The sequence below is a fragment of the Micrasema longulum genome, unplaced genomic scaffold (genome assembly GCF_059751315.1).
Source record: "Micrasema longulum isolate JH-2025_06_02 unplaced genomic scaffold, ASM5975131v1 h1tg000645l, whole genome shotgun sequence".
In the NCBI taxonomy this organism is placed as follows: Eukaryota; Metazoa; Arthropoda; class Insecta; order Trichoptera; family Brachycentridae; genus Micrasema; species Micrasema longulum.
Window position 1 is genome coordinate 404,901 of NW_028277841.1, and position 72,089 is coordinate 476,989.

General features: G+C 32.1%; 1 protein-coding gene across 2 annotated transcripts; it reads right to left on the reverse strand.

Moving 5' to 3' along the window:
- Positions 1–19,098: 19,098 nt before the first annotated feature.
- On the reverse strand, positions 19,099–40,443 carry LOC148279910 (cytochrome P450 CYP12A2-like). 2 transcript variants are annotated; one of them, XM_088229221.1, is made up of 9 exons: positions 40,201–40,442; positions 36,967–37,178; positions 36,526–36,659; positions 33,626–33,738; positions 30,877–30,993; positions 27,442–27,720; positions 23,712–23,883; positions 21,740–21,988; positions 19,099–19,481 (listed from the first exon to the last, which is right to left on the reverse strand). In XM_088229221.1, the coding sequence occupies exons 1-9, from the start codon at positions 40,299–40,301 to the stop codon at positions 19,140–19,142; spliced, it is 1,719 nt and encodes a 572-aa protein (XP_088085347.1). In that variant the 5' UTR covers positions 40,302–40,442; the 3' UTR covers positions 19,099–19,139. The 2 variants fall into 2 exon arrangements, with proteins under 2 accessions (XP_088085347.1, XP_088085348.1); XM_088229222.1 differs by lacking the exon at positions 30,877–30,993 and having other exon boundaries at positions 40,201–40,443.
- Positions 40,444–72,089: the final 31,646 nt, after the last annotated feature.

The window sequence follows — 72,089 nt, forward strand, 5'->3', positions numbered from 1 at the left end:
TAAAGGTGTGTGTGAATTATACATTGTATAAATACATACATTAGTACCTGGATCACGGCAATAGAAAAAATAAGAGTAAGTACTTATTCCTTTTTCGATGATTCGCAATTTTCCCAACCTTTTAAAGAATTTCCAACCGAAGCGTGGCTCATTATCATAAAAAGTATGGGCTTTTATTTGTTTAGTTGGGTCGACGATGTTCTTGGAATTACTTACCAAATAACCTGGATTTTCCCATTCAATTTTTAAAACAAGAAGTGAATATGTCACGTTCTAAAAAGAAATTGAGTGGGCGCGTAGGTGGATCCAAAAATAATTTTCTGTGGTTTGTACAAATAGGTTTTAATATAATTTTTTAAGGCGTAAATCTTTGAGACAAGATCATCTTATTTTTTTTCTTCTTCGGTCTTCATCTCTCCACTGCTAGTTACAATGAAAACAGCCACCCCTTTCCCAAAACTGTTTATGAAGACTTGTGTATTTCATCAGAAACTAAGTGAAAAGTTCATCTCTATGGTTATTATAACTCTAGAGTTGATTGATTGCGTCTGTCCTGATCCTGTTTCAAAAAGAAAGAAGAACATAGTAATACAAACAACACAAAACCCCTAACATATAAAAAACATTTCCAAAATTTGGCCAATACAGCACACACTCAAACAATGATAGAAAAAACAATTCGGATTCCAAAGCACATAAATAATCAACACAATACTGTCAAAGTCCTAACACAGATCCTAACATGACGCTTTCAAATTCTCTTTCGTCATAACATTGATCTCTTGCAAAACCTAATTGTCCTGATACCAACAGTATGTACAATCTTGTTTAATGACCAAAATCATCCTAACAACCTCTCAGAACTTGGAACAGACGAAGCGAGTTCAAATGCTTGAGATCAAGTTAAAATGCATGTTCAGAAAGTAAGTATACTAGATTTTCATAGATAAAAAAAAAGCAAAAAAAAAATACTGAATATTGTTGACAAGCTTGTTGATTATTTTTCCACATAATCACTATTTCGTTTAATGCATGTGGTGAGCCATGGCACAAGCTTATTTATGCCCTCCTCGAAGAACTCTCCCATCAGCTTCTTCCCTCACTTCAAAACCTCTTTCTGCACCTGCTCGTCGGTTGAAAATTTAATTCCACCATACGCGCTTTTAACGAGATAAAAAATGATAACACGAAGGCGCCAAGTCAAGGGAATACAGGGGGTAATTCAAAACATCCCCACCAAATGAGTCCAAAAGCGCCTTGGTAGCTAAGGCTGTGTAAGGACGGGCGTTATCGTGCAACAAGCACACTCCTTTCGTCAGCACTTTTGTTTTAAATGCTCATTTTGAGTATTTTTAGGGTCGCACAATATCGTTGTGCATTGATGGTCTCCTCCTGAGGCAGAAATTCGATCAAAATAATGCCTTTTGTTTATTTTTTTTGTTAACATTTGTTACATTTTTTTATATCAAAATGAACGCCATTTTCGAAAAATAAAATATTTTATTTTTTGGAATTCAACCATAAACAAGTACCTAGGTACCTATTTAAATTCAATATTTTAATATTAACATTTTGTTCTTTTGGAATTTAATCACAAACAAGTACCTAGATACCTACTTATCAATGAAAAGTCTTTTTCCAGGTTAATAGCAGGCAAGCCAGCGTACGGGCAGGACAACGTCTGCCGGGTCCGCTAGTGTATTTATATTATGTGTCTTATATAAAAAAACATTAGATTTTTTTTGTGACAAAAATTTGACTTTACTAAAATGGCGAATTTACTACTTTTGCTCAGGCGTAATATTAACTGAGCATCTGTGTTCAAAATTAATTAATCATACGATGAGCAACATCTGTACAATCCATCATCATCCATTTTTTCAATTAAGGACAATCGAATTTTCTTGTTTTTAATCAAGATAAGCGTAATAATTATTATGATAGCATAGCCAGAGGATTACAAATTACAGGAACATAGAAAATATTTCCGTTTAATGAAATCTTTGTTTACGTAAATATTATTTTCGTCTTTAATTATTTTATTTTGCTTAATATCAAATGATTTAAATTTTATATTGTGACAAATGTTTTCAAGTACAGCAATTTGGGCTGTGAAAAAGTTTGTGGTCATTTTACTCGGGTAAAATTTTGTATTATATAACTTTGGATGTAAACTTTTTTACCATCGTTTCGTATCATCATCACTTAATGTGCAAAAATGCAAGAAGATCTCGACAGACTTTTTCAGTATTGTAATCAAAATTTGCTGGAATTAAATATTAATAAATGTCATTCATTTTGTATTTCGCGCAAACAAACGACGATCGGCTTTCCTTACTCTTTCAATAATACCCCGATCTCTAAAACAGATAGTCAAATTCGCGACTTAGGTGTTATTATTGATACGATACTAGTGTTTTTAATATTCACATTGAATCAGTCCTGAAAAAACATATAAAATGGTCGGACTTATTATTCGAGTATTGAAACCATTTAAACATGCAGAGACATATGAAAAACTCTACAAAACATTTGTTCGTCCCCAGGTAGAATACTGTACTCCTATTTGGTCACCTTACTATAATGTAAGTATTAATAGACTAGAAAGGGTCCAACAATTTTTTTTTAAGCAGGTCGACTACCGGTTAAACATTAACTTTTCTAATCATGCTGAAAGAATGCAGTACCATGGAATAAACTCTCTTAAAAATCGAAGAATAATGTTAAACTACGAGTAGTTACTTTTATTCAAATTTATAAAAAATAAAATTGATTCTCCTAACCTACTTGGAAGACTTCCATTCCGTGTGCCATCTAGACCGACAAGGCAAAATCTTCTGTTTTACGCGGAAAACGCGTCAACAAACTATTTTAAACAATCTACAATATCTAGAATATGCGACCAAAATAACAATATATTTACCGAGGCTGATATTTTTTGTGACAATGTTTGTAAATTTAGGTCAAAAATTGTAGAAATTTTGAGAGAAGCAGATATTTAAATTTGTAAAGATATTTTTTTCATTTCGTTTCTTTTACATTTATTATATTGAACATAATTTAAATAATTGCATTAAGTGTAAACAATTTTTATGGTATGTGCATGGGTGTCTTACACTAATATACAAAGAAATTAACAATATTTGTGTACATACTGTTTGTTTACCTAATAAAATAAATAAATCATCATCATCTCTCGTTTCGTTTCGTTCAATGGTGAACATTGGCTTCCCCTTAAATTTCCACATCTTCCTATCCTGAGCCAACCGCATCCAACCACTCCTGCAACCCGTCTTACGCCTGTCATCAGATGCGAACAGACCACTTTACTTTACATTGTATCCACCAATTCTTCCTTATTAAAAATAAGAATTTTATTTGAACTGATATTTCGTTTGTAAGCAAAAAAATCTGATTATTTTTTTATTTTTTTTAAGAAGATGCATACATGAACAGAAAAATATAAAAGAAAAAAAATTAAACCCACTCATCCGTGAAACCGGCATGTCAGCAAGTTTCTTTCTTTTTTCTTTACATAGAAAAAAATTATATAAATTTAAAAAGTAATATAAACATTATTATGAACTAAAGGATAAATAAGCAAACTAATTTTTCGTACAAAATATATATTTTAAAAATTTATCAGTAGAATTTTAACATACAATCATAATTAATTTATGTCTTATGTTTTTTCATTATTTATTTATTTATTTAACTTTTTGTACATAATGTTATTTGTACATTGGCGGGCTTATTGCCAAATGGCAATTTCTTCAAATCCAACCAATAAAATAAAAGTTTTATTTTTATAATTCAATTTACAGAACATATTCAATAGGAAAAATAGATTAAAAAGCTAAAAATATATAAAAATAGAAATAAACGTATTTTTTTATAGATTACCTTCAATCAAAACTATTACTCAATGGGGAAAAGAAAAAACGAGGAAAGAGGAAAAAGGAAAGGAGGAGAGATTAGGGAAGAGAAAGGAGATGCTTCTTCAGACGTGATTTAAACAGAGATAATGCAGTAACATCTTTGATGGTGGATGGGAGATGATTCCACAGTCGAGCCGCATGGACACTATATGAGTTAGAGAAGAAAGAGGAATTGTGGATGGGTATTAAGAGAGTGCCTTGAGAATTAGAACGAAGAGGTAAACCATGAACTGATCGGCGTTGAAATTTTTCACGCAGGTATATAGGAGCGTTAGGACTATGAAGTACATTGAACAGAAGTGAGAGGGAGTGATAGTCTCTCCGCTGTCTAATTTTGAGCCATTTCAGTTGCCTACGATAATCAGAAATGTGGTCATATTTTCTAAGACCAATAATGTACCTTATGCATGTATTCTGAAGTCGTTCAAGTTTATCGAGTTGCTCACAGCTTAAATCAGTCATGGGAACATAAGCGTAATCTAGAATGGGTAGTAATAATGCATTATTTTTATTACATCATGTATTTTTGTATAATTTAATTTAGTACGTACTATTATTTGGCATATGATTTATTGCTCCTATTTCTTACTATAGTACTGAGTGAGTTTCTAAAAAACATATCTCAATTATCATTTCAATTATGTTTTTATAAATATATTATTTTTCTGTTGATTTCAATGATACTCTTATTTTGTTTTTTTTATACTACTATATTTTACTATTATTTTTTTGATTTTAATGATACAATTATTTTGTATATTTGGTTATGTGTGATTCTTAATTTGCATAATTTATATTTTAAAAATTAGTTCTGATTATCTTTTTTGCATTATATTCTTTGGAATTTTATTATTTATTACATTTACTTTTTTTTCTAGATTGTTATTATATGTCATTATAATTTGATCTTATTAATTTTACTATGTATTTTTATTGTTATTTATTGTGGCTTGACACGGCCATAGCCTAAAAAGCCTTAATAAATTCATTTATATTTAAACTAGTGCAATTTTGAATGAATAAATAAATATAAAGTCTTGTTACATATTATCTATTGAGTAATTTTGTTTTTAAATGTTTTGTCAACATTTTCTTTTCAGATCTGCTTAGGAATCTAAACAAAAAAGAAAATTTTTTTGGAATTGTATAATGAAATGTTCTTTGGCTATATTAGTTTAAAACCCTTGGTATCGGCAAGCCTTCACGTTGTGCTAGCCTTTTATTGTGTGTATGTATACATCTTTTCTGGTAGTTACTATCAAATCGATATCTAATAACAAATTTGAGCCATAGAATAGCATTTACGGACAGGCAGTACAGGCACCCTTGCTTTTTAAAAGTTTAGGTACATCGTCCTTGTCAATTTTGGTTGATCTGTTGATTCATTTCAGACCCGAGTTTTGTAAAAGTTTAATTTTATTATTATGCAGATTTAACTATCAGGCATCACTTATAACCTAGTTTTGCGTTGAAGAAAATACAAACAGATGATTCAAAATGAGTTTTGAGGCAACTATATCAAATAAACAAATAAATAGATATTCGTTTGCAAAGACCTAGTCTTCGTTCTATTATTGTTGTTCTTTTGACATACTTGACTGTGTTGGCCCAGATAAGGATAACATCAGTCGTGTGTGTTTTTCTCATTCGTTCAAATCAGTTGGTTATTGGCAGTGCGCGTGAGAGTACGCTAGTTAAATGACCAGCGTAATTACGATTTTTGGTTGAAACGAAATATTTATTTAAAAATATGTTTTTACTCTTGAATTCGTCTTAGTCCCTGAACTAAAACCTGAAGCGTAAGACTGATCATCTTACCTTTAATGTAAATATTCCAAAACTACTATTTCTATTTATTTATTTATTATTTATATCGCTATTTATGGCATTTAGCCAGCGGTTGGCAAGCCAAATGTTAAGAAAAACCGTCACGATAGTAATTGTAATTTAATTTTTACTATTTTGTATTAGATACTACTGGCTATTTTGCTGATGCAATATATTGTATTATTTTTTTATAGTAAACGCCAATTTTTCTCCAACAAACTGTACTTATTTACGAGGAAAACAAAAAAACATACTGATACGAGCGTTGACATAGAGATTATTTTTTTTTTTTTATATAGGAGTTGCTTTATTATTTACCTTGCTTATAATATACAAGGTTGACATAGAGATTACAAACACGTTGACTTATGACTGCGATAACCTCAGCACGTTCATTATTGTTCATTGTGATCGCTCAAATGCTTAGCATGTTTTTAAGCACGTCGATAGATATTTGTGGTTGAGCTCCTGGCGTGGTATTCCAAACGCTCTTGCGGCAGTATCATCTCGTGTATTTACATATGTGTATGTATTTACACATGGCGGCCTCCACGGTGTAATGGTCAAGACGCTTGTCTCACTCACGGAAGGTTCCGGGTTCGATTCCCGTTGAGAACACATAAATGAAATGTGGTTTTCATCAAGCCTGGTTGTTCTGTGATGTAATTCATCACTGTAATTGGGCCTCCTGGCCTGTTGTGGTGCAAAAAAAATCACGGCCATTACATACAAAATACACTTGAAAAACTGTTTTCTCGTGCCACGAGAGCGGTTAAAAATAGCACCTTTGATGATCTTAAATTCGACCCCTTAGCTTAGACACATAAAATTGGCAAAAACAATTTCATCGCATTAAATTAAAAAACAACATTGTATTTCTATCTCAATATTTAGGCCTCAGGGTGTCTTTTGGTAGAGCATTATAGTCGCACCCTTTACGTATTACAGTGTTTAATATAATATTGTATACATAATGTGGGTTCACCCTTCTTCTGTATTATCCCATAATCACTTTGTCAGACAAATATTTAGATATTAGGGGTATCTTTTACCGTGTACGTACAATTTTGATTCACGTGTCGGTCCATGTTTTTGAGTAGGCTTTTCTACTCGTATCTTGGAAAATATTTTATACGAATCACGTTGGATAGCAGTAGATGGTTTGTTTCTTAAAAATTCTTAACAAATATAAAATGTAAATTAACATTTACATTAACATTAAGAAGTCTAGGTATTTACAGAGCTTATGACCTGTTATTGGCTGGTTTAAGTGGCCACTTTACAAACTGTGTAACATTCACCTTTCTACATCTATATTTATTAATTTTATTTTATTTTATTTTATTTTATTTTATTTTATTTTATTTTATTTTATTTTATTTTATTTTATTTTATTTTATTTTATTTTATTTTATTTTATTTTATTTTATTTTATTTTATTTTATTTTATTTTATTTTATTTTATTTTATTTTATTTTATTTTATTTTATTTTATTTTATTTTATTTTATTTTATTTTATTTTATTTTATTTTATTTTATTTTATTTTATTTTATTTTATTTTATTTATTTTATTTTATTTTATTTGGGATTTTTACAGCTATTACATAAACAAAATAATTAGAAAAATCTAAACAATACTAAAGCCAATTTAAAAAATCCACTGTAAATATAATGACACATAATATATAAGAAAAGAAGTTTAGTAATTGTATTTGTGTGACGTTTGTATTCATGTGTTTGTGAATGTGTGTATGCGTGAATGAATGAGGGAGAGGATACACGTGCGTGTGGGAATGAATGGGGGAGAGGGTGCGTGTGTGTGGGTGCGTAAGTAAGTATGAAAAAAATAATTGTAAATTTTTTTAACAATAGTACAATAAAGAGCTTAGTAAAAAGTTAGAAACCTTTTTGTTAAAATTCAAATGACGAAATGATAAAAATTGTTTTTTTTTTTTAAAGTATGTTAAATTTCAAAACCGTATTCTGAAAAAAAAGCATTTTATTTTAAAATTTAACTGATACACATCGAATGAATAATGTGCGACGAGTCCTATACAATACAGTAGGTAACCACAAAATGCAGTAAATACGAAATAATGACAACAATAAAATAAGGTTTGACAATACGCGAACGTTGATTCAAAACGAACACACAAATGCATATTATATGCACCTACATAATATATAAATATGCCTTCAATTCTTTCATCTCTTGATACTTGTGAAGTTAAAGAGCTGAAACCTTTATTTATGCTGGTGAGATTCGTGTAATTGAATTATTTCACCCGTATACTGGGCAACGCCTAAAAATTTTATTTTTTCAATTTCTATACTTCTTCGTGGACCAGGTGTATTCACCAACACTGTTTGGTAAATCTCACACAGTGTGTAAAGTGGCCACTTAAACCAGCCAATGACAGGTCGTAAGCCCTGTAAATGCCTAGACTTCCATATTCCCTTTTCTAAGGTATTCTCCATCCCTGTTGTAATTTGTTAATCTTAATGACTCCCGAGGGGGTGAAATCCAGTTTTTTGTCTACAAACATTTGGACAAACTCAAATATTGTAATAATACCATTATTAATTAGAAAATAAAACAATCGTGTGAATTTGAAAACATACTGTTAATAATAAAACTTAAATCAAAATTATAAATTAGAAAATACACCATTAATAGTTAAAAAATCAGGCAAAATTATTTTAAATTATAAAACATACCGATAATAATAAAAATTAAAGATTTTAAATTAAAGAATATACCACTCATAATTTTAAAATGAAACATAAGTGTAAATACTTATAATAATAAAAAAATTAACACAAATTTTAATGGCTAAACATAAAAGTAATTATTAAAAACCTTTCGGTTTTAAAAAAAAATCGGGAACTCCTTTATAAATAAAATTTATATTCTTTTTTGATTTCACACAATTTATTAAGATTGTAACTAAAAAAACATTTTTAAAATATATACATCTGATGAATTTTGTGAAAATATAGTAGAAGAAATAAAAAAATAAAAGTATCCATATTTTACAGAATTTCAGAAAAAACAAGATTTACCTTCAATTTAAGAGTGCACGGGTGCAGTGCACTACAAACTAGTGCATCACATCGGGTTGTGGTCCCGTGGCAGTATTGTGGACTCACGGACCAAAGTTCCTAGGTTTAAATCCAACTCTACCACAACTCGATTTGCATTTCCAGTACAAGTTATTTAGGAGACTCTAAGGAAATGGTCTTAAAATTAAAATATTGTAAAAGACAATGTTTGAATATGTCCAAATGCTTGCAGACTGGCTGGATTTTCTCCCTAGGGAGTCGTTTATCACTTTCACAGCCTCGCACCTCTGCTGGAAGAGCATTCCATGCCATAGGGCCTGCAACCCCAAATGCGTGTTCACTGAATTTAGTGCGCTGTTTGCGTAGAGGTATAATAACCTTTTCTATCGCCGTAGACGTAACTGATCTAAGCGTAAGACGCCTGTCAGCTAGTTTATCTGGAATGCATAGTTCCTTTGGATATTCTGGAGCAGAGTTGTGCAGTGATTTATACATAAGCCAACAGAGTTCGTATTCCACCTTCTGTGTAAAACGTAGCCAGTGTAATTCCCGAAGTAGTGGAGTAATATGACTTAACTTAGAGATTCCAAAAAATAAGTCTCGCTGCAGAATTTAATACAGACTGTAGGCGAGTTATTTTGTTTATTGGTAGACCTGCATAGATATCATTACAATAATCGACTGACATTACAAACGCGTTTATTTATTTATTAGTTTATACATAAATTGTTACAAAAATGGCACGAAAAAACACTTTGGCAAATTCTGCTTGTACTAGGAGTAGGCTCAGTATATGAAGAGTCGGCAAGCCAGAAATATTAGTATGCCTAATGTTGCAATCGGTTCATATATGGGCAAACGCCTGTTCTAAGAAACTGATTTGTTGCGGCAAATATGGTTTTCGAATATGTTTCCCATAAATAAAAATAATATTGAAGAAATAGAAAAACAGTTATAGCCCAAAAGAGAAGAAAAGAAAAAAAGTACAGTTTACATTAAATGTAAAAATAAAATTTAATATATAAATATATACACATACACGCAAACATGCTACATACATACATATACACATACATACATATATACACCCATATACATACATATACATATATATATTTATTAATTGATATGTATTTTCCATGTATATCAAACTCCAGGAGCTCCACTCTGTAAAAAGGGAGTAAAATTAAGCAAAAATTGTATGAATATCAAATGTAAATATTAAAAAATTAATTGTAAAACTTAATTTTGATTAAATAAAAAAACAATTTCAAAAAATATATATTATGTAGACTGTAGACAGGCTTTTATATAAAAATACGCAAGGTAACACATGAACAACTAAAATACATTATTTGTGTGATGTGCATGTATATTAATGTGTTGTTAAAATCACAATTTTGATTGGTTCTTCATTTGGTTCTCATAGAAACAAGTGTTTGTTTGCAAAAAAAATGGCAATAAGCCCCTCAATGGGCAAACATAATGAGGAAGTTCAGTGCTACGGGAAATTTTGGATGAAAAATGTTTTTATCGGGTTGTGGTCCCGTGGCTAGTGTTGCGGACTCACGGGCTAGAGGTCCGAGGCTCAATCCCTCCTCTACCACAACTTGGTTTCCATTTTCTAATAGTGAGTTATTTACAACTCGTTGAAAATGCCCGCCAAAATTGAAATATTTGGGTAAATTATAATAACGCTAATATAAGGCTAATATTCGTTTTTTTTTTAAAAAACACGCAGTAAAAATTAAAGCATTTAATTGTATGGCGAAGTTTCTTGAAAATGTATGAAAAAATAAAAAGAAGACATTTTGATAAAAATCAACTACTTTTATGTCAAAATTTGTTGCAACTGAGGGGGACAACGTTTTGAGAAGGGATATGGAAGTCTAGACATTTACAGGGTTTATGACCTGTTATCAGCTGGTTTAAGTGGCCACTTTACACAGTGTTTAACATTCACCATTATATTTCATCACTTTTTATGCGTTGTGATAGATATCTGGTTTCCGGAAAATCATGTTTAGCGTGTTTTTATTCGTAAGGGGTTCTCCTTTTGAATGCCAGCCCAACTCATCGACAACACGTGACGTCACGGCGGTGTTATTTAAAAATTACAAAGCTCTAAAAAATCCTAGCGATGATAATATGATGTTTAATTTTTTAAACTTTGTTTATTAGTCTATTAACAAATATATAACCACTAAACTTTACACAATTTGATTATTTTAAGTTTGTTCAAACAACAATTAATAAAACTTTTTTGCAGTGGCAAAAAAAAACAGAAAAAGTTATTTATGACAGTAAAAACGAATTAGAATTTTTTCGGATTCGTATTTTAATAAAATGGCTGAAAAAGCAACGGATTACAACACGTGGGGATTGTGTTGTTTTTACTCTTTCGTAACGTTGAACATAATCAACAGTAGCTACATCCTACGCTTGTTTTAATAAAGACTAATACTTTAATAATCTCTTGTTTTCCTCATTTCAAAAGCAGTTTCCACAACATTCTACGTAAAACCGTCTTATGTGGGCCAGAAAACTGAACAAGATTTTGGCCAAAATATCTTATTTATTTTAAAGAAACAAACAGTCGACAATGATATGGTAACATTAAAAAAAATACAGTTTAAAGACAGACCAGCAAAGTTTCTAAATAAGAATCATACATATTATTAAATTGTGTTACAACAAAGGGGTGTGTTTATGTGTATTTGTATTTGAGTAAGTGTAGATGTGTGTTTATGTGTATTAGTGTAGGAGTAAGTGTTCATGTGTGTAAGTGTGAGCATCATTAAATAGTAAGTGGGATCGTATCACAGCCAGAAAGGGGCATGTAAAATATATATAGGTATACTAGAGATGAAAAAAAGCATTATAGGTAAAGCAAGAACGATAGAGGAAAGAGTGTTGTGCATAGTTAGTGCTACAGACTGGCAGATGGAATAAATACTTATTTCTTGTCACGCGAAAGGGGACATTGCGATTATTTTGGAGAGTAGGTTAAAAGAGTCAACTTTATTATTTAATAATTTATGTAAATAGCATAATTCAGATCCAGTGCGTCTATTTTCGACGGTAAAAATCAATTTTGTTTGGCAGATTGGCTGTAATATCTTATCTCCCTTTAGAAATATTTTTGAACTTTTTCTATTTGAATTATTGTCGGTGATTTTTTAATCTTTTTTGTGACGATAATATAAACCTTAAACTGAGACAACGAATGGTCAAATGTTATATATGGCCTGTCTTACTGTACGGTGTAGAAGCGTGGACTCTTAAAGTTAATATTATAAACCGGCTTTCAATGCTTCAGCGTTTAAATTTTGTGGATCTACCGTAGAATGTTAAGAATATCTTGAACCGATATGATAACCAACAATGAAGTATTGCGTAGAGCCAATACTAATAGAGAACTATTCTCCACTGTTAAGCTCCGTAAGATTTCATAATTTGGCCATTTATTTATTTTTTTGACACTTTATATACATATACAATAAATATACATATAAGGGCGGGCATATTGCCATAAGGCAAGTTCTTCCTACCTACCCAAACCGTTCAGTTTGAGAAAATTATAAATACATGGACATATTGAATCTTACAATTTTATACAAAAAATAAAAGCAAAGATTAACAAAAATAAATATAAATATAAAAAAATGGCACTATACTATGAAGAGAGGAGAGGGGATGGGAAGGAAAAAAGAAGGATAAAAGAACAATTTAAATATTTAGATAGTGACATTTCAATCTTGACTTAAATGCAAATAAACGTCTCTTACATTAGTGGGTAGATTATTCCACAATCGAGCGGCTACTACTGTGAAAGAGGAGGCAAAAAAATGAGAGCGATGACAGGGTATTAAAAGGGTTCTCTCGTTACTAGAACAAAGAGATAGTCCGCGTTGTGAAAGAGGTTGGATGAGCTCTCTCAGATAAACAGGCGAAGTGGGATTATTTAAAATATTGTGAAGAAGTGATAGAATGTGAATGTTTCTTCTATGCCTGATACTGAGCCAGTGTATTTGCGTGCGATACTCGGTTATGTGGTCAAATTTGCGAAGATTAAAGATATAACGAATACAAATATTCTGCAATCGTTCTAACTTATCAAGCAATTCAGAGTTAGCATCTGGATAACATACATCCGCGTAGTCAAGGAGTGGAAGAAGTAAGCTCTGGACTAATGTTTGCTTAACATTAATTGGCAAGAAATTCTGTAATCTTTTAAGTGAGTGCAAACTGCTATAAAGTTTACGACTAACTTCGTTAACCAGATCATGCCACTCTAAATGCTTATGAATGATAATACCTAAGTTTTTGACTGAAGTCATGAATGGAATTTCTGTACCATCTATTTTGAAAAGGGGAAGTGTGGAAAAATTCACTTTGGAATACATTTGTTGTTGAATACATGTGTTGAGAGGTGTTAAATATGCCATACTCCAAACCAAGTTTAGTAAAATTTCCATTGATAATAAACGTAAAAATGGCATTTTTCAAAAAAAATTATAAAAGCGCCATCTATGAATAATTAGATTCATATTTTCGTTTAAAATCGTCTAAATTGTTTTTAAGCTTTGTTAATCACTCGTGAAAAAATATTTACCTATGAAAAGTTACATAATCCTTTTTAAAATGTTTATCCGATAAGTTTTTACACGCTTTCATGACACAAGCGGGTATTGGTTTCGATCATAAACGTCATGCCCGGTGGTCGAAGAACGACTGCGTGCGCGTTGGGCATGACTGAGCGTTTGGGCATGAGTTAGGTGTCATCATTTTTGAGGGCCCAAAGCATGTCAATGTGCATATTAATATTAGTATGTCAATGATTAAACGTCTTATTTGACTTTCCATATTTAAACATACGTGAATTAATAAAAAAAAATGTGCATCGGCCGGGAATCGGAACCGGATCGCCCGCGTGGCAGGCGAGCATTCTACCATTGAACCACCGATGCTCACAAAAAATCATCATTCGATTATTATTGTCTTCAATTTTCAGTACCATTTTTTTACAGCTGAGCAAATATGATAAGTTTGCTCTCAGATCGACATTTTAAATACGCGTCTACAAATAACTTCTTAAAATTATAAAAATATGTTTGTTTTGATGTAACACGAAAGTGTATTCTTAGAAATCAGGAAAAACGTTGAAAATATATTACATTTACGATTGTTTTTTCAAAACACTATATTCGCCCCAAATTGCATTTTGTTTTTTTTTTATTATTTGAAATTTGGTATTAAGACGCATCGATTACCTGCAAAAAATCACCAAAACATGCTAAAAACCGGCTTAAAAAAATATCAAAGTCTTACACTATACCATGGTTTCCCAAACTATGGGTTGCGACCCACCAGTGGGTCTCGAGCGAATATTGAGTGGGCGTAAAATAAACGTTTTAAAACCTTGTGTTCTATTTCCGCCCTTTATATGGTTAGCGGTAAAGCATTATTTTCGTCACGTTTTTGGGCTTCTCCATAGGAGTTTCGTTTGACTTGTTGCTTTAGGCAATAGAACCCCCTTCGTTCTTAGAAGGCTAAACTTCATACAAACACGCGTAGTTACGCACATAATAACACGTTATTCGGAGGATCTAAGTTAAGCTCGTTTTATATGAGTCAGAAATCGCTCTGGTCGTGAAAATACTTAATCGGGAAATATCACATACTACGAATACCGATAAAAATACGTAAAATGGACTCTAAAAATAGAATTGTATTTTCTAAATCAATATAGATATTGTGGACAATTTTTTTCATTCATATTTTTTTAAATTAAATTATTTAATAATACACCTTCACAAAAACGCACCATAATCGATAGTAACGTTAAGATTCATGTTTGTCAACAATATTTGGCTATTTTTTACTATTCGTATGAGCCGTTATTACGAAGAATTTTGAATCTGTGAATTGTATATTATTTGTGCATCTAGGTACTGGGTACTATACAATATTTATAACCTTTTCTTCCGGACATAATACACAAAAATAGTAATGAAATCACTAATATATGTGAATAAACCCGGATGAAATAACACACGACGGTCTCTTCACACAGCGTAGTATTGTAATGGCAAAACGTCACAATTTTAATTGAAATTTGAAAAAACAAAAATGTAATTTCAATTTCAACACGTATCCGGACCAGTTTTTCCATTTTTGTAACAGTTTCATTTGTAAAATTGTTTCAGCAACTGCTTATACCAGATTTTTTGTTCAAGTTCTAAAGAGACTCCAAATAATACAAAACAAAGCGATGAGGGTAATATTAAGATGTGGGAGACGAACAAATGTTAAGAAAATGATTCAACTTCTAGATATCATGACAATTGATCAAAGAATCAAATTCAATGTTGCCAATGAAATAAACAAAATTATTAAAGGAATAGTTCCGAGATATTTTCAAAATAAACTAAAAAATAGTGAGTTCTTTCATGACTATGCAACAAGAGAATCTAAAAATATAAGACTGGAAAAGAAATCAAAAGCAATGTCCCAGAACTGCCTTATGTACAAGGGAATACAACTATTTGAAGAAATGCCAGAAAGCATAAAAAATGAAATTAATGTAAATATATTTAAAATTAAATGTTAAAAGTATATATGTGAAAAATATTAGGTAGTATGTAGTATAAATAGTGAATATAATTAATGAAAATGTACATATGAAACAGTTAATATTATAAATTAGGATATTAAGTGTATAATAGTGATAAATAATGTTAGAATAAGTATAGATGTAAATATTGTGTTGTAAATAAATATTAGACTTTGTTACATAGAACTAAATAAATAAATTTAAAAAATTTAAAAAATTTAAAAAAAATAAAAATATAAAATTTTTTTTTTTAAAAAAGTGGATCAAAACTGTTATTTAAGAAACTGTCTTACAAAGCTGTTTAGTTTTCGAAACGATAACTGTTACTGTTTTTCAATAACCGAAACGCTCATCCCTACTACATTACGAGACACGCGTATCTCCAATCGATTTTCTTTTTCACAATTTTTACCTGAAAGTAGCCATCGAGAAAAAATCTCGTCTAGGGTTCTGGTTCTGTTTCTCACACATAACTCTTTTCTTCATCCTTGCGGATTATAACAAACATCATATAATAAAACAGACGATCTCGAAAAACAATGTATTTTCAAAACTTATTAAAAAATAATTGCATACTTTCGACCAGTTTATCGGAACCGATTATGGTCGGAAGTCGACGAAAATTACAAAATTCATACATTCCTTCATCTAATTTTTACTGTTTTTTTATTACAGCCGATGCTGGGAAGTATAGCCAACAGCCGCAGAAGACCTGCTCTGCATGGAGCCAGCGAAGCAGGACTGGACGTGGAGTATTATCGCTTGAGAAGCTTCAGCGTCAGCGCTCACGGAGCAGTCAGCAACCTCGGAGACTGTCTTCGTAGTCGGAGTATCAGCTCCGTAACCAGTGCTGGATCCAACAGACGGGACAGGTATAGCTCCAGTTATTTCTCGTAGTTTTTTTTCCACCACAACAGGCCAGGAGGCTCAATCAATGAATCGAAGCCGGAAGATCGTCATCGACGGCCTTCCAGGACGGCGTGGCCCGCAAGTGTAAAGAGAGCATCTCGGGTTAAAATATCGACTTAGAGATTATTTCAAACTATTTTTAAATTACCACGCAAGAAATGATAGTCAAATTGTGATTTGATCAATCTCATTTTAATTTAAGACAAAGAACTGGATCTTGTGGATACCTCCGTATTTTTTGGTAAAAAAATTGATTCTAAGCTACAATGGGGTCCACATACTCGTATAGCTAATTTATCGAACAGACTTAGTTCTGTAGTCTACGCTGTCAAAAAGAGTCGACATATTACTAATGTAGAAACAGCTAGATTGGTATACTTCAGCTACTCTCACAGCGCTATGTCTTATGTCTTACGGCATACTGCTGTGGGGAAGTGCTGCAGATGTTGATTCTGTTTTTGTGCTGCAGAAGAGAGCTGTTTGAGCAATTTACAATATTAGTCCCCGAGAATCGCGTAGAGCTATGTTCAAAGAATCAATATATTGACAGGCACGTGTCAATATATCTATGAAAACTTAATAAATGCACATAAATCCGACCTTCTGTCCAATTTAAAATTCTCAACTCACTTTTTGATGCGCCTAAACTACTGAGCTCAATAAAATTAAAAATCCCAAATCCCAACCTTAGACAAAACTTACTTTTTGATACCGATAACCATAGAACTAACTATGGTTTTCATTCCCCTATGCCCAGAATTCTTAGGTCTGCCAACAAACATACCAGTCTTGATTTCTTTGATAACAAGTTGTCTTCTTTCAAACGATCACTGAATCAAATTAAATTATTAACACCTCTCTCCCGCTTCCACACCCACCAAGTCTACTATATACCATTGTGTTTTTCTACTTTCCTTTATAATAATTTTATATGCATAAATATGTCCTAAAAAATGCTCATTAGGCGTATATATAAATAAATAAAATAAAATAAAAATAATTTAGAAGAAACGGAGATTTCCTTAGGTTCAACACTAGAAATAAAGATATGCTAGTTATGCCCACTACTAGACTGCAAAAAATATATAATTCTTTTGCCTCAAACTGCATATGATTCTATAATAAGGTACCTCTTTAAATTCAGGCTTTGCCAACAGAGAAATTTAAAGATTTTGTTTTGATTTTGCACAGCCTGTTTGAAAAGAGCTACTATAGAGTCAAAGAATATTTGCAGGACAAGACAGCTTGGCATTAGATTCGTGATTATTGATTTTAGGTTATTGATTTTAGTTTTTTGATCTCTAAATTGTGTTGTAGATTCTAATTTATTCGTTTGATAGGTTTAATTTACTAATTATTGATTTATATTTTATAGTTATAATTTCATCGACGATTATAAGAGATTCAATGAATCCTATATAAAGAATAATAATAATAATATATCCATTTAAAAAAAAAATTAATTGAGAAAAAACGTTTTGGGTAAAATAAATTTTATTAGTCATAAGTTGTTTTATACATAATTTTGATACAATTAAAATATTTTTTTTAATAATAATAATAAATAAATATATATTGTATTTTATAAAAATACAAAAAAAAACACTTAAACTTCTGTGCTGTACAAAATGCACAACAAAAATAGAGTTTCAAACTCTTACTGATTTTTCAATAAATAATCATGAATTCCATGTTCGAATGAATGAACACCCCGGTCTAGAGGGATTAAGATTTTTTTAAATATTTTAAATATTTTTATCTTTTAAATAAAAAAGTAATACACAAATTATAAAGGAGCAAATAAATTAAATACATAAATATTAACAAAAACATTTGTTCAAATTAATAATTTTAATGAGTAGGTATGTCAGCACATTAATAATAATTTGAATAGTGAATATTAACCAATCAGCAACAACAATATATCGTCAGAACATTTAAATAAAATCGGGTGTGGGTTTCACTAGAAAACATTAAAAAAAAATTGTGGGTGTTTTTTTTAGACATGATAACTTTGAAACTAAACCTCAGAGGGTTTAGAAGATTTTATCAGTTTATAAAGCAAAAAAAAAAAATACACAACGGCATTTATGAAATATTTTTTTCAAATTTTACCATTTAGGGGGTTTAATCTATTGATTAATCTAGTATATTTACTGACGATATTTTAAACATATATTAGAACTCATTTTTGTAGTCAGGATATTAGTTAAAAAATTAAACAATTATGTATAAATATTCTTATTCTGAAAAACAGAGGTCAATTATATATAATGAAAGTAACAGTATGTAAGAACTTACCAACTTTTCATGTCTACTGGTTTCAGGACATGCCCGTCTCTTCGTCAGGACACTCACTACACTAACATGCAAATTCTAAAATGTGTTGCATCTACTAAAAGGTAGTGATTGCATCACCCAACTCTGCATGTAATTAATATATTTATTTGTTATTAATATATATATGCTACAGTGAAGGTGAAAGTGTATTTTAGTATTTGAATGTTCGTGTGGTAAGTGTCTTGACAAAGAAACGGGTACGTCTCAAAACTGGTAGACATAAAAAGTCCGTAAATGGTTATTTACTAACATTAGTTAATCTTGACAAATGGTTCTTCCGCAATATTTAACTTAAAAACGATACATATTTTTATCCATGTAAGTCAATGATAAATTGTTTTTATAAAATAAAAATATTATTTACAATTTTTTCTATTGTATTTAAAACTTAACGATTTAATAATTTGTTCATTACGTATTTCTAATAATTAATGTGCAAAACTATCAATTTTGGCTCAAATTGTTATCCTTGAAGATGAAGTTGAATGGTGCTCTGAGATAATTTATACTCGTCGTTCCTTTGACCGGATTCGGTCCGTCCCAAGACATATTGAAATGCCTGATGAAGTTTACAACAGCCACCTCCAGCTCTAGTTCGGCGAACCTCCGACCGATGCAGGAACGAGAACCGAATCCGAAGTGCATCGCGGAGAATGGGTGTGCATTCTTGTAATATAGCTCGGAGTCAACATTTTCTCTCAGCCAGCGTTCCGGGATAAACTCCAATGGGCGGGCAAACTGCTCTTCTTTCACCGACAGAAACATGTGCACGAAAAATATTTTGGTCTGAAAACAAGAAAAAAAAATTAAAGTAGTAAATGTTGCAATAGAGTTACGGAAGTCAAAGCTTTACAAGGCACATGACCTATGTGTGTGTTTTTAAAAAAAAAAAATATTTGCATTCTTTGCATGATTTGCCAAAGATTTCAATTTTGGGACGAGGTATTTCCAGAAAAAAAGTTCCATTTGTATTTCTTGCCATGGCAGTTTTGAGAAACCTTTGAATAGTTGACACTATTATGAGTTAGCTGACTGTTGTATACACTTCGTGGTGCTTGTTTGAAATGCTGAATAAAATTGAAAATCAAATTCAAATATGCTGGATAAGAGGATATGCTGGTATTGTAGGAAAAGAGAGAGCAGATGAACGAGCAAGAGCCGCAACTTGTAAAAGAATGGCACCGTTCTTCTCAGAATTTCCCACTAGCTTTGCTAAACGCTCTATTAAACAAAATACGCAGCAGCATTGGGAGGATCATTACCGCGCTTCTTCTACGGGTACAATCACTAAAATGTTTTTCCCAACGCTGGCTGATGCAGCAAACTTCCGTCGTCATCAGCAAAGTACTTTTGAAACGACCCAAATTTTTACCGGACACGGAGCTATGAGAAGTTACCTATATAGGCTTAAATTAAGGAATGATGACTATTGTCCATGCGATGGTATTTCTTCACAGAGTATTTCAGTGCCCATTTTTCAGTTTACAACGCCATAATCTTGAAGCAGAATGCAGGAAAGATGGAATATAACAGATGTCCACGCTGTAGTTAAAAGTGGTTATCACGCGCCATTGTTCTTGGACTGTGCAACAATGGTGATTGGACTCATAAAGTTAATAAACCAACATCAGTGATCGAACATCCCATTTTCAAGACAAACAAAAAGTTTTTTCCGAGTACCTTAGCCTTGTACAATGACACGTAAGGCTATTTAATACAGGGGTCCAAATATATGTTTAAAAAAATTGAAAATCCCGCAGCTTGTGAGAAAAGGTATGTAATTCCTCTCTTTGATGCAAAGAACATTAAACCAGCCCACATTCATCAACAGATCTGTGAGGTGTACAGAGAACGTGATAAGTGATTCGATGGTAAGGATGGGTGGTGTTTGTAAGACAGTTGTGATGAGTGGGCGTTTCCTTTTATGAATAAGGCGGGACCCTTTTAAAAAGAGAGAATGCAAACAATATGGCAAGTGCCTATAAAATGCTGGGAATTATGTAAAAAAATAGTTTAAGGTCTAAAGATTTTTTACAATATTTTTTTTTCCTAATATGTACTTGTTTTCTTCAACCCGTTAAATAGAAAATATTTTCTGGATACACCTCATATTTTATTTCAGTTGTAAATAACTCTTCTATAAATCATTTTAATAAATCTTGAACATAATTTTTTTAATATTTTACCGTTTTTGCTTGCATTTGTAATTTTTCATACTTTTGAAATGATTTTTATACTTTTTCATACTTTTTTAGCTTGTATTATGTATATGTAATTTTAACTTTTTAACCTGTATTGGGGTACATATATTTTGTTAATTTTAAAATCTTCTTAATTTTTGTAATTTTTTAACATTTGCACTCTCCTACTCGTTCAACTTGTATATATCCATACATGTAGTTTTTAAACTTTTTTTTTATGTATATATCATTTTGAACTCATTTACATACTTCATCATAATTTCTATTCTGCTTTAGTAAATAATGTTAAAGTTTAGTAATACAAAAATGTCTGTAAATAAATATCGTTATCTGCATGTTCCTAAATGAGTTTTTTACAAAAACTCTTTGGAAATATGTATTATATAAAATTATGGATAACATGTTTCCAATTTAATTTTTTTTTTTAAATCCTTACCATGTAAATTCTAAACCAATAATTTAGCATAAATTTTTTATTGAATTGGGTTGCGGTCCCGCGGCTATTATTGCAGACTCACTGATCAGAGGTCAGAGGTTCGAATCCCACTCTACCCTAACTTGATTCCCATTTTTGATAGGGAGTTATTGACAACCCATTGAAAATGTCCCCAAAATCGAAATACTTAAGTAAATCATAACTACACAAATATTTATTTAAAAAAATAAATTAATTAAACACCGCATACCATTACTTTCACAAAGCGTTCTTGAGGTATTATATTGCAAAAAAAGCGCTATATAAGTTACCCATAACAATACTAACTCCAATGCCATATTTCACCATCTATGGTCGAATGCTGGAATCATTCACTCGGCTAAATTTGTCAATTTTATTTTCCTTACCCCTTTTGGAATGCGATAGCCTGACATCACCGTATCCTTGGTGAGGTCTCTCATGGTCCCCGGAGTGACGGGATATATCCTGGCCGCCTCCTTGATGCACGCTCGGAGATAAGGCATCTGGTTCAAGTTGTCGGCTTTGATAGGCTGAGACTTTGACGGCAGGATGGATAGAATTTCTTCGCGTAACTTCTCTTGTTTTATACTGTTCTTGGCCAAATGGTATAATATGTTGATGAATGCTGTTGAAGTCTGCAATTCAAATATTATTTATAAATTAATAAAATTGATTAAACAAGGTAAGGTGGGAGCCATAGTAAAGGACATTATAAATGCAATTGAACGTAGTTATGCAGAAAGCAGCCAGCCATAGAAAAGCGAAACCGAGATCACCTTTATGAAACGAGTGAATAATCAAATCTACACAGCAGTTGGAATGTTTTTGACTTTGACAAATAATAAACCGTGAATTATTTGTTTTTTTTTTCTATCATAAACAAGAATTTCATTATGTATTTGACCAGTTTTAATGATTTTTAAAGTACCGTCAGATTTTTCTAGTGCTGTGGGTAATTTTGCTAATTGAGAAATGCCGTTTTTGTTATCGACACTATTTTCAGAAGGTGATTATTACAGTTTTTTTGTATGAAAGCGGTTGATGCTTTTTAACCGAACATAGAATTTACCTTACTGCACCCGATAACACCAATTCCTAATTTTTTCAAAATTGTGGACTGGCTGCTTTCTGCATAACTACGTTCAATTGTCCAAAAAAAGGAAACTTAAGACTTTGTCTCCACCATAAATAAATAGCCCCTTTTTTATTGTGTTCTTTCTTTGAATGAAAGCATTATTTTGAATTATTTTTAACAATTGCATTTAGAATGTCAAATTGTTGCAGCATGTCCATTTACTATAGCACCCACTCTAGTCATATGATGAACTCACAAAAACCAAATTATTATTACTAGCAGACAACAGTCGGCTATCGCTGACTGTTACATGCTAGGAAATTCTCTTTTTGTTCATTGTTTACTTTGCCTGTGGCAGCCGCTTAATTTAGACGTGTTCGGCGTGCTCAGCGATTTTCGTCTTGGCGAACCAGAATGCCTCCACTATGACGATTGAGTCTTAGTTTCGACGTCATATCTGTAAACCCATGTTTCAGTAATTCTGCATCGTCGCTGACTTCATTTAGTGACACCTGAGCAACTTCCATTTGCCGCTGTTTTTGTTTGAAATTCAACAATTTTGGAACAAATTTAGCTGTCATGAGTTTCATGCCCAAAACATTCGGAAAAAATTTCATGGCATGAGCCAATCGATATGCCAACATCATCAGCGACTTCTCTGATTGTGATTCGGTGATCGTTCATAACTGTTTCATTCACTTTTTGGAAAAAACCTGGACGTTTTCATCGGTTGTTGATGTGCGGCCACGGCCATCATGGAATCGCTTATACCACTTGTAAACTCTTGTTTTACTCATAGCAGACTCACCATAGGCATTTGTTAACATTTCACACACTTTGTTTCACTTCATTTAATTTTTTATGCAAAATTTGATACAAATTCTTTGATGCATTTTTTTGATCAAACGAAAATTGCCGAGTTCATAAAAACACGTCTAACTTTAGCGGCTGCCACAGAAATAAACATTGAATTAAGCTGAAAATTTCAGCATATTTTAGGGGCATGTATACCAACATAACAAAATAAATAGTTTGACAATCGGACTCTCCACACCCGTGATATTTAAAAAATTCCCATTATAATCTGAACACACCTTATATACTGGATAGTTACTGTATATCTGTTTCATCTCTACTTTTGATACCAGTTTGAAAAGTTCAGGGAGTGTACATTGTTAGTATTAAAATTAGTATTTCAGGTCAACCTTGTCGAGAATTGAGACCACAGGCACGAAGGGAAAATCATTAAATTCTAGACTACGAGGTAGATGAAATTCGTTTACCGTATCTATTCCAGCGAGCATCATATCTGAGACCATTACCACAGCAACTTTAGGGTCAATATCAAGTAGTTTCTCTAATACACTGACTTCCTTATTGCTTCCAATTTGGACACCTGATTCCTTTTTCTGTTTAATTCTCTCCAATGCAGAATTAATATTTGTTTGGGCCAAACTGTAAACCACGATGCAAACAGAATAGAGAAATATCACTTTTTTTACAACTTTAAATTAATAAGGGTCTATGAAATACTGTCGGGTAAACAAAATAATTTTTTGACTACTTGTTAGTGGCATAAAAAATATTTTTACATTTGTTAATTTAAATTCCCACGAAAACGGCTCATTGCATTGACCACGCCCCTAATACATCACAATTTGTGGAAATTTTAAAACTTGTTTTTGACCGTTTAAATTTAAATAGAACATCGCCACGAATCTTAAAATAACAACTATCAAGTCTAAACATGTCGCCTTTTTGTGGAGACATATTTTTTTTAATAATTTTTTTTTTAAAGTTACGTATGAAAACATTTCTTCACAATATCCAAATTGATTTTGGAAATACAATTGATTTTTCCAAATCCATTTTATACATTTTTATCGGTATTCGTGATGTGAAATTTCCCTATTGTTTTAAAAACCTCGAATGCCACTAACCAACAATTTTTCAATACCAAGGTTTTGATATTGTTTTTATATATCTTAATGAAATAAAATCAGAATTTCATAAATATTTTATGCATATTTAAATAATAAATAAAATGTTAAGCTAGGGTTTCCTAGGACAGCGGTGCCCGTATTTTAACGGCCGTAGTGAACGGTGATGCAGTGGACAGCCGTCGTAACGTCGACTAGAGAGTGGTTTCCGAGGTAAACGGTGTTAAATGGTGTTCATAATACCGTTTTCCTAGGAAACCACACTCTAGTCACCGTTACGACGGCTGTCCACTGCATCACCGTTCACTACGGCCGTTAAACTACGGGCACCGCTGTCCTAGGAAACCCTAGCTTTAGTGTGACATTTGCTGTTTTTAGGCAATATTTTGACCTTTGTGGTTTTTAGTGCACACTAAACAAATTGAACCAAAATAAGTATGAATAGCTAAAATGAAAATAGCAGTTTTTCATTAACTTGTATAGTAGTGAAACTCTACATTTTTAGATTTGTAAAAATATTCAGTAAACACTGATAAAAACCAATATAACATCTTTGAACTGTCAAACAAGTGATAGTGGCGCACGTAGTGGAGGAATTTTATTTATACATATGCCCAATGGTCATATTTAAAGACATATGTACACATAGAAAATTATTAAAAAGAAAGTAGAAATACTTATTTATTTATTTAATCCAATATAAAATACAAATACATAGTTAACAAAAATGTGTATACAATAGGTACGGTACATTCAATATATTTTTATTTTTATTTATGGATGTAGCCACTCCACTGGCCCACAGGCACATTCGAGAGTGTCAGTGTATTATTTATAAATACATAATTGTACTTACTTTCACATCAATTGTGTAAAAATTCAAAAGAAATAAAAAAAATTAACTAAATCAATAAAACGAAAAAGGATTTTCAAGAAACTAAAATTATATTCTTATATATGAAACATATTCCTCAGCTTCCTGTCTAGTCTTTTTAGCAATCCATTTATGGACTCTAGCTTTGAAAATATTGTTTTTCATTTTGTTCACCAATATGTCCTTGCTTAAAAAGTTGTATAGCTTAGGGGCCAGAAAAGTATAATGCCTTTGTCCGTAGTTTGTTTTTTTCTTTGGGAGCAGAAGTATTGTCTTTTGTCTTTGCCTAGTGTCGTAAATTTGTTGTCTGTCAGGATTTTGATGGAAATGTCTTAAAATTGTCTTTATGTATATTTGTATTATGTCTATTATTATTTTTTATTATTTGACACTTTATATACATATACAATAAATATACATATAAGGGCGGGTATATTGCCTTAAGGCAATTTCTTCCTACCTACCCAAACCGTTCAGTTTGAGAAAATTATAAATACACGGACATATTGAATCTTACAATTTTATACAAAAATTAAAAGCAAAGATTAACAAAAATAAATATATGTATAAAAAAAATAACACTTTACTATGAAGAGAAGAGAGGGGATGGGAAGGAAAGAAGAAGGATAAAGGAACAATTTAAATATTTAGATAGTGACATTTCAATCTTGACTCTATCGGGCGTCTCTAACATTAGTGGGTAGATTATTCCACAATCGAGCGGCTACTACTGTGAAAGAGGAGGCAAAAAAATTAGAGCGATGAAAGGGTATTAAAAGGGTTCTCTCGTTACTAGAACGAAGAGATAATCCGTGTTGTGAAAGAGGTTGGATGAGCTCTCTCAGATAAACAGGCGAAGTGGGATTATTTAAAATATTGTGAAGAAGTGATAGAATGTGAATGTTTCTTCTATGCCTGATACTGAGCCAGTGTAGTTGCGTGCGATACTCGGTTATGTGGTCAAATTTGCGAAGATTAAAGATATAACGAATACAAATATTCTGCAATCGTTCTAACTTATCAAGCAATTCAGAGTTAGCATCTGGATAACATACATCCGCGTAGTCAAGGAGTGGAAGAAGTAAGCTCTGGACTAATGTTTGCTTAACATTAATTGGCAAGAAACACTAGTACTGGAAATTCTGTAAAAAGTCTGTCTGTAGAAAATTGGTAAGGCTTTTTGTTGGCTACTCTTAGTGAGGCTTTTTGTGCTTTCATTAATGGCTCTAATGTGGTTTTACTTGTTCCTTCCCATCCTATTATTCCGTAACTGATAGTTGATTGTGCTAGAGCATAGTATACATTAACTAAAGTCTTTTTGCTTAGGATGTTTCTAATGTTTTTAAATAAACATATCATTTTTCTTAGTTTGGTTGCTGTCTTATCTATGTGTATGTTCCATCTTGAGTAACTATCAATGTGCGTACCTAGATATTTTGTATGATCAACCTTACAATACACAATGGTATATGGTAGACTTGGAACAAACACACTCCTTTTGTCAACATTCCCCTCTGTTTGTTTTAAATTGCTCTTTTGAGCTTTTGCAGGATCTCACAGTATCGTGCTGCAATAATCGTCTCCCCCTGAGGCAAAAAAATTAGTCAAAATTTTCCCTTTTTGGTCCCAAAATACAGATGCCATGATTTTTTTGGCCGAAATTGAGGTTTTGAATTTTTCGGCAGATGGGGAACTAGTGTGCCGCCATTGTGATGACTGTCTTTTTGTCTCAGGGGTGTAATGAGCCACCCATGTTTCATCACCAGTCACAATGGAGCTCGGAAAATCCTCATCTTCCAATTCAAATCGCTCGAGGAACTCACGAGCGCTAGTGATCCCATTCAATTTGTGCTGCTCTTGGAGAGATTCCTTATTGGCATCTTTCATAGAAATTAACACTACGAGGCAAGTTTTGGTAACTACGAGGGTCGCCGGTGCTCGTTGTGTTCAGGAGACCCCCACTACCAATCATTATTGCCCACTTTCGGAAAAAAAATTCACAGCACGAGAGCCAGTACTGTTACTTTCTGGATATGCCTTGTGTAATATGATTTGTCAATCTCACCCGTATCTATAAAGGTTTCAGCTTTTTAACTTTCCAAAAATTAACAGATGGAATAATTTAAGGAATACGGATTTTCAAACATAGGCAGAATGTTACAGTGTGTAAAGTAATAAGTTTTTCCTCGAGATACTTACTTTATTTGTTCATTGTATAAACGCATAGCCTTCCTGTATGTTGGCGTAGAGATATACTTCCATAGGTTTGGTTGAAAATCTAATTTCTCTCCTATTGCTAATACACTTTGAGAGTTTTGCACAATCTTATAAGGAATGGAATCCAACGGAAGATCGTCAGCGAGACACCCTAGTCTCGTGTCCAGGGCTAAGGAAGCGATAATCTCAAGTGCCCATTTGTTGGTCATGTTCATGATACAGTCTTCAACTCTGTTCTCTGAATTGCGGTTTCTTTTGATCCTGGAAAAAAAACAAATTATAAAAAATTGTAGGCAATTTATATTGGGGACTTAATAAAAATTAGTAAAGAACATATAATTAAATGTATTGTCCATCGCTAGTGACTACATTCTCCCATCATTCTGGTAGAATGCGAATACCATATCGAAAGAACGACTCATCTTTTGAAGTTATCCACGAATCGAGCCATTTTTGTCTTGTCATAAAAACGGAAATGCTGCCTAGCCAGGCCACGCATCATCGATCGGAACAAGCGGTAATCGGAAAGAGCAAAGTCCGGTGAATACGGCAGGTGGAGTAGGGCTTCCCATTTGAGCATTTCTAAGTACATATGTTTAGATTTTAAGTTTACAAAATATCTAGAGTATTTTTTATTTTTTTATTTTATTCTAGTAAAATGGCTACATAGTGCAGAGCCAATTCTTCCATTTAAACATAAATATAAACATAGCCATAAATATAACCATAAACATAAAACAAAATTTTATATTTGTAGCACTTATGGTGATCTTAGCATATCCCGCCATCGCTCAAACAACGGTGAATGGATCCACCCTGCAGTAGCTTGGAGAAGTGCGTTATTAGAGCTTTTCGGGCGTAGCCTCCAGGCTCTTTGGCGAAGTAGGGCAGCGAAGGTGTTTACCCGTCCAGCTGTAAACATTTCGTAGGCACTGCAATACCTAGGCAGTCCGAATAATTGCCTCTATGAATTATTATACGTGACCCTTAATTTATTCCATGCTGCTTGCGTATAATTGTTGCATAGTTCCGCTGTATACATGGACGTCAAATACGAAGTACTTCGTTACTGCACTGAAAGAAGCGTCTCGCTAACATAGAGGCCCTGACATTGATGGCTCTTCTCTGTCTCTCTATGTCCTGATCATCTTTACAATCATCAGTCAGTATGCGCGCCCTAGATACTTGACTTTTGCAATATTAAAAAATCAATACAAAAACTTGTGTAAATCTGTCTGTCTGATGTCACTACCAGCAGGCATGTATTTTTTTTAGCCAGAGGGCTTATTTTGGTAGAATGAAATTTTGTATAAAAGAAAAATATTTGAAATAATTCAAATTAAAATTCAGAAAGTTAGTCCTTCATATATTAATTGTTTTTTTTTTAGTTCGGTGGTATCGCACGCTTATCAAATTAAGATTCCTTCAATTGAGTATTGATTGAAGTTCTATGCGCTAACTGCTACATTCTCGGAATTTTCGGTGTGACCTTCGGTCTATTATTTTAGCAGGTAAAAGCAATCAGGATCCAACAAGCAGTAACTCAATTATGTGTTCACAAAGCGGGCGAACGTTCGACAACAAAGACAATTAGTACTTAATTAATTAAGTATGCTCAATAACAGAAGACCTTAGAATAACTCAGTAAGAAGCATACAAATATTTCAGAAAAATCAGAAAAAACAACTTAATAAAATATTATTTTTTTTCTTCTCTTCCAGGTATTTCAGTTACATTGAAAAATTAAGATTAAATCATTAAGGCTGTAGTCTAGTAAAACGCGCGCAAAATTGGGAAATCATACAATTTTGCTATTTTAAAACGAATGATTTTTTTTAATCGCGCAATAATAAAAAAATAAAAAAAACATGAATTAGATAAAAACAATCATTTTTAAAGGTATTTCTATTAAAAAATATACTTAAAAGTTTAATGTAAATAAAATATATTTACTTTGAAACCGGCAGATTACGCCATTTCAAATTTAGACTTAACTTAGGTATCTGGGATCTCAATAAAGACTAAGTATTAAACTAAAATTTGTGATAATTATTTGAAGATAATAAATGTAACATGAAAGTGGCCACGGCACAATCTTATTTTTTTGTTTTTGAAAAGAAATACAAGCATTTTAAATCACATGCATTTTTGTGACATTTTCCTTTATTTCTACATAAAATTATGCCTTTGGTAATACTTTAAAAAATATATATTTTTTGAAATATTTTAGTTGAAACCTTTTTTTATAGAATTATATTATTATTTTATTTTTTTAAAGAGGATAATTCTGGTTGTAATATTCAATTTAAAACAACATCTTATTAACATTTTTATGACCTTCATACCTGCCCTTCTTGGTAGCGGTATTGGTATTTATTTTATTTTATTGAAATAAACGGCACTTAGTGCCTTTTACATATAAGTTGCATATAATAAAATACATACTGGTAAGTATATATATATTTTTTTAACAAATTTTAGTTCAATACTTAGTCTTTATTGAGATTCCAGTAGCTCAATCACAAATAACTATCGATGTGCTAATAAGCGATGTGATAATAATTTCTCACTGTAGTTGTTTATCGTATTCGCAATGGCAATGGAACATCCGTGATCACCTAATATTAAATGTCAAAATATTTACGTTTCGCGACGTATAATCCCGCTGCGCAATCACATATTTAAATTTCGCCGGTGTAAATATGGAAAATATTCTGAAACTGCTATTTTTTAAATGATTTTTATTATTTATCATGCTTTTTATTGCATTTAGCCGGCGGTTGGTTAACCATGTCAAGAAAAGCAGTCGCCATAGTAATTGTAATTTAATTTTAATTTGTTTGTTTTAGATACTCCCTAACTATTTTGCAAATGCAATATATTTTAGGTATAATTTTTTATAGTAAACGCCGATTTTTCGCCAGTGAACTGTATTTATTTACGAGGAAAACAAAAAACAAACCGACACGAGCGTTTGAGACTACACACGCGTTGACTTATGACTGCGATAACTTAAGCATGTTCATTGTGATCGCTCAAATGCCTAGCATGTTTTTATGCACGTCCATAGTTATTTGTGATTGAGCTACAGATATCTAAATTAAGTCTAAATTTGAAATGGCGTAATCTGCCGGTTTAAAAGTAAATATATTTTAGTTACATAAAACTTTTAAGTATATTTGTTAATAGAAATACCTTTAAAAATTATTGTTTTTATCTAATTTAAGTTTTTTTATTATTGCACAATTAAAAAAAAAAATTGTTTTAAAATAGCAAAATCGTATGATTTCCAAATTTTGCGTGCGTTTTACCAGACTACAGCCTTAACTCTTAAAAGACCATAAAAAAAAAAATTATTTAAAAAAAATTTCGACGTTGGAAATATATTTACAACAGGGTGCTATGAAATTAACTTACTTCTCAACAAACTCCAGAGAGATGACATCCACTGGTTCTATGTACTGTCGGACCATTTTGGGTTGCATCATAATAGTGTTTACTTTGTTCCTGAATTGGTACCAATCATCGCCGTTACTGGAATAAATAAAAAATCAGCAGTTATAATTTTTATGGCACTTGGTGAGAATCAGGAAGTTCATTGCTATGGAAAATTGGATATAAAAAATTATTCATTGCACGCAGTAAAAATTAGAGCATTTAATTACGCAGCGAAGTTTCTTGAAATGCATGAATAAAATCAATAACAAAAAACGATTTAGTGATTAATTAACCTAGCTTACAATATCAATTTTTTTCTATTATTATAATTGTGCAGTCATGTTCATACAATGGTATATGCTTAAAATATATATATTTCAGAATGGGACATCATCATCATCATTTCCCTATACTACCCTGTGGTGCATAGGGAACTTAATTGGTACTCAAATTACAGCATATCTTGATCATTTTTGTTACATAGAAGGTAAGGCGATCGGTACAATGCAAATTAATATCCATTTGGCAATTCTCGACCTGAGTACGGCCCATTGTTTTGCTGCGAACTGTAGCTAACTTAATACCCAATAGTCATAGAATGGTTTTTCTACGTTCGGGCTCCTCTCTGGGTTACGCATTATTACTCTGGGGGTTTTTAGGTAAAGGGCGAGCTCTCTAACATCCTCAAGTTTAACCAGTGGTACCCCGAGGATGCAGCTTCTTTTGTGTTATAAAGCATCACATTCACAACAACAACAACAACAAACCATCACGCCGTTTCCCCGTAAGGGTAGGCAGAGAGGATAGAACGCCACAATACTCTTTCTTTGCCTACAGATCTCGCTTCCTCTACATTCATACATCTTCTCATGCACGCGCATCGATTATTCCGACTTTTGACATGTCCATCTTCAAGTATTTGTTGGATTTGGTCATGCTATGTCTTTCTCGGTCTTCATCTATTCTGCATCCATCAACATTCGCACTGTAAATATTATTAGCCGTTCTTTCGCTGTCCATTCGTTCTACATGTCCAAACAAGCGCAGAGCTCCTTTCTTGATTTTGTCGATAATGCTTGTCTCAGCCCTACATAATGTACGGATATCAACATTTGTGCATCTATCGTACATAGTTTTACCACACATTCGCCTGAGAGAATGCATTTCGACAGCATTCAGCCTTCTTTCATCCCTGTTTTTCCAAGTCCATACTTCGCTCCCATACATCAGGGTCGGGACCAGAACTCCGTTGTGAACTGCTAATTTTGCCTCTTGTGTCACATAGAACGTATATAGGTGTTTCACCATCTGCACTGCAGACCTACGATTGTTAATTTAGGTTACTTATTAAATATGAAAAATTACCTAAGAATCTGCTGACAATTTGTCACGCATGCTTGCAATTCAGTAGAATATTAATTATATGATATAATTTATAACAATTCAGTAGAACATTACTTATATGATATAATTTATAACAATTCAGTAGAACATTAATTATATGATATAATTTATAACAATTCAGTAGAACATTAATTATATGATATAATTTATAACAATTCAGTAGAACATTAATTATATGATATAATTTATAACAATTCAGTAGAACATTAATTATATGATATAATTTATAACAATTCAGTAGAACATTAATTATATGATATAATTTATAACAATTCAGTAGAACATTAATTATATGATATAATTTATAACAATTCAGTAGAACATTACTTATATGATATAATTTATAACAATTCAGTAGAACATTAATTATATGATATAATTTATAACAATTCAGTAGAACATTAATTATATGATATAATTTATAACAATTCAGTAGAACATTACTTATATGATATAATTTATAACAATTCAGTAGAACATTAATTATATGATATAATTTATAACAATTCAGTAGAACATTAATTATATGATATAATTCATAACAATTCAGTAGAACGTTAATTATATGATATCTTTATTTATAAAATTCCTCTGTAAGTGTGATGTCACCAAACTCCTCCTAAACGGCTTAACCAATTTACGTGCGGTTTTCAGAAAAATATAGATTTTCGCGCTGTGCGTGCTCGTAGACATTAAAATCTTCAATCCAATATGTAAAAACGAAGTAAGAAGCATAAATGTTTTATTCATCGATCTACCAGGGTTGCATTCGAGGAGAATGCATTTACAAAAAAATGGAAAGGTGTTGTTTTTTTGTGTATAAAAAATTTTGTTTTTGAATGTTTACAAACAGCATTCGTTTTTTGTGGATCTCAATCAGATTCTTTCCTTAAATTTCTTATAATTTCTATCCATTTATTTCTTTTAACTGGATTTTTGGTAACACTACAATAATATTAAATTCAATACATTTTTAAAAATCGTATTCCCACATAAGTACACCCCTCTGTTGGTGAGAAGACCGAAGTTTGACGTTTGCAAAAAGAATGCCATATTTGAAAAAATATTTATTTTATGTTTTGGGATTCAACCATAAACAAGTAGGTACCTACTTAAATTTGATATTTGAATATTAACAATTTTTGGTATTGGAATTTAATCACAAACAAGTACCTAGGTACTTACTTATCAATAAACAGTATTTTTCCAAGGCAAGCCAACGTTCGGGCAGGACAATGTCTTTGGGGTCAGTAAGTAATTTATTATATTTGAAAATTAATTAAAAAGAAAATCACGGCTAGTAAAAATAAAATAAAAAACATACGATGTGAGAAGTCCTTTAGCATCCTTGAACACTTCCTGTCGCATATTTTCTCGAAAGTAGGTCATACTGGGAAGGATATTTCTAGCAGGATTCACGCTCTCTTGTTTATAAACCTAGAAATAAGATCAACCATACACAATACATATTAAAATCTATTTCAACAGAGACGGAAAACATTTTTGAGAAGGGAAAATGGACGTCTAGGCATTTACGGGGCTTATGACCTGCCATTGGCTGTTCTAAGGCAGTAAATTATAATAATATTAAAAAGTAATTACAGTTTTATCATAATGTGTGCTTTTTCAGTCTTAAAAGTAAACAATGAATATTTATAATACCAAATGTTTGTGGTTTGAATCCCACTCTACCCCAACTTGATTGCCATTTTCTGATAATGAGTTATTTACAACTCGTTGAAAATGCCCCTCAAAATTAAATATTTGGGTGAATCATAAAAACGCAAATATTACTTTGTAAAAAAATAAATATTTCTATTAAAAATTTAATGAAATAAGTATAAAACACCTTTGTTTTAAACTTTTTATTTTTATTTTTTCTATGGACCAGGTTCAAAGCAACACATTTTTTTAAAAAAAGGTATAATTTACTAATGCATTTCTATTTTATTTCTTACTATTTACTCATATTTAGTTTACTTAATATTACTAAACGTATGGAGCTAATAAGTCTAGATTTTTTATCAGGTTCTTTTCAACTATAAATTTTATAGTTTACTATATAGATTTAAGTTAATATTAGGACATTCATAAATAATGTATGTACTGACTTAAAACTAAGTTAATAAATTAAAATATAAATAATACCAAAATCTCTATATCCTAAGTCCTAAGTCATTACTAGTAAAACAAGAAACCAGCTTATGGCCTTCTGCATCGGACAGCAATTTCTCCGACTCCCTCCGACCAATATGGATTAAAAATGCAGTCAACACCTTCCTCAGCCTGGCAATCCCACCACATTTCCACAAATCTGGGATAATATTTTTGATTGATACCTTGTATCTAGTATCTGGATTTGATACCTTGTATCAATCAAAATTGATTTAGTTTTACATATTTATCTATTGACCAACGGGCGCTTTCACCTGAGACCCGGTCTTGTAGCCTACTTAGGTGAAAGCACTCATTAGGCAAAAAAGACATAAGTAAAACTAAAAACCCAAGACTGGTATGATTGATGTACTGTATAGAAATTATATTGTATCTTTATATTTTAAAGTCATATATTTAAACTTAGTGATCGATTGCGGACTCTTGTGAGTACTTTTTATAAGTTATCTTTTATTTTGCCTAAAATCACTCTTAAAATTATTTTTTTTCTTTAGTAGAATCAATAATAAGATATGATATAAAGTCGTGGGGACATTCGACTAAAACTAATATTGAAATGATCCAGGGTCTACAGTATTCTATAGTTAAGCGAATTGTACCTGCAGAGATTTACGAACAAAGAAGTAATAATGATCTCCTGTATAAAACAATCAAAACTCTGCCTGTTCGAGGACTACTGTGGCTTTGCATCATTTTGGAACAATTTAATAGTAATACATTCAAGTTTCCTCTCAAACATAAACATAATACACGCTTCACGTCTAATGATGGCTTGGTAGTACCAAAAGTATGTAATAAATATGGAAATAGAACTCTCAAATATTTGTTTCCTAGAATTTTTTATTTATTACCAAAAGAACTTAAATTTAACTCACATTGTAACAAGAGCAAAATAAGAGAGTGGCTACTCGATCAAGAGTTTATATATGAATAGTAGCTTAGCTGTAAATATTTTAATTTTTCATATATTTTCCTGTATTTAAAAAATAAATTTATATATTATTATTTGTATAAACATGTTTATTCTGATCTTTCCGGCTGTTAATTTTAATCTGTTATTCATTGTTTTTATAAATGTAAATAATATTATTAAGTCAGTATAAATATAATCTTCACCAACAAGCTACAAAAAGTGGCTTGGTGGGATTTTAGTTTTAGTAAAAATATAACAAGTGATTTTTTTTTTAAATTGTAAAAATGTATAATTATGCTATTAAATAAAAATAAAAAATTAAAAAAATTAAAAAAATTTATTTTTTTAAAAAAAGTACATTCACGGAGACCGCCCTTGCATAATATCACGTGCTTGGCAAATTTGACACTTTGTCAAAAATTCGCAAAGCATGATAGAAAAACATACGATGGACTGATATTTACTGTATTATAATTATATTTGTTTACTTAATGCCAGGCAAACGCAATAACCAGTACACCGTGAGGCCGACCAATCTCCACTAGATTTCCTTTTCCAGTATTTTACTCGAGAATAGCGGCCGAATAAATTTTAAATAAATACAAAAGAAAATAATGAATTAATGTAAATATTCGCTAATTTGACTGTGACGAGATGAGGATTCTTGCGCATTGAAACTAATGTTGGTATTATTAAGACAATTCTAATGTGTAAAGGCAAATAGCCACAACTTAACAGACAACCGTTCAATATAACAGGGCTCAATGTTTTCCTATAAGTCCAATATACAGACAGTTTTTGTTGAAATAAATATTTTTATATATTTATTATCAAATACATGCAGTCTTTCCTAAATCTATAGATGTTTTTAGTTTCCCTCAGACTTTCAGACAACTCATTAAACTTTTTTAAGCCTTTATAAAACAGGTTAGGTTGTTTTGAGTTTCAGCCAGGTCTCCTCAGGAAGCCTGAAATTGTCTCCACTCTTCGTAATCAGTAATTTTCTTTGACTACCAAATCTCATAGTTTTCTTATTTGGATCAAATGTGGCACTGAGCCCTCAGGTAGCTCGGTGGCACACAGATTACATATAGTTAAAGTTCTACTTATCAAAATCCGAAAATCTTTCAACAAACCGTTTCTATATCTTCAGGAGACAGTAGGTACACTGCCTCGGGTTGGCCGATGATCCCCCTCAACCTTATGACATTTCCATATTGTTTTTGTACAGTTTCCAGAAACTGATTCACTTCTAATTTGTAATATTCTCCTGTAACAAGCAAACAAATAAAGGCGTGTGGTGTCCCGCAGTAGTGACGCGAACTCCAGACCAGGAGGTCCGATGATCTTATATAGTTTACTTATATAGTTTTATTCCAATCAAAACTATTTACTAAAAAAAAATAGGCAAAAGCACACAGAGTTAAAACTTTGGATACAAAAGTTTAACCACTCTGTCAGCTGGTTCACTCACCCGCAATGGGCTTATATCATTGTAATAATTAATAAAAACAACTTGTATCAGTATTACTATTTACATCCCCTCAATTAATTATATGAAACAGCAAGAATCTCACCAATCTTCGGAAGGAATCTCCAAGTATTTCCAAAGATAGGGATTGGTTTAGGTCCTGGCATATCCTCAAAAGGTTTAGCCTTGTCCCAAGTGGCTCTATCCACATGGCATAAAGGATCAGAACCCTGTATCTTGTCTGATTTCCGAATAGCGGGACACTCCTGTGTCACATTTCCTGATATCTGACCTTCAGGACATGATCGGGTCAGGAATCTATGAATGAATAAAAACAAATGTAAATCATAAACATTAGGTTTAAAAGAAATATTTTTTTAGCTTGGAATGCAAAATGCCTGCATAGTGCAATGATCGAAATTATATCATCATTATGGATAACTTATACAGCGACATTTTAGTAATATAATACCTCAAGGGCGGTTTACAAAGAGACTATATGAATGTCAATTTGAACTTAAAATTGATTATTTAAAAAAAAACACTTATTCATTTATAAATTTGACGATGTCGGTCACGATGAAATCCGGTCACTGGTAAAAATGATAAATAAACAAACAAACAAACCATCACGCCGTTCCCCGTAGGGTTAGAAAGATATATATGATAGGATAGAACGCCACATCACTCTGTCTGTACATACAAACCTCGCTTCCTCTACGTTCATACTCTTGACATGGCCATCTTCTAGTATTCGATGTACTTCATCGTGCCATGTATTTTTCGGTCTTCCTCGTTTTCTGCATCCATCAACATTAGCTTCTTAGATCCTTTTAGCTGTTCTTTCGCTGTCCATTCACTCTACACATCCAAACTAACGCAGCACCCCTTTCTTGATTCTGTCGAAAATGCATGTCTCATCCTTACATAGTTCAAGGATCTAGACATTTGTGCATCTTTCATACATCGTTTTACCACACATTCGCCTGAGAGGCGGCATTTCAACAGCATTCAACCTACATTCATCATTATTTTTCCAATTCCATACTTTGCTGCCATACATTAGGGTTGGCACTAGAACTCCATTGTGAACTGCTAGTTTTGCCTCCTGTGACAAGTGGAATAAAACTATATAGGCATTTTTATTATTATATTTAAAATGCAGTCCACCAAGATATGTCAGTAGAAAAACTCAATTAACTAATGAGACATTTTTAATCAATTGAGATTTTCTACTGACATTTCTTGATGGAAGTACATTTTAGTTACAATAATAAAATTAAGAATCTACCGATTTTTGGTAAAATCTACCAATCTACCGAATTTGATTGAAATTCTACCGATTTTTAAACATTTCCATTTTTTCAATTGAATTTTTTTTACTATTTATTCGTCTCCAATTTAGGCAATACCATAGAATTAACAATAGTCCAGAAGGAGCGTAGAATCATATTAAAATACATCGGACTGTGTCCAAAAAACCCCCCACTTCGACTCACTTTCGCCGCGCGCATGCGTGAAGTCACCGCGTAATGTTGCCAGATCGCGAAAAATATAATCATAACACAAATGTAAGATATTTAAAAAAAGCAATTTGTTAATTTCTCTTAAATTTTAATGTACACATGGAAACATTGATTGACACAACAGAGTTGATAAGTAAAGGGTCATTTAACAGGAGTAATTTATTTCATGAACTTTGAACTTAAAAAATAATACAAATTTTATTTTACATAACACTGATGTTTTTATGTCATGTTAAATAATATTTGATGTTTTAAAGATAATGTCGGTTAAATACCGGTCTTCGGTTTGTTTTTTGTTTACCTCGTAAATAAATACAGTGCACTGGCAAAAATCGGCGTTTACTATAAAAATAATACAATATATTTTGCATTTGCAAAATAGTAAGAAGTATCTAGGTAATACAAAAAAGTTATTACTATTATATACTATTTATAAATGTAAAATGTAATAATGTATAAAGTATCAATGATGTGTATAAACTTAATATATAATCTCTCCTCCTTTCCTTTTTCCTCTTTCCGCTTTTTCCTTTTTTCCATTGAGTAATAGTTTTGATTTAAGGTAATTTATAAACAAATACATTTATTTCTATTTTCATATATTTTTAACTTTTTAATCTTTTTTTTTTCTATTGAATATGTTCTGTAACTTGAATTATAAAAATAAAACTTTTATTTTATTGGTTGGTTGGAAGAAATTGCCATTTGGCAATAAGCCCGCCAATGTATAAATAACATTATGTACAAAAAGTTAAATAAATAAATTAATTAATATGTATGTATAAAATATAATATAAATATGTGTGTGCGAATATATATGTATATATGTGTGTAAACGTTTGGTTATGAATGCATAACAAGTGCCCCGACTCAACACGGATTTTCTAGCGAGTCGGAGCAAATTCACAGACATGGGTCGTTCCTGATTGTGTCGCTATAACTGTGTCTCTTTCCTTAACAAATGTATGTATAATGTAATTAATAAATAAAAATAATAAAAAAACTATGGCGACTGCTTGTCTTGACATTTGGCTTGCCAACCGCCGGCTAAATGAAATAAACAGCGTGATAAATAATAAATAAATAAATATAAATAGCAGTTTTGGAATATTTTACATATTTACACAGGTGAAATTCAAATATGTGATTGCGCAGCAGGATTATACGTCGCGAAATGTAAATATTTTGACATTTAATATTAGGTGTTCACGGATGTTCCATTGTGATCGCGAATCGATAAACAACCATGGTGATAAATTGTTATCACGTCGCTTATTAGCATGTCGATAGTTATTTGTGATTGAGCTACTGGGTAAATAAACAGTACTTATGGCCAGTTGCACAAATTTTTTTAATAATGTTTAATTTCGTCAAAATAGAGAAAAAGAGTTTCTCACGAAAAAGTCAAATAAAACAACTTATTTTGATAAAAACGCAGCAATTATTTATCTTAACGTTTTTTTATGCAACTGACATTTTCAAGACTATTTTTTAAAGTATTTCACTCTTTAGGTCATGTCTATATTTTATATGTAAATGAGATCATGCCTCTAAAATATTTTTGGAACAAATATTCCTCGGGCTTAATGATTACAGATTGATAAATGCATTACGTAAACTTGTTATTCTTTTAATAACAATAATAATGTACTGAAGCGTCGCATATCACCGTCCACTTGCTTGGTTATCAAATAATTCAGCTTAGTTTGAACACTTTTCAGCGCGGATTTAACTAACGAAATAAACATATATCTCAAACACACTGATATCGCAGAGAAAAACAATAATGTTGTTTGTTTATGTTAACTGATTACCTGACATTAACATCTGGACAGTCGTTAGAAAGTGAGAGTTTACCACTCGAGTAAAGTAAACTTTTGACTCCCGTTCTTGCGCTCTGCCTAAACTTTAACATGTTTACAAAAAATAAAACAACACACGCGGCGTAATATGAAACTTATTGATTACGATCACTTAAATCTGCCGTGCAATTTGACACCCATTTGACAGATAACTGCACACACCGCCACTCCCGCTACTAAACGACAAGATTTGTGTCAAATTTAAATGACCAGAAAAAAAAATGGCCGCAAACAGTAAACAAACTGATTGCAGCTGGCTACTTTAAAACGGTCTGGTAATACAAATGTCTTTAAGCAAAAAGTCACATCATTTGAATGTCAACTAACTTAATAGCTTATTAATGTTCATTCTTTATTGCTCAAGTCTCTACATGTATATTATATACGTAGCTTTGTATACATGTAGACTAGACGCTATTTTATTTGCGATTTCTTTGTTTTAATTTCAGAACTCTGTAAATAGCACTGTGGGATAATTTGTTACACATAGTATTATTTTTGGATTTATAATCTTGTATGTAAACGGGGTTTTTAGATATTATTAATTTAGTTAGATTATGAAATAATAAATATATTGTAAATATCTGAAATACTTAAATGCTTGGGTAGATACTATTAGATATTTATTTACACTACATAATCAATTGAGGCGATTGTTTTAAAATACCGAAATTAGAACGGTGGCTAGTGTGATAAAAAAATATTTAATTTGATACCAAAAATATTAGCAAGTTAAAAGTATAAAAAAATATTAAAACATGTAATTATAATAGGCCCGAAACCGCGTACGCGCATCAAACTGAAGCCGGCTAAACTACTCGTAAATTAATAGTTTTACATTTTGGCCATTAGTTACTCTGTAGACGTTGCTTAGTACGCAAGTGCCAATTTAAATTCAATTATGCCGTGTTGTGTCGTTTTTAAGTGCCAAAATACTGCGGGGATTTAATGGGAATACGGTGGGATCACATTTCATGCTTAACTAGCGAATTCACAAATAATATCATTCAAAAAATCGATTATTTTATCGTCTGTCAGATTGTAAAATAAAACAAGATGGACATTTTGTTAGTATTGCCAGAGAAGTTGAATTTTATACCCGGATTTCTATTAATAAGCCTTAGTTTAATATTAAACGGTATTGATTTACATGTTTTTTTTTTACAGTCCAATCAGTAAAATATTTCATGTGGTAAAACTTATCACAAACATAACATAACACAAAATTAACTTGTATTTGTGTTATGATAATACTTGTTCGCGGTCTGGCAACATTACGCGGCCATTTCACGCATGCGCGCATGTCGTGCAGGGGGGAGGGGGGTAGTTGGGAAACCTTTAGACACAGTGCAATGAATGCAAACTTGGTTATACCCGCCTTCTGGTATATTATAATTCTATGATATTTGTTAGATTTACTTTTTTAGTACAAACTTTGACCAATTTGTTTGACCAGTATGTTTTTCGGTTGGCTAAAAGATATTGCTTTTAGCAATAGCCCTAAAATACGTGTATTTTTTATACTTAACTTTTGTGTTTTTCGTTCTAAAATATTTTAATTGAGACCCCTGTGTTAATTGTTGTTAAATGAAAATGAACTTTTATCAGTAGGAAAGGTTTTTATCACTTATCGACCGTTTAATATTAGGGTACCGTAATATGAGATTCTGGTCGTTCATTCTATAGCGGAAGAAGAGCGTTTTGTGGGCCATATATAGATAGATACAGATACCTAACTAAAGGCGGATTTTCATTGTTGTGTTGTGGAGTGGTGTGTTGAGGAGCTATCTGGCGCATATCGCCAATATGAATTTTGTGTGCTATTATAACTTAAAACCAATTAAAAAGAAATAATAAGGAATATAAAAAAAGAATTTGGTTGGGATCCATAAAAAGCGAATGTTGTTTGTGAACATTCAAAAACAAACATTTTTTTAAAACAAAAAAACCACATCCTTCCATTATTTGTATATGCATTCTCGGCAAATGCAGCCCTGAAGAACGATGATAAAAACATTTATTCTCCTGACTTTTTTCTACTTGATACATTGAACATTTTAAGAGCTACAAATATGTTTATGGCAAACTGTAATCTGTAGGTACAGGTGTCACCGCAGAATGACCGGGCGTAGGTAGCCGCGGCCGGCGTACGATAAGCTTCTAGGGAGATTATCGCTGCCTAGAGACCCCTTGCAGGTTCGCTAGTAGGTAGCACTGGCGGCTGCAACCTGAAGCAGGCAGGGTTTTAAGGCCAGTGTCGCTTTGTCAGCGGGAATGGCGTATGTTCTGGGGAGGTAGCCAAGTTCCAATGATCCGGGGTCCGAAATCCAGCCTAAAAAATATCCGTATTCCAAGTCAAGGGGTAGCGGCGGTTGAATATTCCAACTGGCGAAGAGGTCCGGGTTGAAGCCAAATCGGGAAGCGGAGAGACAATAGGGAGAGTGAAAGCCCGTAGTGAGGTTGATGACTGACTAATGTATTATTTCACAACATTATTTTGGTACGTGTATTTTGTACATACACAAATCTGGATTTCTCCCAAGGGGGAGTAGGTATATATTTTTATTTATATCCCTACAGAGATGAGGTAGAATTTTATCAAATTCGGGATTATGGATATTCGAGCGTTTACAGGGCTTATGACCTGTCATTGGCTGGGTTAAGTGGCCACTTTAAGTACTACAACATTCCCCATTCCGCTTATTAGCAAATATCCACACAGGTAACATTTTTAATTTTTGTATATATATGTTATTAAATGACAAACCATTCACAAGCGAGTTGGAGCGCCATCTATGTATTGATATTGAAGTTCTCATTTAATTCTACCTCATCTCTGTAGGGATATAAATAAAAAAATATTATTTGACCGTCGGGCTCTGAATACAATATGTTTTACCGCATGGTGGTGTCGCTCGACCAATAGCGGGCGGGACTAGACCGGCCAATCACGTGGTGAGAGAGATAGCGAGCGCATTTGCTCACTCTATCTGTCCCTCTCACGCCACGTATAAGGAAGCCCCCCCCCCGCTAGCGCGAACGCCGCAAACCGCGCGGCAGTTGACATACGGATCTAAATAATACGTACAACACAGTAAATAATAACATCTTTATTTCATATATTGAATAGTCCTTATTCAATGTGCTTCGGTATGGCGATGACCACTTCCGAAAGTGACAAATGCTAGTCTTTATTGTGGGGACAGTACCTCGCATACACATACCGAAGTCCCTATTCTGTGCACTTACTGAGAGAACCCAGTAAGGACCGTTAAGAACTCATTCGCTGCGTTACGTCGGCAACAATAAATATTTTGTATTAACTTATCATTAATTAAGTGGGTACAGGTATCTACTTATCCACGTAAACCAAGCTGATAAAGTTACCTATTGATTTTACTGTAATCAAAATGATAATGTAAAGATAAGATATTTTTACACTAAGCCTTGCTTTTTATGTTAAATGAAGGTTGAAGTACTAGCTTATATGTATGTACACATTGCACCTACATGATAATCTTTTGTTTACATCAAAGAGGAAGTTCAGTTCTACAAAAATATAGATACAAAAAGTTTTCTTACGCGCGATAAAAATCGATCGTCAAATTGTACGGGGAGGTTTCATGAAAATGTATTTAAAAGAATAATGAAGACGTCACTAGTTTTTTCGAATCAACCAATGATAGAGTGTTTTGATAGATATCCGATTAACGGGAAGCCAATTCACTATCCAGCAGAACGCACTGAAAAAAACCTGTGACGTCACGATCGGAGTAATTTCAAGATTACAAAACATTAAAAAAATCATAGCGCTGATAATAAGATACATAAAAATAATTTTAAAACATATCTGGCTTAGTTTATAGTCATTTAACAAATAAAAAAATAAAAAAGCCACCGAACTTACTGATTATAATCAATGATAGCTCTGGGCCAGTAGCTCAATCACAAATTACTATCGACGGGCTTAAAAACATGCTAATCATTTGACCGATCACAACGAACAATAATGAACATGCTTAAGTTATCGCAGTCATAAGTCAACGCGTGTGTAATCTCTAAGTCAACGCTCGTGTCAGTTTGTTTTTTGTCTTCTTATAAATAAATACAGTTCACTGGCGAAAAATTGGCGTTTACTATAAAAAACAATACAATACATTGCATTTGCAAAATAAAAAGAAATATCTAATACAAAAAAGTGAAAATTTAATTACAATTACTATGGCTACTGCTTTTTTTGACATTTGGCTCGCCAACCGCCGGCTAAATGCAATAAATAGCGTGATCAATAATAAATAAATAACTAAAAATAGCAGTTTTGAAATAGTTTCCATATTTACACCGGTGAAATTCAAATATGTGATTGCGCAGCAGGATTATACGTCGCGAAACGTAAATATTTTGACATTTAATATTAGGTGTTCACGGATGTTCCATTGTGATCGCGAATACGATAAACAACCATGGTGAGAAATTGTTATCACGTCGCTTATTACAACGTCAATTGTTATTCGTGATTGAGCTACAGATACCTTATACTGTTTAGTCGCATAGTTACAAAACCCGCTGTGGATATTTTTTTTGGAAGGAGGAGTGAGAATTTTGTGTACCTGCTTTAATTTTCTTTAGTTGTATTTTATTTCAATTGTACCTGTATGTATAATAAGGAAATGTGTTGGCCATTGTTGAATGGACTGAATAAGTCCGTAAATAAATAAAGGTGATGTTCAAGCTCCTGACCTCACTGCGACCTGTAAAGATCTATTGAGACGGATCAAAAGTCTGCGGCCTCTTTCATAAGCCCGATGTACTTTATTTACTGTCGGAAAGACTCGGTACAGTAGTACAAACGAAACATCACGCGGTTTCCCGTAGGGGTAGGCAGGGAGGATAGAATGCCACAACACTCTGTCTTTGAATACAGACCTCGCTCCCATTACATTCATACATCTTTTTATGCACGCTCGCCGATTATTCCTTCTCTTGACATGTCTATCTTCAAGTATTTGCTAGACTTGATCGTACCATGTCTCTCTCGGTCTTCCTCGATTTTTGATTAAATTTACCATGACCTGATAAAAACTGCGTAGTCCAGTGATCGGGGATAACCCAAAAAACTCACTGTAAAGAAAAAAACCCATTCAATATAATGATTTTCGTTTAAAAAATAATTACATCATTATTTTGGAAAACCCACAAAAAAACTTCTTTAAATACAAATAAATGCGGAATTGAGAACACTCAGACATCGGGAAATATTTAAACTGCCTTTATTTTCAAATAATGCTACGTACCACACACCTATGGCCGCATGTGTCGGGAATATAATATATACTGCCGAAACAATAAAATTGTCATTTTTCATGATTTCTCAGCTTTTGCGAATAATCTCTTTGGAATAAATTTAATTTAATAAGTACACACGTACAACTTATTTTTTATTGCATTGTATTCCGTATAAAGAAATATTCAAAAATATGTATTACATCTTAATATGTAAATCTATTTCGTGTAATTCTATAATTGAAGATATATATGCATGTAAAATTGTATCGACGAATGCTTTCAAATTGTATGTTATCTAGTATGTACCTTTGTTGAATTACCTTATAAAATAAAATAAAATTTTAAAAAAGCCAACCCAAGTAGGATTACTTTTTGAGAGCTAACTTATCTGCTACACACATGTTTTTTTAACTTCCGTTTAAATAATTTTTTAAATATTTTTATTTTCTTATTTCTAATGGTATTTCCTCATAATATAACTGTACAGCTCGGTGCATCAACGAGTTCTGCGTCATTGTCTTACAACACTTAACGTTTTTTTTTCAGCACCGGGTCGCAAGTAATACCAGTTCCAAGGGGTCCCTACAGGGTGGCTATGTTGGGTGCTTCGGGTGTTGGAAAAACTGCCCTTACTTGCCAATTTACCACTAGCGAATATATATGTGCCTACGACGCATCACTGGGTAAGGAATAATAAACAAAACATAAGATGTGCCCGTTTTTTTCCAAATGTAAAAATGAGCCCCAAATATAAAACAAATTGGCGCGTTAAATAAATTCTTTTATTTGATTAAAAGTCTTCAAAATGAAATATGAATTAGACGAAAGTGACTATTTTCGACACCTCCTTCCGTTCGTGTTAAATCGCGAGAATAAACGAGGAGTTTATTTAGGAGAAATTTTATGTTGTTGTATCCTCTTGTTTTCTTCATTTGGAAAAATACGGACAAAACTTATGTTGACACCTAATATTTTAAAAGTAATTGCATAGAAATACTTATTATATATTATTTATTCATGTTTACAAGTAAGTTTTGTATTCTTATAATTTATTTAATCTATAAAAGTTATAAATATTTGGACCTACCAACATATTACTCATTAAATTAACTGGTGCAAGAAATGCAAAATTTTTATTTAATTCAAAATCCAGATAGACTCCACCAATATTAAAAAAAATTGGCACATTTTGCAGCCATGAAAGTCAACATGCAGAAGAGTCGAGTAAATCTGAATGACTAAACATACATATCGTCGCTTCAGTTCGTTTTTGTCCAACAGACCAGAACACAAATCTGCAAAAATTGAGCTTAAAAAACCCTATAAACGTTTAAAAAAATATCATTAGAATTTCATAAATAAAGATTTTCTCAGAAATCCCGTACACTTAATTCAATTTCGTTATAAATGGTCTGTTGGACAAAAACGAACTAAAGCGACGATATGCAGATAACTGAATGCTACAAAATGCACACCACCTAAATTGATTACTTAAGCCAGTGGTCGGCAAACCGCGGCTCGCGAGCCACGTGTGGCTCTTCAGCCGTTAGAGTGCGGCTCACACAGCGCAAACTTCTAGTACTCTTCCTACTTGGATTATTGAGGATATTGCAAAAGCTGTCATTTAATGTAGAGGTCCAAGCCCCGGGCCGGGCTGTGGACCAAATGGTACTGGGCCACGCAAGGGCCTGCTTAAAAATCAAAACTACTTTTGAAAAATGTAAAATTTTTAAAATCAATCTTATGTTTCTGAAATTCCACTCGTCGATGCGCTTTGTGGCTGCAAGACTTTTTGTGATGATAGCTATCATATACGAATCATATTATATAAATGTTATTAACTATCAAATATCTAAATTTAGTAAATGGGGTCTAGAATTTCAACCGTCCATGCGCTCAGCAGCTGCAAGACTTGTTGCTATCTAACTTCTAGTTTTATAAATTTGTTTTTTTATTTCGTTTTTTAAAATATCACTTAAACTCTAAACTTCATTGTCAAATATTTTTTTTTTTAAATGTAAATAGGGGCTAGATTTCTTACTGTCCATGCGCTCTGTTGCTTCAAGACGTGCTGTAATCTAGCTCCCATATATCATAATTGGTATAAATTATAACTGGAGACGAGGAACTAGAATCCCAACCGTCCATGGGCTCTGTAGCTGCAAGACGTGCTAGGATATTTATTTATTGTACAGCGCCCTTGAGGGGATTTTTACAATAATGGCGCTATATCAATTATCCAAACTTATATTATTATTTTTATTATTATTATAGATAACTTATATAGCGCCATTTTCGTAACAAAATACCTCAAGGGCGCTTTACCTAGTGATTCTATTGTTAAATTAATTTAATTGAAGCTTTTAAATTTGTAATTTAATTAAAACAATTTATTTTGTTGTCACGTGCTACGGATTTATTAAAATGATTTAGAGAACAAGTGGATTTTAAGTGTTTTCCGAAACATCACTTCACTTTCACAGCCTCGCACCTCTGCTGGGAGAGCATTCCATGCCATAGGGCCTGCGACCGCAAATGCGCGTTTAGTGCGCTGTTTGCGTAAAGGTATAATAACTTTTCCTCTCGCCATAGACGTAGCTGATCTAAGCGTGAGACGTCTGTCTGCTAGTTCATCTGGAATGCAGAGTTCCCTTAGATATTCCGGAGCAGAGTTGTGCAGTGACTTATACATAAGCCAACAGAGTTTGTATTCGACCCTCTATGGAAAATGTAGCCATATATGTATATATATATATATGGCTATGGGTATATATATATATGTATAAAGTTGGATTCATATATTCTTAATTAATGAAGGAGATCTAAAAAGACTCCAAATAATACAAAACAAAGCGATGAGGATAATATTAAGATGTGGGAGACGAACAAATGTTAAGAAAATGATTCAACTTCTAGATATCATGACAATTGATCAAAGAATCAAATTCAATATTGCCAATGAAATAAACAAAATTATTAAAGGAATAGTTCCGAGATATTTTCAAAATAAACTAAAAAATAATGAGTTCTTTCATAACTATGCAACAAGAGGATCTAAAAATATAAGACTGGAAAATAAATCAAAAGCAATGTCCCAGAACTGCCTTATGTACAAGGAAATACAACTATTTGAAGAAATGCCAGAAAGCATAAAAAATGAAATTAATGTAAATATATTTAAAATTAAATGTAAAAAGTATATATGTGAAAAATATTAGGTAGTATATAGTGTATATAGTGAATATAATTAATGAAAATGTACAAATGAAACAGTTAATATTATAAATTAGGATATTAAGTGTATAATAGTGATAAATAATGTTAGAATAAGTATAGATGTAAATATTGTGTTGTAAATATATATTAGACTATGTTATATAGAACTAAATAATTAAATAAATAAATTATCACGTCGACACGTCACTCATTAGCAATATACGATTTACGCGCTAATATACGACTGCGTAATCCCGACATTTTCAGCGTTGAGTGCTTTTCCTAGAATACCTACAGGATATTATGATCCCCTCTATCGCATTCATAAGTGGAGCGCGAAAAATATTGACATTTTTGGAATTTCTCAAATCAATTAAAAAAAAAAATAATCTATTAAGTTTCTAGTTTTACTGGTAATAACTCAAGATTTATCCATAGGTGGTATAGGAGTATTTATTATTTCCTTTTTAACTTGGAAGCAGGGCACATATGGGCATTTTATTTTTAGTGCTTTAATTTTATTTTATTTTATTTTATTCAGAAAACATACGGTCATACGTAATAAGTATCAAACAGTGTATGTCATTCTCCAAGCACAACAGTTAGTCTCTTTTTTGGAGAGTTACAGTTATAACATTTACTAGATTTGTACAGAATTTTAAAAAAACATGTACCATTTATGAAATATATTGTTTAATAAAAAATAAAAAAAGTAATAATCCTGAGTGCCAGACGTTTTGGATAATTAGATGAATCATTAAACCAAGGCAAGTTTTGAAGGAAAACGCTAAATTTACCCTAAGATCCCTTTTTAATGCTTTTGAAAGAATACGGCGAATTAGAAGCACGTTTTCACACACTTACTTAAAGCTTATTGCTTTATTTTATTTTATTTTAGAAATCAACTATTTTACATAAATATATATAGTAAACAAACAGATATAGTGTATAAACTCAGAACTAATAACAGATTTCCACAAATTATACAAAGTTAGTAAAAAAAATATACTACATATTAAATAAATACATATAAGTTTATACAAATAAAAATGTTATTATCATGTTCTCGTAAATATTTTTCAATAATCAAAGTTTTTAATTTTTTTTTTAAGAACAGTAAGTTATTGTAAATTGGGCGGGATTAGGACAAGAATGCTTGAAGAGAGGATAAGGAGGGGAGGGGAGATGTACATATTTATTATTATAATGTCTACTAAGTTACATAATGCATTTAAGTGTAAATTTTAAATCTGACAGAGTGATGTTTGTGTAATCTATATCTTTAAATTTTGTAATGTACACTGAGAAAGTCCTACGAAAAAAAGCATTTTTAACATACGATGTTTTAACATTTTACAACAGAGATGAAGAACATTTAAGAGAAGGTAATATAGAAGTCTAGGCATCTACAGGGCTTATGACCTGTGAATGGCTGGTTTAAGTGGCCACTTTACACATTGTGTAACATTCACCATTCTGCCTATATTTGAACATCTATATTCCTTCAATTCTTTCATCTGTTGATGTTTATGAAGTTAAAGAGCTGAAACCTTTATTTATGCGGGTGATTCACAAACATCAACAGATGAAAGAATTGAAGGAATATAGATGTTCAAATATTGGCAGAATGGTGAATGTTACACAGTGTGTAAAGTGGCCACTTAAACCAGCTATCGACAGGTCATAAGCCCTGTAGATGCCTAGACTTCTATATTACCTTCTCTTAAATGTTCTTCATCTCTGTTGTAAAATATTAATATAAACAGCTCCCCAGGGAGTTGAATCCAGTCCTTGTCTCCAAAAATTTGCACAAACTCAAAATATTACGATGTTTTACTTATTGGTACATGAAACAGGTGGTACCGTCTACAAATCCTGGCTGGCACATGTATTGTTATTAAACTAAGTAGTTCTGTACAGTCAACTATTCCTGTCATAATTTTGTAAAGCAGTAGTTGGTCCGCACACACTCTGCGGTATTGTAGAGAAGTGATTCCATGGTAAGTGGAGGCAGTGGAGGTACCGGTTTTATATTTTAGGTACTTTATAAATTTGATTTGAATATTTTATATTCTTGTAATACATATATATGACGAATAAACTATTCTACTATTTTTTGTTTCCCGAAAACGATCCGGATATTTGGCAATCCGAATGACTGGAGTTCACATAAACGGAGTTCTATCGTGTTTAAATTATTTCTACCCAGAAATTTTACATTAAAACAGTTACGAAGAACTATAAATATTTTTATGTAAGAATTTTTACTGTGAAAGCTATCCATCTCCGGGAAATCTATTTATGAAAATATGATATGAACATTATTTGTGTTAGCAAGCATAAACGCCTGTCAGACACACTTATCCTTCATTGATGTATTTGTCACGTAAAATTTTAACAACTGATGCAAAATAGAAAACATAACACACTTCTACAAATAATTACAAATAAATAATTAATATTGCGGTATAGATATAAAGATTTATATATATATATATGTATAATTCTTCTGTACGTGTGTATGGTTTTCAGAGAAATGTATATCTTTGCGCTGCGCGTATTCGTAAATATTAAAATCTTCAATCTAATTTCTAAAAAAAAGTTAGGAGCATAAATGTTTTATTCATCGATTTACCAGCGTTGCATTCAAGGAGAATGCATTTACAAAAAAATCGAAGGATGTTGCTTTTCTGTGTATAAAAAAGGTTGTTTTTGAATGTTTTACAAACAGCATTTTTTCCTTAAATTCCTTATAATTTTCACCCATTTTTTTCTTTTTACTGGATTTTTGGTAATACAAAAATAATATCAACTGACATTCAATACATATTTAAAAATCGTATTCCTACATAAATGCACCTCTGTTGGTGAGAAGAGCGGAGTTTGAAAAATGTTTATTTTATGTTTTGAAATTCAACTGTAAACAAGTACCTAGGTACCCACTTAAATTCAATATTTGAATATTAATAATTCATCACACTTACAGAAAGAAATGTATTCGGTTGGCGATATTGTATTTTTTTTATTTTGCTTTGGGCAACAGCAAATCACTCAATGACGAAACGAAAAGATTGAAATGTTGAACTCAATGTCAAATATACTCGTACATTATATAGTTTATTGCAAAATTCGAATATCAAAAATACGTTCAGTGAACCGGCTCATAGCAGGCAAGCCAAAGTTTGGGCAGGACAACGTTGGTCGGGTCCACTAGTGTAGAATAAATTGTTAAACTAATATTTCTTGTCCACCCTGCCAAGGACGAAAAAAGGACATCAGACATGCCTGGCGAAAGCGTTAACCACTACACCACGTATCTCAACGTGGTGTTTTATTTTCAGGAATTTTTAACTAAGAATAATACGGTCTCTTTGTTAGTATTCTTACGGTAAATTAAAATGTATCTTCAATTTTATCTACAAAGTGAAATTAAGTTTTCTGTTTGAAAAATAAAATATGTAATTTTTTTTTTCTTAACACGTTCATTACAGGTTACCGACGAATACCTTCACATTTTCGTACATAAAAACCGAAGTTAGTTTTACAGTCTCAATATGTTCCGATGAAGATAGCGTTCATAATCGCGGCGCGGGGGTGCAATCTTATCGCAGGGTAGAGATGACAGAAATTTGTTTTTTTTTTTTGTATGCGATTACACTTTGCTTTATATATGGCCAGACTAATGATTAAACGTCAAATTAATGCCGAACTCTGAAACGTCAATTGTAAAACTGTTGGAATGAAACTAATACGATTTGGTCAATTCAACCTATTCAGGTACTTTGGGTAATGCTTAAGGTCACAATAATGTTCTTAATGAAAAGCTTGATGTTTGGTTTCACGTGTTTAACGTTTAATTATCAATGTGGCTATATATGAAGCAAAGTGTAATCGCATCCAAAAAATAAAAATCCACAATCACTCTAGCGGGTAGAAAAGATTCAGAATAGCACTCCGGGGTTTTTTTTACAAAACTTCTTACACATTACGAAACTAATATGTAATATAGGGTGAGACCCCTACATAACCACAAAGATGTTTATATATAAATATTCTCTTACTCCTATTACTCCCATAAATATTTGTATCCACACAACAAAATGCAATGAAGGATATCAGTTTCATAATGACAATTGCCTTTAAATCACTGGAAAAAATAGCAAAAAATATTTAGGCATTATAATTGATAAAAATATATAATGGAAGGAGCAAATAAATAATATTGTAAATAGAATGAGAAAACTTATTTATGTATTTATTAGATTAAGGAATATATTAACCACCGAAAAATTAAAATCAATTTACTTTGCATTCGCCCAATCCATATTACAGTACGGAATAATCGGATGGGGTGGTGCTTTTAAAACGAATATTTTACCGGTTGAAAAAATACAAAAAAATTTATAAAAGTTATTTTTAAAAAAAAGTCGACTTTTCCCACTGTTCAATCATTTAAAAAAATTAAGGTTTTAGATAAAGAATTGCTATATAAAAAGAATTGTTTGCTTCAAATACATAAAGATAAAATAAATAGTAGCATTTCTAGGTCACAAAACGTAAGTACGCGACCTAGAACAGGTGGTAATATCTAAATTCCTAAATTAAAAACAACTACTGCACAACATCATTATACTTACAGAGGAATATTTTTCTTTAATGAAATGAACAAAGATAGTAAAAAGTACAGTCAGGAATACAATATATTTAAGAAAGAAGTGAAAAATTACATCTATAATTCTTCTCTATGTAACACTGATTGAAAATATCGTTTACATCTTTTTTGTAATTTATTTATGTTATCCTAAAAATATTATTAATTAAAATAAAATAAACTATTGTAAGCCGTCACTCCCCATTATGTACACAATAATTGTTTATTTTCTTACGTAATGGGAAACATGAATGTAAATATATGTATTTGATTAATATAAAAAATTGTATTAAGTTGTAATATTGTATTTTTATTTGTTATTAATAAAAATAAATAAAAAATGTAGTTTTGAGTAAAAAATATTAATACCAGAAATTACATTTTCAAAGATTTGTCTTTGAAAAATGTTTTTGACTTTTCTGTCTTAATATGACAGGTTGACGAATCGAAAATAGGACTCCGATTAACAGAGCGGTATGAGTAAAAGGAGGGTGTATAAAAATAAATGGCATTGTTACCCCGAAAACCTAAACTCAAATCCACATAATATCTAAAAGTGTGCCATAAGCAGTAAACGATTCCACTTTGAATAAAATGTCGAGTTGCTGTCAGAGGTTTTTTCCTAGTGAACCAATTGTATTTTGTATCATTTTCCACTTTTCTCCATTCCACAAAATTGCTAGTTAGGTTTCCAAATTCCCAAATAATTTAATCATCTCGTTTGAGAATCTATAAAAATTATTTCTTTTGTCTCTGTTGAGATATTGATTTCATTAAAATACTGCTTAAAAAAAAAAATTACATCGTTCTTCATTTATTTAATAACCCTTGCGGATTCATTTAATAAAAATAATAATATAAAATGCGCGTTTTTTAAAACGTTTTAACAAACTTTTTTGTCTTATACTTAGTTTCTATAAAAAAAACCTTATTTTATATCTAGCTCTTGGTATTTTTTTATTTTTTTTATATTTGTGATACTTGTGCAATAATATTTATACACATGTCCACCCTCATTCCATTATAACACCCTCTCACCCACCCTCTCACACACTTACACTCACACAAACACACTAGCATGTATTGTACGAATATTGCATGTATTTCTGTAGATATCCGTCATTGGTTTTATTCTCTGTAGATTTTATTTGTTATATTTTTTTATATGTATTACTGTTGATATCACTAATAAATAATGATATAAAAAAATCATTATTGTTTATTCATATTCTGTTGTTGATAATATTATTTTTTACACCTTTTGAAAAGTTTGTCTGAGTCTTTTGTTTAGTTTTGTCTGATAGTTTATTGTATAGTTTTAGTCCTTGACTTATTAGTCTCGATTGTCCTTTTTTTTTTGGAATGTTGTATGTGATATTGTTATGATATTCTTGTATTATGTCCACGTTTATTACGATTTTCTTCAAGTTTTATTTCTTTGTCTACAATGATATCACTGGCTGACTTATGAATAAATTTTAAAGATTCTGTTTGGAAAAATTCATCAACATTTAATTGTTAAGTTTTTTAATGAGTTCTTTAGTTGGTGTTAGATAAGGGAGGTCATAAACTAGCTTCAATATTTTATTTTGCTGTCGTTGTAGTCTGTTTATGTCATTTTGGTTTCCTGTTCCCCATAGTTGTCGCATATAACATATTTTAGATTTTATGTAGGTTTCAAACGAATTTTTTTTTCCATTTTTGAAAGGTTTTAAAAGGTCATGAGGATTATTAACGGACAGACTATTTGTAAATTTCTGATACTTCTCCCAGACGCCCGTTAGTAGCTTCCGACTTTCGTAAGGGGCGGTTCTTTCGTCCGCGCTGCGAGCATGAGCAAATGGTTTTTTCGTGGTTTTCGCGATTAGATTAAAAATATTATCACAACTATAAATAATTTAAGCAATTGCCTGTGAATATTACATTTTTCCCATTTAAAATCTCTCATTTTTTGCATATGTAATGACTATACAGCGCTGTAACGCGCGGATGTTTATGGGACAGTAAGGGAAAGGTTGACAGTGTGACACAGTGTAACAATCACCATTCTGCCCATGTTTGAACATCCACATTTCCTCAACTCTTCCATCTGTTGACTTTTCACTCAAACATTAATGAAAGGTTAAAAAATCACAGCAATAAAAATACGTACAAAAAGTTTTTAAATATTTTGACTTACTTCGATATTAACCAATATTTTTTTTTAACAGAACCACTAAACTTTTTTATTGCTGGTGAACAAAAAAATACTGTAGTTTGGTATGTTTACTTAAAATTTACACACCTGTTGATCTAATTTATATTTAAAAGTGGACTTGGTAGCTTTCCATTGTGTAGAAACTAGCAACATTAACACGGAAACCTTAGACACGAGTTTCGAAGTAAATATATAAGCCAAAAATGGGTTTTATTTTTGACATGACATTGCCGAAAGGGAAGTCTTGTCATCATTAAATGTTAGCAGAGAGAAAATATTTTTTCGTTTCTTTTTTCGCGTCTCAATTCCTTTCGTCCTTTGAATTTTCGGCAGGTTGGGTAGGTTGCGACTGAAAGAAATGTGTGTTAGAGATGCGCACAGCTAAATGATATTATTATAAATTATAATTTATTTTATGAAGCAGAATAATTTAACATTTATTTATTTACATACATAAGGCTATCGTTCATTTTTTGAAACAATATATCCCAAATCCATGGGACTAAAAGTCCTGTGTTGAGATGGGACGAGCAATTATATGACACAGACACATGAGTATATCACCACAAATATAGGATTAGAAAAATAAAAAATAATTACAAAAATATTTTTAAAAACATATACAGGATGTTCTTTGAACCTATCACCATCCATTTTTTATGGCCTTTTTGAACATTTTCTCATTTCTTATTGTTTTAATAGACAGTGGAAGTAGGTTATAGATTTTAATAGCATAATACTCAAAATCTTTTTGTCCGAAAGATGTATTAGTTTTTGTTTGTTTAAGTTGTCTTTGTGTTAAGAATCTAGTGATTGTATGTGTTGTATTGTTGGGGTTATGTCTTTCATTAGTCAGAATAGTTTTTGAATCTGTATGTGAGTATTGTTTTAGCGTATACTTGCTTTGGTGTCGTAAAGACTTAAGAGGTTACTACATTATCTCTGTTTAAATCCTGTCTGAAGAAATATCTCCTTTCTTTTCCTTAATCTCTCCTCCTTTCCTTTTTCCCATTGAGTAATAGTTTTGATTTAAGGTTATTTATAAACAAATATGTTTATTTCTATTTTTATATATCTTTTGCTTTTTAATCTTTTTTTTCTATTGAATATGTTCTGTAACTTGAATTATAAAAATTAAACTCTTATTTTATTGGTTGGTTTTAAGAAATTGCCGTTTGGCAATAAGCCCGCCAATGTACAAATAACGTTATGTACAAAAAGTTAAACAAATAAAAAATAAGTTGTGATTTGTGGAACATTTCTTCAGAAGATGTCTGTATTAAATATCTTAGTATTATTTAATTTGAATTTTACAGTAATTAACAATAAAAGAGTTATAATTAATATAAAAGATATCGAATCATCATCAGGATGTCGGTTGACAAACGACTAAATACGCGTTGGGCATGACTGAGCGTTTGGGCGTGAGTTAAGTGCCATAATTTTTCTGGGCTTAGGGCATGTCTAGCATTAATATGTCAATGATAACTGTGCTTGAAAATCAAGTTGCGTTTTCTTCGACTCCGCGATATTACCACGTGACCTCACCCGAATGATTCGGTTATTCAAATAATCGAAATATTTGTTATGCACATCACTAAAATATAATATGTATCTTGTATTTTATTCAGGTGAATGTGTTTGAATCGGACGTAAGATATTGAAAGTAATTGAAATGTAACGGCTGAGAATATATTTCTGCAAAATAGTCTTTGAGGTCTTTAGTATAATTCGTTTGTATTGATCTCGTTATATTTATTGAGCACCGGGGACTAGCCAATGTTTACAACGAAATTGGATCGACTGAATATTGACAAATACAGAAAGACAAAAGGCAGACAACTAATTAAATTCAGACGAATTATTTATCTACGCATATTGACAACGGCGTAGCCAGGATTTTCTCATATATAAGAGGATAATTTATTTGGTATCTATCCCTTCCTGGTAATTTGAAGCTAGTACAGATTGCATCTAATGACTTCAATATCTCTTTTTTTTCTATTCCTCCGTCACACACTTACGTATCTCTTAAAATATATTTTTTTGTTGTAATAATAAATCCTTATTGGGTACAGAAAAAGCTTTGAATATCAGAGATCAAGGATATAATATCACCTAGGCAACCAATGTGTCGCGAGTCGCGGCATATAAAGTAAAAGAGTACTGAATATACTATTGTCTCACAAACTCTACACCGCATTCGATGCAAGAGCGAGAGAGAAAATGAGGAAGTTAAGTATTTTTTTAAGAGTAGTTTTGATTTGTTTATTGACTATTAAACTAAGCTAAAAAAATATTTTTATTTTTCTAAATCGTATTATCAGCGCAATGATTTTTTAAAGTTTTGTATTTCTGAAATAACTCCCCGTGTGTCGTTAAAGGTTCTTCTCTCTCAGTTCTCCCGATTGCGATTGGTTCGTTTACGGTAAACAAACCGGATATCCTTCACAGATCTCATATCATTAGCTGGTTTATAAGAACCAGTGACGTCGTTTAAAGTACTGCGTTTTTATTAATATATTTTAATTATTTTTTTCGTACATTTTCAAGAAACTTTGCCGTACTATTTAATGCTCTATTTTTTACAGCGCGCAAGAAAATATGTTTTGTTTCTAATTTCTCGTGGGGCTGAAGTTCCTCATTTAACGCGTCACGCAGGTCAAAAACCAACCGCCAGTACACTACGCTGCCAGACGTCAGTAGCTCTCCGAGCTCAGTTGAGGGTGAGTTAAGTTAAGTTAAGCTCTGTCTCGCGCTGCAAGCGTCAGCTAATGTTTTTTTTCATGTTTTTATCAATTAGATTAAACATAATATCATTATTTACTTCAACTATAAATAATTAAAGTGATAGCTCATTAATATTCAATTTTTTTATTTAAAATATCTCAATTTTACATGTGTAATGACTACACAGCATCGGAACGCGAATATGTTTTTGGCACAGTAAGAGAAGGGTAAAAAAGGCTTTTATTTGAACATTTGAAAGCGCTGAAAGTAATTGGTTGCAATTTTTTAAAAATTGAATCGTTTTTACAATATACTGAATTTTTCAAATGAAAAAAAATAAAATTGACAAAATCACAGAGTTTTTAATTAGTAACACTTCGAGTGCCGACCCCTGTATTTTTCAATGTAAATATTAACACCATATAATTAAGAATAGTCCATAAGGAGCGTAGAATCATATTAAATACATCGTACCGTGTCCAAAAAAAATCCCACTTTCACCGCCGCATGCGTAAAGACCCCCTGTAATGTTACCAGATCGCGAAAAATATAATCATAAAAAAGCAATTTGTCAATTTCTCTAATATTTTATTGTACACCCGGAAACATTGATAGACACAACAGAGTAGATAAGTAAAGGGTCATTTAAAAAGAGTAATTTAATTAATGAACTTTGAACTTAAAAAAATAAACAAATTTTATTTTATATAAAGCGGATACTTTTATGTCATGTTAAATAGTATTTGATGCAATCATTTTTTAAAGATAATGTCGGTCAAATGTCCACCACATTCATTATCATTATTCCTTTTCGCACCTTATGGTGCATAGGGCACTGCGTTGGTAAATCAATCGCAGCGTATCTTGATCATTTTTGTTACATGAAGGTAAGATAATCAGTCTTCCGCTTCAGGTGGCAGTCCAGGGACTATGAATTATTCTCGTGTAAAAACGCCTTTTTAAAATAAATATTTCATATCAACTATGTCAGGAATCGAACCCGAGACCTCTTGCATGGTAGGCAAATGCTCTGACCATTACACCACGAGGCCGACATCACGGCGTTGTTTAATCTGAGAGGTCCAATTTTCGTTAGTTCTCTTATTAGATTAGCGAAGTAGCGTAAAAAAAATTACCATCCACTAACACTAAAAAAATGTCCGTTTTGTTTTCTTTGACAATCTGACAGGTGGAAGAATAATAGTTTTTTTAAGTAATGCATTTGCTACCCTCGCGTGCATTTGCTATTTACACATGAAATGTGATCCCATCCTGTTTATTTTATATCCCAGTAGTATTTCTATGCTTTAAAACGACGCAATACGGCATGGTTAAATTCAAATCGGGAGTTGCGTACTAGGCGACGTCTACAAAGAATCTAATGGTCAAAACGTAAAACTACTCCATAAGGAGTAGTTTAGTCGCCTTTTGTTTGATGCGCGTATGCAGTATCTGGACTATTCTTAATTCTATGATTAACACTAATGTATTCTAAATTAGTCTTTGCTTTGCTGAAAGCATTTTCATTATAGTCAACATATATTGAATCTTTATTTATCTGTCACATCTTAATGCTATAAGAGACGCTTCGTGTCTGTTCAATCAATTTCTTTTCATGTTACTAACCGTGTCACCAGAAGTCAAAATCTGTTGATCAAATCTTAAAAGAACAACTTTTGTTTTTATGCCCCAATGTCCAGAATTATGTAAATTGGTCTATTTGACACACAACTTGGAATTATTTGGGATAGATCTTCCGGCTTTTTGCAGATCTCTTTGCCATTAACACAGTGTTGATGAAGATGGAGTCGCATGAGTTAGAGCGAAGTCTTATATGTTGATCGCGTTTTTAAACACATTGTCTAATAATTTTTATTGCCTTTGTTTGAAGAGTGTTCAAAGTTTGACAAATGAACATCGATTCAATCAATAAAAAAAATGGATGGATGATCATTACGAATTCTTTTTTCAATGGTGATCATTAATTTATTCACGAATTAAATGTAAAACTCGCCAGGAAAGATTTCAGCATATTAGTGCTAATAAGCAATTTGTACATTCTTATAAGACTCTTCGATTCGCGCTGACATTTTCATTATTACGTCAAGGGCCGTCCAAGTTGATTGGACAAACACAGCCCGAGTCTTCTTCCACCCACTTCCAACCTTATCCACTTACTGCCATCCACTTTCACCCCACTTCTGGAAGATGGTGCTAAGAGAATAAGATTCGGCACGTTAGAAATTGGGGATTCGAGATGAATATTTCTTCCTTTTGTGTAGAGCTATTCAATTTATATGATTAAAGAATTGTTCTTTTGAAATAAAATGACGCCACCTTAATTTTCCATGAAATTAAAGTTAAAAAGTCAATTTCAACGCAGTTGTTACTCGCCAAATAATATATTTTTTAGAGATTTTTTGGACCGAAATTGGGATTAAGCTTTTATTATTTAAAAGGTGGGAAAATAAACACATGGCGAAGTATAACAGAGTGAGAAATACACAATTTAACAGATAAAGTTAGCACAATACTTGATTTTTGACAGGGAAGTTTATATACCTATAGATGAATGACGAAATATTTTAAGATACATACTTAGATAATACATTGTTTATGGGATGAAGTTATTCATTTTCAATGAAGTTATTGTTCAGTTGCAATCAATTTCTTTTCATGTTCCCAACCATGTCACCAGAAGTCAAAATATGCTATTTATTAAATCTTCTAAGAGCAACTTTTGTTTTTATGCCCCAATGTCCAGAATGTGTAGATTAGTCAATTCGTCACACAACTTGGAATTCTTTGGGATAGATCTTCCGGCTTTTCGTTGATCTCTTCGTGACTAAAACAGCGTGGGATGAAGTTGGATTGACATGGTTTGGCTCGAAGTCTCGTGTCTTTCGTTTTTATGAATACATTGTATTCCGTTATTGTATTGCCCTTGTTTGTCTTTGCTACATAGTTTTATGTTCTTTTTGTTCAGTTTCTTGTATTTATGTTTCTATATGAAACTTTTCAGGCTTAGGCAGTATATATAATAAATAAAATAAAATATGTTTTTAAAATATCTGAAATCTACCATTCATAATTTTTTATTTTTTTTTATTTTTAATAAAACATATAATACAAAAAGTACATATTATACTTCCAGGAGTTATTAAAGAAACTCATTTCGGACCGTACATAAGAAAAAAAAAATTGACAATACATAATATTATACAAATTAATACATCCGAAATAGAAAGAAAACATTATTATATAAAAAACATAAAACACCATCTTATATAAATTACATTAATAATTATCACTATCAAAAAGATTTAAGAAATAATTTTTAATTGCTACACTTCTGGATTTTTCATTCAATTTTTCGTGTCTTAGCTCATCACGCAGTTTATTATATTCTGAATGGCCAATATTTTCCAAGGACCTACTGCCAAACTTTGTTGAGTGAATCTTAGACACATGAAGATTCCCTGAATAACGCGTATTGTAATTATGAATATCATGACCAAATGTGTATTTTAAATTTGAGTGAGCAGAAAAGTTTATGATATTTAAAATAGTATTGGTTATGTCATGCAGTGGCATTACCTTGAAAGGAAGTATCTTTGTTTGTCGGTAGATATCCTTGACATGGGAATCCCATTTCAGTTCAAGAATGTTTCTTAGAGCTCTGTTCTGAAGAGCTTGTATTTCCGAGATCTGATTTTTGTTGGCAAAACCCCATATGCATGATAAATTAGATAGGTGGGAATGAATCATAGCGTAGTAGACGGCAAACAAAACCGAATGAGGAAGCAAGCCTCGAAGTCTATGCAATACGCCAGTTTTTCGTTCCCGCAAAGCATAGACTTGTCTGCACGTTACATTTCAAATATATTTTAAACACTTATACATATTATTTGATTTGATTTTTTTTACACCAAAACAAGCCAAAAGGCCCAATTGTAGTAGTGAATTGCGGCACAGAACACTTAGGCTTGAAAAAAATTACATTTGATTTTAGTGTTCTTACCGGGAATCGCCCCGGAGCCTCCCGTGAGTGAGTCAAGCGTCTTACCCATTACATTACATGACAAGCCGGTAAAATAGAGGCTTGGCGGGTTATTCCTTTAGTAAAAAATGATTTTAAAGACACAAAGTAAAAAAAAATCAATATTTCACCCGTCTTTTTTCGGTTAGCTGGAAGATATTTTTGTGCTCAAAGTTTAAAAAATAAATACATATTTTACCGATTGGCTTCTCGTCCGCTAAAGGCAACCTCAATATTTTGTATTCCGCTTCGACTGAAATTGGTACGTAGGAGCACGAGATTAAATTTGATTCGCTTCCTTTACAAACATCCCTGTAAAGCGTATTGCATTAACCCTTCCTGAGTACATATATCGACCGTCTAGACTACGCCATAATGGCTGTATCTCTCTGATACTAAGATTCGATGTTCGCCAAAGTTTAAGGAGCAATGCCCTTGCCTAAAGGTTATTTATTTATATATTTTAAAAGCCCACTAAAAATACATGTGTGAGTTAATATAAAAATATGTGAACGGCAAAATGACATGGGTACTAAACCAAATCAACAAGTACAAAAATAGAAAAGGAAAAATAAAATAAAACCAATAAAACAATAGTGAGACTCGAATACAATATGAGTAAATGACCCAATAAATTATTCTGCCATCTATAAAAGCCTTCCTTTAAATTTGAATATTGAGCAGAAAAATATATCAATATAGCTAAATTCAATTCCAAATTTGTGTCGTCTCTAAATAGGAATGAATATAGTAGTTAAAACATTTTTTTCCGTATTTTTATTTCTTTGATTTTATTCAAAAAAATATATATTTGAGTTTTCATGATTTATCCAAACATTTCGATTTTAGGGGGAATTTTCAACGAGTTGTAAATAACCTCAGAGTAATAATGCATAATCTAGGGAGAAGCCCTATCACTATGTTTCATAGAACGCAAGCGATGATGATTTGATGGTTAGCAACCAATTGGTGGCCATTTTGTTTTATTTGACAACATAAACATAACGGTTTCATAGGATGCTTTTGTAGCTGTGCTTGACTTTGTTTGTAAATAACTTGGATATTTACGTTATAATCAATGAAAATCGACTATGGTAAATTGCAGTGTGTTTGGTTGCAGCAGTAGGAGCAGAGCAAAGGTGTTAAACTAGACAGTTTTCACAGGCAATCGATTTCGAATATTTTCCAATGATTTTTGGCATTAATTTTCCTGACACGTGTATTATGTTGCTTAAAAACTTTGCTCAAATCAACATATTTACTTCAGATACTATTTTTTCTCAATTTAAAAGATAAATTTGTGAATTAAAGTATGTTTACTGTTGATAATGACAGTTGATTATTGGTAACATGTCAGGGCCGCACTAGGCATCCATATAAAGTTTGAGTTTTTATCGAGTAGAGGTCGATTAAAATTTAACTCGAAAATAGCAACGTTAACCTTGAAATTGCATCTAAAATCACGTGTCCAAATTTCAGGCCGCTACGACTCGCCGTTTCGGAGATGTGACGGACAAACAAACAAACTCAACACAGGATTTTGATTCCATAGAGCTGGTATTTATGTCTCAATAAATGTAACATAAGTTTATTGTGAATAAACTTAGTAAATAAATAAAATATAAACATACTAGTAATAATAATAGTCTCTGGCGCTCTGTAGCGGCCTGACGTGTTTTTACTCGCTCCTCAAAAAACAATATTTTTTCTAAAGAAATCTGACTTTCTAAAATCCGTATTCTGTATCAAATAATTTATTAGCATTATTACCTCAGTTTAAGTGAATAAAATAGTTTATTTTGTTTGTACATCCGCGTATTTTGACTAAATTATAAAGTAATTTTCTATCGCTAGTGTTAGTTCAGTTGAGTTTTGTGCGTACTAAACCATCGGACTCGTGAGCCACCGGAACCTAAGACGAGCACGTGGACGGGGATAGCGGACAGAGAACTGCCACATGTTCATCACTCCGCCACTCCGTACCCTTGAGGGAAGTTACAAATACCCTTACTTGATTTATGATATGTCGACAAAATTGTTAACAATTTGTCGATTCTCTAAAGTTAAGGCATGTGCAAAGGAGTCTCTTCATTACCTTACATTACCTACACAACAGACTCATTGCTTCAGTTTAAAAATGTAAAAGAACGCTTAGATCAGCATGTTATCGATATAGTAAATAAATATAATTTAATTTCTTCAGGACAAGTTTCAAATCTATTTAAGAAATATAGAGGATGTCGTGGGGGAAGAAAAATAAAAAATAAAAATAAAACAAACACAGTTGATAACACAAATAACACTTTTATTAATCAGATTTCTAAGTCACAAGTCACATATTTAAATAAAGATAAAAATCAACCAAAAACAATTAAACACGTAAAAATAAATAGAAACGCAAACACACCTTGTCCTCTTTCACTTGGTACATGGAATGTACGTTCAATCAGAAATAAAATTGATGATATCCCCAACATAATTAACGATAATAATCTAGACGTTCTTGCATTAACGGAAACTTGGCATGAAGACCATAATTCTGTTACCATTAATCTACTTCGTAGTAAGGGTTTCAATGTTATTGAAGAGGCACGGAAACCATCCATTGAAACCGTTCATAAGAAAAATAATATAACATGGACGAACCACGGTGGAATTATTGTACTAACAAAAAATCAGCTTAAATTAACAAAAATTAAAATACCACTCTACACAACTTTTGAATGCATTGGCTGTAGGGTTAGCGCAGGCAGCAACCATTTTACCTTAATCACAATTTATAGACCAGGTTCTAAAGCACCACCTCGGAAATTTTATTCGGAAATAAAATCTTTACTTGAATGGGCCATCACTCGTACAGAAGTAACATACGTAACTGGAGATCTGAACATTCGTTTCGACCGCAAGACGGATTCAGAATCTGTTCGTTTTAATGCACTTTTAAGTGATTTCGATTGTTCACAAGAAGTAAATACCCCTACACATGATGCGGGAGGTACACTTGATGTTATAATACGACGGAATTGTGATAAAAAAATCACAGTTTTTGTAACAGACATCGGACTTTCAGACCACAGATTAGTGCACTGTAAAATTAATATCCAAAAACCAACACCAACTTACAAAACACTCGCATCAAGGCCATGGAGAAAATTAAATTTAGAACATTTTAAATCCGAACTTCTGACATCGTTGATTGGTCCGGACATTGACCGTCGCTCAAACGACGTCGATCAATTGGTTGGGTTGTACAATGAGGTACTATCTAACCTGATAGACAAACATGCACCATTTACTACGAAAACTATTCGAAAAAGGAAATCTGATGCATGGTTTGACGAAAATTGTCGACTCAAAAAAAAAGAGCTAAGACGTCTAGAACGCAAATACAGAAACACACTGTCAACTTTGGACCGATCAATATGGTTAGATATGCAAGCCTCTTATAGGACATTTATAAAAGAAATAAAATCTAGTTTCTGGTGTACAAAAATCACTGAACAGAAAAAGTCTCCAAAACAACTCTGGCGAAGCCTTCAATCTGTTCGTGGTGACTGTATAGCAGAGACATCTAACACAAGCGCTACTGCCACTGATTTTGCCGACTTTTTTACAAATAAAGTCGAAAAAATCAGACTGGCGTGTAGTTCAGCGAAAAAACCTGTAATTTTAGATAATGCCCTTCAAAAATTCAGTAAATTTGAACCAACGTCTATAAATGAGGTTAAAAAAATTGTTGCAGCATTACCCAACAAACAATGTATATTAGATCCGAAGCCAACATGGCTTTTGAAAAAATGCATTAACGTATTAGCTCCATTTTTAACAGATTTATTTAATACATCCATGGAGCGCAGCATTGTTCCGAGAGCCATAAAAAAGCAAATGTAACTCCACTTTTAAAAAATTCCCAACTAGATGTGGAAGATCTTTCCAGTTTTCGCCCTATTTCAAATCTTCCCATCGTATCAAAAATACTAGAAAAAATAGTTTCTCACAGGCTCGGTATAACGTCGGTGGACTCTGGTAATCTGGTGTTGATGGCTCTTCTGGACATGAGTGCTGCATTTGATACTGTAGACCATAATATTTTGCTTGAACGTCTGGAGAAAACTTATGGTATCCGTGATCAGGCACATATGTGGTTCAGTTCATATCTTAATAAAAGAGAATATGCAGTCGTGTTCCAGGGTAAAAGCTCAACCAACTTTCGAGTGTCTACAGGAGTGCCTCAAGGGTCAGTACTCGGACCACTTCTCTATCTCCTTTACACTAAAGATATAGAGAACATTATCAAAGAATGTGGATTGTGGTCGCACTGCTATGCAGATGATACGCAGATTTATTTTTATTGCAAACCAGGCGAGAGAAGTGTGCTTGTCAATTTAATTGATGGATGCATCAAGAAAATAGGAAACTGGATGGCTGAAAACAGACTAACATTAAACCCATCAAAAACTGAACAACTGTGGGTGGCTTCAGCCAGACGACAGAATTTGATCCAGGATACGGCTATACCCAATGTAGGGAGTGCCGTTCTACCCACCGTTAAACTACTGGGAGTTTTACTCAATTCTGACCTATCTCTTGACGCTCAAATTAGTAGAACGATAAGTTCATGCTTCTACCAGCTGAGACAAATTAAATGCATACGCAAAAATTTGCCGGTTGATGCCGCCCGTCAATTAATAAATGCGTTTGTAGTGTCTAGAGTCGATTATTGTAATGGTATCTATGCAGGTCTACCAATGAACAAAATGACTCGCCTACAATCTGTATTGAATGCCGCAGCGAGACTTATTTTCGGAATCTCTAAGTTCAGTCATATCACTCCACTACTTCGGGAACTACACTGGCTACGTTTTCCACAGAGGGTCGAATACAAACTCTGTTGGCTTATGTATAAGTCACTGCACAACTCGGCTCCGGAATATCTAAGGGAACTATGCATTCCAGATGAACTAGCTGACAGGCGTCTCACGCTTAGATCAGCTACGTCTACGGCGAGAGGAAAAGTTATTATACCTCTACGCAAACAGCGCACTAAATTTGGTGAGCGCGCATTTGCGGTCGCAGGCCCTATGGCTTGGAATGCTCTCCCAGCAGAGGTGCGAGGCTGTGAAAGTGAAGTGATGTTTCGGAAAAAACTTAAAACCCACTTGTTCTCTAAATCATTTGAATAAATCCGTAGCACGTGACAACAAAATAAATTATTTTAATCAAATTACAAATTTAAAGCTTCAATTAAATTAACTTAACAGTAGAATCACCATGTAAAGCGCCCTTGAGGTATTTTATTACGAAAATGGCGCTATATAAGTTATCCACAATAAATAAATAAATACACATGTATTTTCAGTTTTAGAAAATAAATATAGGCGAATTATAGAAAAATAAATTGGAATAAACTGGCAATAATAAATACACAGGTACATATTAAAAAATATTTACAATGCAAATTGATATCCATTTGGCAATTCTCGACCTGAGTACGGCCCATTGTTTTGCTGTGAACTGTAGCTAACTTAATACCCAATAGTCATAGAATGGTTTTCCTACGTTTGGGCGCCTCTACAGCTTGGCGCATTATTACTTTGAGTAAATAACTCTTTTCAATTGTAACAGGTTTTGAAATTGAAATTTTTGGTTAAATCATAAGAACTCAAATATATAATTGTCACATGTTACAATAGAGATGAAGATGATTTTAGAGGAAAAAGTATGCATGTAGGGCCTTATGACCTGTCATTGGCCGGTTTAGTGGCCACTTTAAACTCTGTTTAACATTCACCATTCTGCTTGTATTTGAACATATGTATTCCATACTGGGTTGAATCCAGTCCTTGCCGACAAAAATAGGACAAACTCTAAACATCGTTGATAAAATTAAAATAAAAAAATGCCTAGATTTCCACATTCTATAAGAGATCATTCTCATTTACTGAAATATTTGCTTAAAACAAAAAGATCAATAAAAAAAATACCTAGAAAAAAATAAATTAATCTAATTGAAATCTATTAAAATATTTTTTAATGTACTGTGTATTTTTTGGCTTTTTTATGAAATTCTTATTTTAAAGTGTAATCTTAGCTGGCAAGTGTTTGTCACATGTTCAAAATCCAAAGTGATAGAATTTTTTACGAAAGGGTTGATTTCAAGATAAAAATCATTTTTGGAGAGCTTTACATACTATCCGTAATGGAGTTTTGATACCTACCCCGACATCTGTATCAAACATTACAAATACTCCTTCTTCAAAGGGGAAGTGTCAGTAATGGGTCGAACACAAACGCTTTATGGAAGTAGAGATAGATTATTTATTTTTAGTTTATTCAGAAAAAAAATGAGTGTGAAAACTATTATTGTATACATAAAGGGGTTATAACGAAATACATTTTTTAAATAAATTTAATATGTTTATTTATAATAACGATTTCCATTACGTAAAAGAAAGTAAAAATGAAGTTATATTATAAAAATAAAGGGGCGAAATACTATTTTTTTTAAAAAATAATACAAATATATGTACAATTATTTGAACGTTTCCCTTTACGTAAAAGAAAAATGAAGTATTCTTGTTTACAGAAAGGGAAGTGACGTCTTATAATGATGTATTTATTTTATTTTTGATTAGTATAAATCAATATAAATCAACACTAGTATTTTGAATGCGAAAGCGTGTTTGATTATGTTTCTTTCACGTCTCAACGGAGCAACGGATTGACACATTTTTTTGCATAGGGATCGCCGGAGAGGTGAGAAGTAAAAAAGGATACTTGTTTTTCATCACGAATTGAAAAAATAAACAATGGAAAAAAATGAATCAATAGCATCATTCTTTGAGTAGGCTGTAAAATGGAATGTCAAAAGGAATCAATTTTGTTTAAATTTTAAAAAATTGACTCGATTTATCTGTTGTATTGGATACTAAGTAGGTATTGGATACTAAGTAGGTATGTACTTGCTTGCTTAGCACAAACGTTCAAATATAGATAAAGGCCTTAATCATATTATTATTAATAAAATATTGGTTTATAAAATATGTCCTAATTATTATAAAACTAAGCTCCTTCTTGATAATTAAACATTGGTTAGTTAAATTGACTTTTTTGGATTTATGGTAGAGTTTTGGATTAGTAATAGTTTAAGTCACGAAATAAATGCATTATTAGTGATGTTGATGTTTTTTGTTGATATTTCTTGATAAAATAGGTTAGGTACCACTTATGGAACGGCTGCAGACATTCTGTCCAATTTTTTACCATCTTATAAGTCCACAATATCAAGTTTATTTGTAGCTGCTCGTCAAACTATTATTGACAATTCAATTTTATAAATTAAAAAAAAATACTTACTTATTTATTTTTACTACCATATACTTGTTTTTTATTTTTTACTATTATATCAAATTGCACTGTAGTATTGGCAAATACGCATTTCATAGATACATATTTTTATTTCTTATTTTTTCGTGATAATATATGCTTGCTTGTTTATTAATTTAACTTAAAAATGTCTTTCTTGCTTACCGTAACACTTTATTTATTGTTTGCTTTACAGAATTTATTTCATAAGCTTATATCTTTGCATTTTTTGTTTATATGCTTACTGTTTTTTCTTGCATACCTTTGTTATTATTGTTTTTTTCTTTTTACTTTGTAAAACTTTTTATCATATCCTTTATGACTAATTTCACAATTTTTTTCTGTATATTCTGTTTATTATTTAGTATGTTAGCATGTATTTCATTTTTACTTTTTGTAAATTCCTTTTGGGCGTAAATGAACAAAATAAATAAATAAATAAAGCTCCATATTTTGATAAACTTGTAAATAAAATTATCAATGAAACTTCTGGGTTTAGTTTTACTTTATTATTATTTAGACTAACAAGCGCTTTCGCCTAAGTAGGCATCAATATGTTGCACTATTGTTGTCTTTCATTTCGGAATAAAGAAGGTCTAACAATAAAAACACCAAATTTTGAACGTTTCGAAGTGACTTTTAACTTCAACAATATTTGAGTATGTCCAAATGCTTGCAGACTGGCTGGATTTCCTCCCTAGAGAGTTATTCATATTTAAATTTATTTTAACAGAGAGGGAAAACATTTTTGAGATAGGAAGAAGGAAGTCTAGGCATTTACAGGGCTTATAACCTGTCGTTGGCTGGTTTGAGTGGCCACTTTACACACTGTGTAACATTCACCACTCTGCCTATGTTTGAACATCCACATTTCCTCAACAAGAGTTGAATGGAAGACCATCTGTTGACTTTTGTGAAGTAAAAGAGCTGAAACCTTTATCACGTGGGTGAGATTCATCCGGCTGAACCAAATCACCTACTAGGCTAAGCCTTTGTTAATTTTTTTTTAAAAGTTTTATTAATTTTAACAAATGAGTAATAAACCCCGCTTGTCTGCAGGGTTTATTACATGTTTTTTCAAAAGTTATAAGTAAGTACAACGGTAGTTTAATAGTAAATGAAGAATAAAATATATTTATATGCACACTTAAGTTTCACTTGCTTTTTAAAATAATTTTTTGACCATTTTTTCAATGAAATTAGGTTTTTTTCATCGCGATTTTCAGCTGGTATTAAATTGTATAGTTTTGGTTCTACACTCCCCATTGTTCTATCGCCATAGAAGTTCTTCTGTCGTGGTACCGTCAGCTGCTGTGCCGATACTTGTCGGGTCACGATCTCGTGGTTTTTCCAATTTTTATACTTCTCAGCCGTTTCTTGTCTAATGTTGAACATAGGCCTCCCCCTTTAGTCTCCATATTTCCCTATCCTGAGCCAACCGCATCCAACCACTTCCTGCAACTCGTCTTATGTCATCAGACCACCTTGTCTGAGGCCTGCCGACACTTCTTCTACCCGTTCTGGGTCGCCATTCCGGGACTTTTTTGGTCCATCTAGAGTCTGTGATTCTGGCTATATGACCAACCCAGCTCTATTTCTGGTTGGCAGCTCTATGGACCACATCGGCGATCTTTGTTCTCGCTCTAATCCATGTATTGGTTTTTCTGTCTCTCAACGAAATACCCAGCATTCTCCTTTCCATGGCTCTCTGTGTCACTGATAATTTGTGTAAATTTTTTTTCGTGAACACAAAAGTTTCACAGCCATATGTCAGTACAGAGAGAACACAAGCATCACAAAGTTTCTTCTTTAAGTAATGTGAATACTTCGGAGATTTGAGGATATATGAGAGCTTACTAAAGGCGGCCCATGCTAAACCTGGCCTTCTTTCTATTTCTACCTCTTGATTTCTACTTCTTCTTTTACCAGGTAGAAATTCAACAATGTTTGAGTATGTCCAAATGCTTGCAGACTGGCTGGATTTCCTCCCTAGGGAGTTATTCATATTTAAATTTATTTCAACGGAGGGAAAACATTTAAAACACAGAATGGTGAATGTTACACAGTGTGTCAAGTGGCCAATTAAACCAGCCAATGACAGGTCATAAGCCCTGTAAATGCCTAGACTTCCATATTACCTTCTCAATTTTTTCCCTCTCTGTTGAAATATACTTTTAACTTATTTAAATAAGTTTGGTTTTCGGTTTTGGCCGAAACTAGAACCGAAACCGCGATTCGGTTTTAGTTTCTGCTAAAAATCTTGTTTCAGTTGAAACTTGAAAGTGTAGAAAAAACTTTTAAAAAATCTAGGTCCCGTACTTAAGTTGAATGACGTAGAGACACTACTACGTATGTTG

Coding starts and splice junctions, on each gene's coding strand:
- LOC148279910 (XM_088229221.1), bottom strand. CDS start 40,301: ATGTTAAAGTTTAGGCAGAGCGCAAGAACGGGAGTCAAAAGTTTACTT. Junction 37,179..40,200: donor TGTCCAGATGTTAATGTCAG/GTAATCAGTTAA, acceptor ATTCATTCATAG/ATTCCTGACCCGATCATGTC. Junction 33,739..36,525: donor CTCCTGAAGATATAGAAACG/GTTTGTTGAAAG, acceptor TCTTATTTCTAG/GTTTATAAACAAGAGAGCGT.